Genomic DNA, 68,032 nt, shown 5'->3' on the forward strand with positions numbered 1-68,032 from the left:
TACAGGAACAGGTTCTTCAGATGACTAGAGAGTTCAGAATGAATAAGACTTGTCATTTAAAAAATTGTATTGTTATATGTGCAAAAACATCCTGAAAACTCACATTATCTCATTGAATGGCACAGGCTGCTCTTCCTGCTTTCTTCTCTTTCCTGCTTGCTATTTTGCAAGTACTCTACTTACTAGAGTTACTAATTACTACTAACTACTCTTGTTAGGGTCAAAACTGCAGGAAATTAAGCTTACCACTTATTTCATCCTTTCAAGAACAACAATAAGCCTAGTTCCTTCCACTTTTCATTAATTATAATCCAGTGGATAAAGTAATGTTATCTAATGAAAAAGTAGTGTTTTCCTCTAATTTGTCATCAGGTATGTAATGAAACCCATGAAAAAGACTCTAGCACTCCTCTGGTTAGCTTTCGTGGTTTTTGCACATCTCCCTTAAACTCAATCTGGAATATTCACAGTGAAGAATTTTTGTTTTAAGAAGTTTTATATATTTTATCATTGTAAGCAGAATTTTACAAGATAGAAAAGGGGTTCATACCCTCTATGAATAAAAAAGAAATCTGTAGGCAATTTAAAAGTAGTCATTTTCTTAAATAGAGTTTTATGCATCAAAAGACACAAAACTGGCTACATAACAAAAAGTAACTGGTGATGTATCTGCAAGTTAAATTTCCAAGATTTGACATCTAAGCAAGCTGTAGGCATCCCAGAGCCTGGCATGCATCTGGGCTAGCCCACAGAGGGTGCCTGGCTAATCCAGGCAGCTGCATCCCAAGGGAAATGCTGGTTTGGGAACCAGTGGGTGCAGGAACTGCCTCACCCCTCTTTTCTCTCACTGGAGACACAGCTCTCACGTCAAAGGCAATCCAGTCTCACGAGTCAAAGGGAAAGGAAGGATGGTTTGTCAAAAGCAAATGAGGAGAGGAGAGATGAAAGGGATTCCAGACCTCAGATCTAAGTTTAATGCTGCTAAAAATCAGTAAGGAAAGATCAGAATGGATAGGGGTAAACTTGAGAGTTTTGTATCTTTTTTCTGCCCACAAAAAACAGTCTAACAGTAAAATTGCCAGGGTTTCACTTCAGTCATGCCAATGCAACCCTTGCCCATTTATTCTGCAGCATCTGTAAGAAATGGGAAGATGTTCAAGGGATGAACAGCACACCATGTGCTACAGGTCAGCATCTTAAGCCTTGGGTGCATTTGAGGTTAATCACTGTCAGAAAATCTCTTCATAATGCATTTTAAAATTAAGTATCTGCAAACTCTGGGACTGAGCCCATTGGAGACATACCAGCCCCACCTGTTGATATTTTGTTGTAAGATGGCGAGGAATGAAGAGCTTCAATCTTGACACCTACCTTCACATCTACATGGTCAGTTCTCAAGCACTGATTTTTCAAAGAAATAAATCACTGGTGAGCAAGGTGTAACATACCAGCCCACACAGCCACCAGTGTGGCATCCCCAAAATAGAAATATAAAATAGTTTCAACAATTAAAAGGGTGGAAAAGGGCTGCAAGCATTAAATCACTTCTTGAACCTTACAATGGTCCTACATTTCAGCTCACACATGTAGCGAAGATATTAAGCAAGAAGTGGGCACTAGGGAAAATAATTTCCTCCCCAGCAAGATTAAAGGCATTTTCACAGAAAAAGACTGATAAGAAGCAGCTTTATTGTATGCAACAACAATAAGCAGGTGCTTTATAGACAGCAGTATGAAATGCAATTTCTTTGAAATTAAGCGAGGTTATTTCCATCAGAAAAGTTCAGAGACCTTACCCTCAATGAATAAAAAAAGAAATCTGTAAGCAATTTAAAAGTAGTCTTTTTCTTAAATAAAAAAAAAACAAGAGTTTTATGCATCAGAAGAAACAAAACTGCCTACATAACAAAAAGTAAATGGTGATGTATCTGTAACTTAAATTTCCAAGAAAGCATCTTTGCTATTGAAAGAGATAATCGCCCATTCCTCGAATCAAATTTCTTCTCCAAATTAAAAGACCAGGTTGAAACAAAATCCACGATCACACCAAGGTTTGAGCCCAACACAACTTGGAAGGGTAGCTGCCTAATCCTTTTATGCCTCTTCCAAGAGAGCAGGCCCACAGACTCAAACACCCAGATACCCTTTTGCAAGGCAATGCATAAGCAGAAAAAAAAAAAAAAAAATTAAATAGGGAATTATCAGAATAAAGGAGAGAAACACCCCTGAAATAAGGGCAGGGATCCTTCAGGGTCCTGATTCCTAGCCCAGCAGCTTTCAGCACACTCCCAAGTTGAGCAGCCATCAAACAAATCTCTCTTAGGTCTTTAAAGCCTGGATCCCCTGCTGAAAGCAGGATCTCCCCTTGCTGCCTCTCTCATTAGCTCTCCACTCCACTGTGCCCTCCAGAGCCCCTGCTCAGTCTGAGAACACCAGGAAAGGAGCAATTTCCCCCTCTTTTTTTGCCATGGAAAATAAAATATGTCCAAGAGTGCAGCAGCTCCCAGGACATCAGTTTCCCTTCCCTGTGCAGCCACAACTTAATATTACATTTACTATTACATTCAGCTTGCCTGATCAGCAATATATTTGTCATGCACCCTGACAGCACCACTCCAAATGCCAAGTAACAAACCTAGTCCCTGAAATTCCACCTGAACTCAATGCCAGTGTGCATGAAAATCATCCAAATCGGAACCTCGCTTTCCTGTGTAATGAATAAATAAAAAATAAACACCAATATCCTCTTTTCAGTCAGCTTTCCCTGTCAGTTAATTGGAGAGGTCTGCTGATCAGGCATTCCATTCTGGAATCCAGTTTTTAACAAGTCCTACATACTAAATAAAGACTGGGCAGTGGTTATTCCACTAAGCAGAGGCTGTCAGGAGCCACACAGTCTGTAGGCATCAGCTTGTGCACAGCAGCTGAAAGACCTCCAAGAGGTCAATAAAATCAGTCAGCACAGTGTGGTGCCCTGCAAAACACCAGTTCAGGTCCCAGAAATAAAACAGCAGCCACAGGAGCAGTTCATGTCTATTTTGGGCAGCAAGGAGGAAAACTCCTCGGTGAGGGCAGGATTTCATGCTGGACCACCTGAGCTGGGCTCAAGGATCCCTGCACCGTGTTAGAGCAGACATGCATCATCTTCCCTTTAAATTCAGCCACTAAAGCACACCCTGACCATAACAGCTGGGTTGTGTGAGGTTAAATAGAACCAGAGAGCTGCTGAACACAGAAATACTCCTCTTTAATTACTCATCTTTCATTTGATAGAGTGAGTGAAGCTACTACACATCAGCTGGGAGCAAGGATTCACTTTCATAATGAAAACATACAGCCTATTTCCTTCTCATTTCCATGAGGATTTTCTAAAGTGTTAATCCAAGGACAACTTTTTTTTTTTTTTAATTTCCTTGACTAAAAGGAAAAGATAAGCCAAATAATTCCAATATATGAGATCTTAACAGAAAAATCATACTTCTCATTAAGCTCCCTCGCTCTTCCCAGTGCCAGAAATTTGTTTGTTACAGGGAAGAAAATGTATTGTTCATACTGGTGCTCTTGCAATCTTTTCACTGCGGAAGAACAGCTAGCAGCAGAGAAAAGAAATAGCATCTAAAAATGAAAGTAGAACATATGCCTGAACTTCAATACACCAGCTTGTGTCCAGTTTCCCAGAAATTAACAGGTCTTGATTGCAAGATCCCTTCAAAAAACTTAAAATAGCCAAGATTTCAGCTATTGCTGAAATCTAAAAACTTTATTAAAACTTGTCTTGCCTTTCAGAGCTCTAGAAAGGGCTGCAAGATAATGATTATAGCAAAGGGTGGCACTAGGTTCATGGAGTATTTCCAAGAAAAATTCAGCTCTCACTGACAATAAATTTGAATTAAGTTATATAGGACCACACAAAGATGATAATCTAGTGAAGAACTTGAATACAGAGAAATAGGGGAGGGAAATGAGCATGTTAGAAATAGGACAAGGAACTGCATAGTCATAAAAGCACTTCAGATTGTACCATTGCTTGTTTCTACCACACTGAGAGCTGGTTATTTTACTTATTCCATTATAAAGATACTCTTAGTCAGTGGCCCCCAAAGAGGGGTGTATGAAACCCAGGGACTGTGCAAGACAATCCACTGGTGTCCAGAAAAATATTTTTGTACACTTAATAAATATTTTTTTAAATAGGATTGTTTGTTCCTTATCTCTTTCCCTACTTTTGTGTAAATTTTGTGATGTTCACAATAGCACAGCAGTGCATATGTATAACTTATAAAATATACATTTTTACCTTCGACAGACATGTAGTCAAAAAATTTGGGGAGCTGCTCTAAATGGTTCATCCACCAAAGAACAACAATCTTAATATATGTAGGGTATTTACACTATCCTCAAAGATCCAGAGCGACCACAATTTTCTATTCCATCTCCAAGCCATTCCAAACCACAAGCAATTCAATGTCAGTACCATTTAAATACATATAGCTATAGCACAATTCAATCCTAGCTCATGTTCAGTCTTCTCATTGTTTCTTTATAACCTCTGAACTGAGATAATCCATTTCCAAGTACTTGAGGAAAATGAGGCTTTCTATTATAGTCTTCAAAATGGCTAGATCAAGGCAGTGGCTTTCTGTGGATATTGAGTGAAAAAGAGGGATATTTCTAAAGCTTCTACACAACCATCACCACTCAACCATGGCAGAGCAAGTTTCTTAAATCCTTAGACTTCAGCCTGTCTTTAGCTAAAGCAAATATCCTACTGCTCCACCCTTAAAAAAAAAATAGCTTTTATCAATATGCATCAAGAACTTAAAGATTCTGAAACAATTACCTGCACAGCAGTTGTTTTCTGCTCAGCTTTATTTCATCATTTATTATGCCTTGATCTTTTAGTATTTTTATAATACCAAAAATAAGCAGAGAACAGAGGTTGGCTTTTGTCAACCAACAAAAAAAAAGTACCCCAGTGTTGAGGTTCAATAGTTGGTACTGATTTGAAGGGAAATGCATCCACAGAAACACTCCAGAATACCATCCTACAGTCCTCCAAGCCTACACCAGCCCCTCTGAAGCACTTTGATGGGGTTTTGGTGGTACTTTGGGGGGCTTTTAAGCTTGTGTAAGGACAGGAAGCCTTTGCAGTACATGAGCACAATGCTCTGGCCATGCCAGCCACAGCTGACCCAGCCTCCTCAGCAGGAGAATCTCTAGCCCAGATGCCATCTGATTAGCCCAGATTTCCTATTGCCACCCTCTAAGCAGTTTTCATCACCTTTGAGCACCAACACACCACAAAAGAGCTCCAACTTTCACCCACAGCAGCTCAGCACATCTGCCCAGGAATCTCCCTGTGCCCCATCCCAAACTCAGCCCACGGCCACAAGCTCCCTGGCCCACCAGCAGCCTCACTCACCTCTGCCAGACCCACTCAACCAGGGCTGCAGCTCACTCCCCAGCAAGCCTTTCCTCCTCCCCTGCTTTAAATCCCTCCCCTCTGACCCTGCCCAGGTGTGCCATCAGCCCTGCCCTGCCTGGCTGGGCAGCTCCCCACACACCCCCAGGGAACCAAGGGCTGGCCTGGAGACTTTAGGTGCTACTCAAAATAGAGTCACTTGAAGTTTAGTTTTTTAGCAAAGAATTCACTAGACCAGGTTGCTCTAAGCCTCTTCCAGCCTGGTGCTGAAACTTCCAGGGATGGGACATCCACAGCTTCTCTGGGCAGCCTGATCCAGGTCTCATCGTCCTCACAGTGAAGAATTTCTTCCTAATAGCTAGTCTAAATCTACCATTAAAGCCATTCAGCCTTTTCCCATCACATACCCTTGTAAAAAATCCATCTCCACATCACTTGCAGTTCCTCTAGGTACTGGAAGGTCTCCCAAGAGCCTTCCCTTCTCCAGGTGGAAAAGTTCCATCTCTCTCACCTTAACAAGGGCTTACAGGGCAAGAGGAAACACCCTCCAGCTGCTCCAGGAGGGGGTTAGATTGGATAGTGGGAGAAAGCTCTTCACTGAAATGGTGGCCAGACATTTGAACAGTGGTGGAATGACCATCCCTGGAAGTGCTGAAAAATGTGTGTATGTGGTACTTCGGGACACGTGGATTAGCGGTGGATTGCAGCTTCCCTGGAGATCTCCTTACTCAGCACCTGCTCACCTTTTGCTATTCAAAAAGGAAAATATAAGTTGATAAGCTGTCCCCAGGCAATGTTCCTGTGCCACCCAAGTTGTCCTCTGGGGCTGCAAAGACCCTTCTATAACTTGCCAAGAGATGGTGTGGCTGTGTAAAGAGCCGTTCATCCCTACATCTCATTTTAGATGGACATACATGCCACCTTCATTTCCTTCAGCTCAGCCTACCATTTGTCCTTTCATGTTCTCCTTTAAGCCACTGGGAATTCAAAGCTATTTCAAAGCATAATTATAGCAATCTGCATATAAAAGGCTGTATGTCCTACAGAGGGTTCAGCTGCATTAAAAAAAAAACCCAACCTCTTCCATTGAAGAAATAATCAGGAGTTAATCCACAAGATTCAGTAAAGTTACTGTATTTTTCACCTGCTGTGAACAGCCTGTGGAGTCATAAAGCCACCAAAAATTGACTAAGGCAACTGCATGTAGTCTGAGTAAATAAAGAAATTGTAACTGCTACAAGGGAACCATGGATTTAAAGTTTGCTGCAGGCTTGGGTGCTCAGCCGGGGTCCCAGGTAAAACCCAAAAATTGAATGGCCTGACAGTATCATATCACAATACTATTTAACAAAATTGAGATGCAGGAATTATAGCCACAAATGCTATACATGCTGCATCACAGAACTCACTTTTTGCATAATATTCCTTGCACTGAACATGCAGAGTTAACCTCATGAAACTTATAATAACACTGAAAATCATTTGAGTGTTTTTGGTTTACCTTACTCGGTTTACATACTTGTCTTAAAATCTCTCTCATAGTTAGGAATATTTAATATTTAAAGTTTAAAATGAGGTGCAAGGGACTTGAGGAACATGATTAAGATTGAAATATTTTCAACATAACCATGAGTGCTGGTAGAACCAATTTTCTGGGATTATTTCCTAGAGGTGGCTTACCTACCACACAGCTTGTCCTTCTAACTTTCCCTAACTTTTCTGGGGTTATGCTTTTTGGGAATTATGTTTCTGCGATTATGTTTCAGAGGTGTTTCCCACCGCACAGCTTTTTTTTCTGTCTAATTTTCCAGTCTCCTTCCCCACGTACCCCCCTACCAAGCTGTCATCAAACTTTCCTTCATGCCAGTCACTTTTCAGTTCTCCTTAGGATCACACTCATCATCACCTTCTCTCTCCATGAGTTTGGACAGTCTGTAGAGACTGTTTGCAAAGGAGAGTAAAGGCAGTGGAATGTCTCTCCCACTGGCAAATGCCTTTCTCTTTTTCTAGGGAGAGCCTGGTGATCAATGACTGGCTGAGAAAAGCACCACAAGGAGTTAAAACCAATATTATGGATGATACCAGAAATTCAAGAACGTGCATCCCAGATATTTAGAAGTGTGGAGATTTATGATTTCTCTATAAAGCTTTGTTTTGAAGAGACTGGGACACAAGATTTCAATTTAAAAATGGAGAAGATATCATAACAACTTAGGGAAATCAGTAAAAAAAAAAAAACAAAACAAAACACGAACAGTACAACTAACATTTTTGTATTTATAGCTTCTTAGAAATAAAAGACATGTCTGTTAATGTTTATCAATTCTCATTTTTCTGTTCTTTGAGAAAGATATTGCATTGATTTCTAAATTGTAACAAAGGCTATTCAATACAGGTTCAACTCTGATTAATTTTTTCTTGGCCAAACAGCAGTAGTGAAATTAATAACAGTGCTGCTTTTCTCATAAACAAACTTTAAAACATGCCTCTGGTTATAGGCAGTTCCAGTGTGAGTATGTATTGGTAAATATGTGTAGTGGGCTGACCCTGGCTACTTGTCAGGAACCCACCAGAGCCAGCCAATCCCTCCTCTCTGCAAATGGACAGGGGAGAAAAAATACATGAAGGTTCATGAGAGAGATCACACACCAAATACTGTCCCAGGGAAAACAGACTTGAATAGGGAATATTAATTAAATTTATTAATAACAAAATCAGAGCAGCATAAGGAAAAGTAAAGTCTTAAATTAACCTTCCCATTACCCCTCCCTCCTTCCCCACTCTACCTCCTGCCCTGCAGCTGAGCAGAGAGGAGGAGGAGGGAGTTTGAGGTGGGATTGTCACAATTCTGCTCAAGGAGAGGAACCCTTCCCGTGCTCCAGAATGGGGTCTGACCCACTGTTGGAATCTGAGGTATTGATGATCCTGAGATTGCAGAAAGTCTCTGTCTCTCAGCCCCCTGCCAAAGCAGAAGCCACAATTGGTCTGTGCTGGTTTCCAGGTTGTTTATTCTGTTTATCTCTCACATGTTCTGCTGCCCTGCCCAGCTCTGTCCTGCAGGGCAGCGTGTGGGGCTCTGCCCTCAGTGGGATGTGACAAACATTAAATACCAGAAACTCCCTGGGCTGGATTTACAAGAACGTGCCAATATCTGTCACCTACGTTGGACAGTGTGTCCCCAGCCTGAACCAACAGAAAAATGCCAACACCACAGTGAGACATGGAGGGCATGGAGAAGGAGAAAAAGGACAAGGCACACCCAATTTCCTCCGTCTTGTGCCCTTTGGACCCCTCATCTAGAATCCTAAAATTTTACTTTTGCACCCGTGCCACACTTAATTATTACTGATATCAAACACTCAGAGCTGGTAATTCATGCTGTGAGATTGAAAACTCTTTTCCATGGCCAGAGATCACAGACAGTGTCTCTGGGAGCTCTGTCCAGGGGGGTTCCTGACCCCTGCCAGGGTCCCAGACCCCACAGAAGACAATGCTCCGTGAACTTCTCCATGAGTCCATCCCACAAGCAGCATCTCTCTGCAAACTGCTGCCACACCAGTCGCTCCTCCCCAGGGTGCTGTCCTTCAGGCATGGTCTCCTCCAGCATGGATCCCCCACAGGCTCACTGGTCCTGCTAAGAAACCCACTCTGGCAGGGGTTATTGGGGTCTCCAGGGGCTGCAGGTGGGTCTCTGCATCCCCGAGATCCTCCATGGGCTGCAGGGACACAGCCATGGTCACCATCACAGCCTGCAGGGAAACCCAGCTCTGGTGCCTGAAGTGTCTCCTGCTTGTCCTTCTGCACTGATTTCAGCGCCTGCAGACTTGTTCCTCTCACATGTTTTCACCCCACTCTTCCCTGGCCACAATTACTACTGCACAATCACTTTTTTTTCCCCCTTTCCTCTTAAATCTGTTATCACAGAGGTGTCACCACCATCTCTAATTGGCCTGGCCTTGGCCAGTGGCACATCTCTTTGGAGCCAGCTGCTCATGGAAGAAACTTCCAGAAGCCAAACCTATAGTGTCCCCTCCTCCCCCCACCCCACTACCAAAACCTGGCCACACTAACACAACACAACATGAATTACAAAAAAAAATAAAATGCTGGTAAAGTGATTACAAGTAGGAGGAAAGGATATCTCAGAAGATTATGGCAGGCAGCGTTCAATCCTGATTAAAACTGTTTTCTTGCTTGTTATTTGCAAACACCATGATTTCCCTTTATTTTAGAATCCCGTGTATTTAAAAAAAAATGAATAACTTCAGGCTTTTAGCAGGGAGACATTGAAGCATATGGTAATCCCAGTCCCAAACACTAAAATGTGCATGTCTGTGCCAAGTCTTAATTACCAGCTCATTAACACTCAGGTGTCAATTGCTGATGGCAAAGGCAGTACTCAGTTGGCCTGGTTTCTGTCATGCACAATGTAATTAAATTGACCTCTGCAAAAGGAGCCCTGTAGTTGCCTGATACCACTTGGACACCCATTGCAGCACTAATCACAATCGTGTAATTTAGTGAATCACAGGGTGTAATGAGGGAAAGACTCTGGAGACTACCAAATTGTACTTGCATATGTAATAATGACTTTAAGGACAATTAGGGAAAAATAGTCGCTGCTCTGTTTTCTTCCAAGCTAATAATGAACTGCAGTAGCTACTCGAGTTTCTATTGTTGAATTAAAACTTTAGCTGCTATTTTCTGTTTTAAAATAATGGTTAGAAGTAACTAAAATGTTTTAAAAAGAAATTAAATTTTCTGCTGCTTTTGGTTGAGGTAGAGTTAATTTTCTTCATAGTAGCTGGTATGGGGCTGTGTTTTTTGGATTTCTGCTGTGAATAATTCAGTGATGCTTTGGTTACTGCTGAGCAATGCTTACAGAGATGGACATGTCACTTCCCCTGGTAAGGGCTCCTACTGTGGCAGCAGCATCTGTGTGTGACTTCACCTTGAGTATTGTGTTCAGTTTTAGGCACCACAACATAAGAAATATTAAAAGCTGTGTCCTGCTTCTTGCCAGGACATGGTTAATTTTTGCTGTATCCAGGAGGAGCCATGGCTAGGAGCCTGAGATTATTCTACACTAGCCTACATCCTGCACAGGGGGTGGGGAGGAGGAGGAAAAAGGTCCCTTTCAGTCGTGCCAGTGGTGAAAAAAGCAGCAAGGGTAGCCCTGGGTTCTGTGTTGTGAAAAATCAAAGTAATTTGTGAAAAATGGGAATCATTCAACTCCCTCCTTCATTCTGGTATCATGATTGTTTCTGTTACGTTTGGTTTTAATTCATTGCTGTTTCCAGCAGCTGCTCTCACTTCAATCCATGATCTTTACCTTTCATGTTTCCACTTCTTCTCTCCATCCCTCCACAGGAGAAGGGAAGGGCAGTGGGGAGCTGGAGAGCAGCGTGTGGTTTGGAGTGTTTCAGTGGGAGCTCTGCATTGGGGAATACCTCTGCTAAAAATGTCCAAAGCAGGGCTATGGAGCTGGTGAAGAGTCTCGAGGGGAAGCTGCATGAGGAGCAGCTGAATTCACTGGGCTTATCCAGCCTGGAGGAGAGGAGGCTGAGGAGAGGGGGTCTCACAGCTGTCTACAGCTTCCCAACAAAGGAAAGAGAGGCAGGCACACATCTCTGCTCTCTGTGACCACTGCAGGACTGTTGCAAGCCACCTCTGAGGCAGGGCAACCAGCTTCATTGTTAAAGGGTCCCTGGGATGGATTAAAGTGAAATGATGCTAAATAACCAAGCAATGGATTTATTAGAACAACTGCTTTGAAAGCGTAACTGGGGAAAAAAAAAAAGGAATGGATTGGAAAAGGGGTGTATAGCTATCCTGGGATGTATGGTGACCCTAAGAGAGGAGATTGTAAAGGGAGAAATAAGGAAAGAGAAGCAGAAGAGCTAGAGGGATCTCTCCACCTGTGGCAGCAGCAATGTGTGGGTGATTGTTGTCTGGGGTTGCAGCACAAAATCCAGGTCTATTTGGGGTGGACATCAATGAACACATCAAAAATTGGGGGTTTTATAACTTTGTATTTTTCCCAGTAAACACCTCCAGTACCACCCTGGAAGCAGTTCTGGACATGCATCTTCTTGGGAGAGTCTGGAAGTCTGGTGGCATGGAGGGGATGGGAATGTGTGTGTGTGTCTGTGTGTCCAGGTGTGTCTGGACAAAGCTCTGAACAAACTTCCTGAGACTTGAGGCTGCACAGTGCTGGCTCAAGACATAGGAAGGAGACTGACATGCAAACACTGCTAGGATCTGCTTCTTACTGACAGTAAGAAACTGTAAGATCTTTCAGGATCTGCTTCTTGCTGACAGATTCAAATCCAGCTTGTTTAAAGCAAAGTGTAGCCATCAGGTCCAAGTGGTTTAGTACAAGGGCACAGGGGAATGGCATGGAGCTGTCAGGGGAGGTTTCAGCTGTTTCTTCACCCAGAGGTGGTGGGGCCCTGGGGGACACCCCAGGGCAGAGATCACAGCACCAAGCCTGACAGGGCTCAAGCAGCATGTGGACAATGCTCTCAGGCACAGGGTGTGATTCTTGGGGTGTCCTGAGCAGGGCCAGGAGCTGGATTTAGATGATCTTTGTACGTCCCAACTCAGATATTCTGTGATTCTGTGACCTGACTGATTTGCAGGCACGCAATTACTCGGTTTAGCCAAGATTTAAATAATGAAGCTTTCTCTGGCCAATACAGAGCTCCTGAACTCTTCAGAGAACTCTCTGCCTTAGGATTCAGGAAGATGGGGATTTCAAGACTTATTGTATTGAAGTTTTTGTGCCTAAATGAAGTCATCAGCATTTGAAGTCTATGTAATCTTGACCTGCTTCTTGGCCAGGTACCAAGCAGCACTACCATCCATTTCAGTGCTTCTTCAATTTTAGCTTTCCCTGATACAATTTTCTCTTTCCCTGTATTATTTAGCAGCTCACTGCCATATCCTAATGGGGTCATCTAATGTTGATGCCTAAACTTGAATGGGATCAATCTAGGCTATGACATGCAACAATTCAAACTCGCAAAGTTCCAAAAGGTCAGACACACCTAAACTCCAGTATTTTGTCTTCATTAGTTTTGAAGACTAAGAATCCCTAGATGGATCTCTGTTCTTACACAAGTAGTGAAATTCCAGAATTTATATTTTGGTGAAGAAAAGCACAAATTTTCAAACTTTTTTTCATCCCTGCTTACCCTCTGTCACCAGGCCATCTTTTCTACACAACTTTTATGAAGTGCTACTGAATTTCAGTACCACATAGACTGGGTTCTCATTTATCTTTGTTGGATATTTTCCCTTGTGGTCCTTTTTTTTGGTTGTCTAAATCCTGCTACTGGCTTTAATAATTAAATTTTTACCAGTGGGTATCCTATGTGTTATTTTTTCACAAATATTGATAAACAAAACTCTGATGTCCACACCCAACTATGGGCAAGAAAGGATATTTTGTCTTGTACTGATTCATTGCATGCATTTCATTAATCAGCAAATCACAAAATTTGAAGCAGAATTTTTATAAAACATATGAGTAACCTTTTTGTATATACTAAAAAATGCCAAATGTATTTTTATGGGGAAATTGGATGGTGTCAATATATAACACATGCTGAACTGGAAGAATTCAAGACTCTGCTTTAAGTACTTTGCATATAATAACAATCTGCATCTTAGATCTCTCTTTTACACTGACATCAGTGGAATGTCTGAGCCCTGGGCTTGTGTATGATTGATTCAGTTGTTGCAGGGAATGGTTAAAAAACCACCACCAAAGAGTGCAAGCCATCTGATGAAGAGTTACTGAACTGGGAGCAGAACAAAGGGAAAGTAAAACCTTTAGTTCTCCACGAGTGAAGTAAATGGATTTGCTGACAACTTTATGCAAAACACGTAGAAAGAACAAAATAATTTCTAGAGATGCACAAAATCTAAAGAATAGATGAAAGCATTTTGTGTGATGATGTCTTTATTAAAGATTGTGAATTCTGGAGAAGAGATCCATGTAACAAAGAGAAAGCAATGCTGTGCAGAGATTAGGAACAAAAGGGAAGGATCCTTCTTGAAGAGTGGCAGGCCATCAAGGAAAGATACTTCCCAGTGAAGTGCTAACAGATGTAACAGATGAGACTCTATCAGTTTAAAGTTACACAATCTACAAACAAATGGAATTCAACATTGTTTTGTGCATAACTTCCTACCTGCAAAATAGTGCTCAGCATGGATTGCATAAATATTCAACTAAGAGAGACAGAAATATTCATGGTACCCTCCCAGCAGACATCTGTAAATGTGTCTTGTGTTTGTTGAACAAAGAAAGCTTAATGTTGAAATAAAGATGATGGAAATGCTGCATCCATAACTGTGGGAGAAAGGAAGTCAAGTTCTTACTTAATGTAGTGACTTGTTTTTGAGAAACGTTGAATATTCCCAGCACCCTTTGACCTGTGATTGCTCAGAAGCTTTTATAATCATTTTTTGGAGACAATGCCCTGGTCCCAGCCAGGACAGGGTTAATTTCTGCAGTATCCAGGAGTGGGGCATGGCTGAATTCCAGAGGGTATTCTATGCCACCTGGCATCATTTTCATGGGGAACAGGGGAAGAGCTCCCTTACTGGGTATTGTCAGGCTCCACCTGCTCCAGTGGTGAGCATTTGTATGTGATTCTCTCACCCCTCTCCCCTCCACACACTTTTGTTATTAATATTGTTGCTGTTGCTGTTTATTGCCTTATTTCATTGCTGCTTCCAGCAAGTTGTTCTTATCTCAACACATGGTCTTCTCCTTTTGTGCCTCCAGCTCTTCTGTCCATGCTGCTGCAGGGGGAGAGTGAGAGGGAGCAGGAGTGAGCAGTGTGTGGTTCACAGCAGTTGCAGTGGGAATGCTAAACTGGAGGATACCACCCTTAAACCTCGACATCCATGAAGCACTTTTTGATAAAAATTACTTTCAACAGCTAATTTCTTTTGGGCTGTGAGTTGTGAAGGATCCACTCTTCATCCCTAAGACAGACCGAGGGAGGTTTGTTGGATTGAACCATTTTTCTGACCCAGAGATGGGGCAACTGAGAGGCATTTTAAAAACTTTTATTCCATTTTCAGTCTCATGACAATACAGATGTTAGAATTCACGCCATCACAATCAGTAGACAATACACTATAAACTTTTCTTGGTCTATCAGCTTTAGCCACACCGTGTTATAGATCTTTAAAGCCAATCACCAAAAATTACCCCTCGTGGGTCCTACTCCAATGCACCTTTTACAGCTCTATTTCTCCAAAGGACCCAGTCTTATTTGCAAGGCTATCCTTGGAAACTTGTTTCTAGCTCCATTTCTCTCTCAGCAATGTATGTTCCATTCCTTGGTATATCTAAGTCAGCATTTCTTATCTCAAAGTTTGCGTACAGATGCACACTGTGTGAGCCTTCTGTCAGGCCCTGAGAATTTTCAGCAAATCCATTTCCCACACAGTTCCACAGGAATGGGCTGCTGCCCAGGCCATTCAAAGAGAGGTAACCAAAGGCAGGCTCCATGCTGAAGTCCCAGCAAAGTGAGCTCACGGTGCAAAGAAGAGGATGGTGCTGTCCCCCAAACAGGAGAGTTAGCTGCAACATTCTGAAACGCCAAACTTCTGTTTATTCTTGCAGCTATTGTATGACACAGGCACACATAAACAAACCTAATGAGAATGCCTAATAAAATGACATTTAAGAGCATTTTCCATTCCGTTTTTGAGAGGCAATAGACTATAGCGATGCAGACAGAATTACCTAGATATGAACACAGAATTTGCCCCACATTCATCAAACAGCATTGTTAGTTGAATGAGTATTCACCACCTGTACTGTCCATACCCCTCTGTTTCTACTTTGTTTTGCCTTGCCTTAAGTAAGTAAGCCCTAATTTTTGTCTGTCTATGTTTATCCCCTCCAACACAGACTCCCACACTTTCTGATCATGACAGCTGCTGGTGATCTAACATACAATGGGAGCCAGAAATGAGCAGGCCACAGGGTGTCATTTTTAATGCTATTTTATCTTTGATTTTGCCCATTCTCAGGGCAATAAAGAGAAAGATGGTACTGATATAATTCAGGGTGATAAGCAGATCCTACTGACTTGGACAGGCTTCTTGTGATCTTCTATATGATTTAAGGGTTCAAAGCCTTCTAAGGTTTTGATCTTTTAAGAAAGACATTTTCTCCCAGTTTAGGTCCTGTGTGTTGAAAAGATGCAGGGGGAATACAACAGGGTGTTAAAATACAAGATCAGTCCAGAGAGATATTCTCACCAGCATCAAGACAGAGCAGTGTCTGTTGCTCTCTTTCTTCTTTGAAAGCCCTAAGGGAACACAAATCCTGGGAACAGGATGGGAGCAGAGAGAGATCTCCACTTCTAATAATATAGTATGGAATAATATAATCTAGTGTAGTCTGAATGGCTGATAGAATAATCTAGTATAATCATCCTATCTCAAGAATGCAGTGATTAATTCAGGTACTTTTTTATATTAGCTCATTTCTTCATCCCTAAGTTGTGATCTCTGTGCTACTCCTTTTAGAGGGACAACCTCACACCTCATTTTTAAATTCAGTTTGCATTCATTGATTACTTATGTTTATTCGTTCAACTATAAAATTGTAGTTATATGTAGATATTTGGGATTTTGATTAATGTGTCAGTTTGCCCTCTTTACAATGGATCTGTCAGGGCAAGATGTTAACCTGTAGTGGGCTAAGAATCTACTTTTATGTTCCTTGGTTTATTTGAATGAAACTGGAATTGAAGTAGGATTTTACCTGCATGCCAACAAGTGCACAAAATTCTTTAAATAAGATTCTTTTCATATGTCTCTCATTCTTACTTGTTCAAAGTACTTGTTCAGGCCAATTTAGATGTCTCAGAAGAGGGGGAAATTGGGAAAAGAAGAAGACAGAGTTCTGTTACAGGTCTGCAAGATTTTTCTTTGTAAGAGCAAGCCAGAACCAAGTAAGTAAAGTGAAGTCCTCAAGTAATATTAGTAACAACATATGGACAGGAAACATTCTTGTTTGATTTATTTGAAACAGCTAGTCTATTTCAATCTAAATACTCTAGTATTTCACACTAACATAATATCAAGGAAATAAAATAAAATTGTCAAAACAAAGCTTCATCTCAAAATAAAATATTCTTTTTCCACCACGTTTGGAGTCTCTCTTTCACAATGGAGGCATATCGTGCCTGCTTTATTACGGTCTCCAGCAACAGGTTAGGTCAACCTGCACTGGTAATGGCTTTCAAAGTGCTGATCCTGCAGCAAGGAAGGAGAATTGGGAGCACTGGCTGTCTCATGGCAGGGGCTTAGGAGATGGAGCCTCCCCAAGGGTGGCAGGACAAGGTCTGTCCCACTCACCCCAGCAGAGAGCATGTGGAGACAGCCCCAACATGTCAGAACTCAAAATGTCCCTCAGACATTTTTGGAGGTTCCGGGCCCAGGTCAGAAGCATTTGAGACCCTGGCACAGCTGCAAACAGCTGTGATTTTGAGTTTGAGCCATGGAATGATTTACAAACCTTGCAGGAAGAACAAGAAGTCACAAAAGTTTAGATATTAGAGTAGAAGTAGTCACAAAGTAAAAGGAAGAATTTTTGAGTGCTGTACAGGGGGTTTTGGTTTTGTACATGGGGGTCAGAGGTTTTAAGATGGATTTGGGATTTGGGCCTGCCCTGTCCTCCCTCTTTCTCCTTCCTCATCTCCATGTTCTTGGTGATGTTGGCACTCACAGATTGGTTTAGAGTAGAAAGGCACCATTTAATATAGGTAATAGGCATTGGGAAAAACTGTAAACATGCAACACGTAATGTCCCATATAAAAGATAGAAAATCACCATTTAATATAGGTAACAGGCATTGGGAAAAACTGTAACCATGTCACACGTAATGTCCCATATAAAAGATAGAAAATCACCATTTAATATAGGTAATAGGCATTGGGAAAAACTGTAACCATGTAACACGTAATGTACCATATAAAAGATAGAAAAGCACCATTTAATATAGGTAATAGGCATTGGGAAAAACTGTAACCATGTCACACGTAATGTGCCATATAAAAGATAGAAAAGCACCATTTAATATAGGTAATAGGCATTGGGAAAAACTGTAACCATGTCACACGTAATGTACCATATAAAAGACAGCAGCAGCCCTGGTGGGAGAGAAGAAGCAGTCGGGGTCAGAGAGGATGTCAGGGTGTGTGTGTGCCTCTGCCTGAGCTGTGAGCAAACCACAGCAGCCCCAGGAGAAAATCTTTTAGACAACTTGCAATAAACTGCCTTGAGACCAACAACAGAGACTGCTGAGCCTTTCTTTGGAGCTCGGGTTGGAGGAGAGACTTTTCCAGCACACGGAGCCACCCCTGACCCAGGGTGAGCTCCAGCCCCAGCCCCGGGCACTGAGCCCCTCCCTGGGGCTGAAATGAGACCCTGGCCCATGGTAGAGGTCAGCATCAGGTCTGGTGATGGGAACCAGGGCAAGAGGCAGCTTGGGCAAGGCTGAGGCCATCAACGTAGTCCATGGGAATATGAGAGGTGGGTAAATCTTCTTCTACCAGCAGTTCTGTAAGCCACATTCTTACTTTAAGTCTTCTCTGTGCCTTTGCAGTTTATGGTGCAGGTGTACAGGCACTTGTTCCAGGGAAACAGCACAACTGGTATGGTAGTTTTGTTGTCATCAGCAGAATAACTCGGGACAGACCTTGCAGAAAATGTATTCAGTTGTCCAGAATCTCTGAACTTTTCCACATTTGCTGAGTAAATACCAGGTAAATCCCTCCTAGCAATGCATCCTCTTAGTGCAGGATTTTTAGATTGTCTTTGCCACCGTTATGTCCAGATATTTTCTGGTAAGACATTCATCTACATGACCAGCATTTCAGGGGTAGTTTATTCTTTATCTCTCCCTTTGGAAGAAGAGAAATCTCTTTGTTATACTCCTCTGACACTCTCTGTGTCATCTACAAATTCTTACTGAGGAAAACTTTTTGCACAGCATCAAGCACTCACTGGACACAAGCATATGAGTGTATTTAATCAGAGGTAAGCCATGGGAAGTGACTTAAACTTGCTGTTTAACTTTTAATCTTGCTGTTTAAAAATTCTTCTAAGCCGGGTGTGGATGCAGAAATTACGTGAGGTGGAAAGAACTGGATAGGTATTTCTCACATCCTGATAAAATATTCCAGAAGCCATACCATCTGCCCAGGAAATCTTAGGTATCTAGTCCTTAACATCTCAACAAACATCTTAACAAAACAGGATCCATTTTTTAGGTGTTTGCAGAAAAAAAAAATGTATTGAGCAGAAAACTACCAGGCAAAGGAATGCTGACAGAAATGCTCTTTTTATGCCATGATCATAGTATTTTCTCATAATCTTGGCTGCTGAGGACAAATACTTCTTTAATATGATGGGCTCTAAACCCAATTTCCTTTTCCCAACCCTCCCTAATCATCAAATCCAAAAGGATTTAGGCTCTGAGTGGAAAGATGAAGGGCTCTTCATTTTTCTCTTTGAAGCTGTCCCATTTTGAAAAGAATAATTATATATTCTTTTGACAGAGAGACCAAGGGCACCAAATTGCATATTGCTCTCTAGACTGCTAGTTAGCTCATTAACCTGGATGTGGGGAGAGCTCAGTATGGTACCACCCATGTGATTTTACATTATTTCATTATTGTCATGCAAAATGATTGTTGTGATGGTTTTTTTTCTCTTATTATTTTGATTTAGGAACTAGGTTCCATTCCCACCTCTGCAGTATGAAGTTTCTCAGTTATGCCTCAGGAAAATAAGGAAAATGGTGCAGGGAACTGTCATAAAACTGGAGTACATTTTGGTTACTAATAAAGGATATAAAAACACACAGAACAGCAGCCAATAAATGTATCTTTGAAAATCTATCTTTAAAAATCTATCAATAAAAATATCTGTATTTAAATTAATATTTTTTTAAATTTCCATCTATTTTCCAGTGCTGAAAGTTATATCTGGGATGAGAACATAAGATGTTTGGAATTTGGTTGGGGGTTTTTTTGTTTGTTTTTTTTTTTGTTGTTGTTGTTTGTTTGTTTGTTTTTTGTTTTTCCCCTGAAGCTTTAGATCTGTGATTTAAATTAGATTTAAATCTGTGTATGAAGAATTAAACACCTAAAATGCTTGCATGCAAATAGTGGTTTCCAGTTTACTCCAGATAGAAAGGAAACAGGAAAGCAATTCTCCTAGTCCTGTGAATCAAAGTGCAGACTTCAAATATTTTCTCCTACTGCATTTCATGTCCTTCTTGCTGAGCAGTGGTAGGTCTGGAAATTATATAAAAAAGAAAAACAGTAAGCTACTTGATTTTGCCTCAATACTTTCCTAATTAAGGGGTACTTCTTAGATCAGACTTACTAAATAGAACAAAAGAGTATTTCTTTAATAATAATATTAAATTAATTCCCTATGTTGTAACACAGGAAGTGACAACAGGAATAAAAGTAGCAAAATTAAACCTGGGAGCCTTAATCACAGTTTCTGTATGATAAGGGCTGCTTGAACTCCATCTATAATTATAAAGGAAAATTTAAGTTAGACTGGTAAGTCAATTACTTAACCATTCATAGTGACAGGGACCCCTCAAAAATAGATGACATAAATGGTCAAAAGCACAGTGAAGTATCATCCTTTAAAAAGTTGTATTTAAAGAAGAATATATAATAATACATCTGGAAGTAAGTCTGTAAAATCTTAAATTTTCACAACAGGATGAGGAATGTTCCAGAATGTTCCTGTCCCCAAGGAGGTGCTGGATGCTGGGACTGCCCCCCTTCCCAACCCCTGGATTCAGGTGGAAGAAAAGCATGATACCCCACATCCATTCCTCAGCCATATTATTTCAACTCAGCTGTGATTGATCTAATGTAAATGTGTACCTGGAGTGCCAAGAATTCGATTTATTTGTGTGTGTGTGCTGGGGGTTTCATTTGCTTGTTTGTTTAATTTTCAACAGATTGTTTCAGGCAACTCAGTAAGGTTTAATGATGTTATTACAAGGTATATTGCATTTCCCACCTAGATTATATTAATTATCTATCTTTAACTTCCAGCATAGTCTCTCTTTTCTGTTTTTGTTGACAGCCAGAAAAAAAACAATAATAAATCAAACATAACCTCTCTCAAAAACTGGATGGCTGTGAGCTCCGAGGGCATCATTTAGCCTCATCTTCAGGGGGTTGAGAATGAGAATGCTTCTTGCATTCTTCTTTTTTTTTTTATCTTTAAAAAAAATTTTAATATAGCATAAGTCACAACAAATACATTGCTCTCATGGTAAAAACCTTCTCCTTTCGTGATATTTATGTTCCTGAAAAAAATACTATTTAAGTATCAATTAATGTTGTTTGTGAGACTAGGAAGAGAAGAGAATGTTTGCTCTCTTACAGTTTTCCTCTCTTTTTTCTTTTTTTTTTTCCACATAGGAACAGTGCCACACCACTGCTTTTCCACCAGCATCCCATAATGTTTCAGCCCTAAATTATTCTCATACCTGGTTAGAAAAGTTGTAGTGATGGGTATGGAATTACCAGGCGATTTTGACATCAGGCTGCATCTAGGTATTTTTTTCCAGATTATTCTCAACAAATGAGAATACCCTCCTTGCACTGAGGTGAATGTGCAAACCATTCAGAGCTTTTACACTCCAAGTATGTTACACCAGCAAAGATGATAGAAAACATCTTTCAGCCAAGTCTGAAAGGAGATAATGTTCTTAGGATCTATTTGTTACCTTCCAGAGCAAAACTTTCTGAAACACACGTGAGGTTGAGTTTGATTTTTTTTTTTTTTTTGCTTGTTTTGCTCACATTTTCAACCAACAACTAGGGCAGTGTAGGAATATTCTGTTCCAATGAATTTTCAGTTGTCTGAAGTTCTGCATAATAAAAACACGAATCTGTCTTTTCAGGACTGCATTTCTGTCTTTATCTTAATAGAAACCCCAAACATTTATATCACTTAACATCTTGTGTTATTTTGCTTTGAGATAAAATTATCAGAAATGTCTGTTTCACACTGACACTTAGCCATGTCCAAAGTTTCAAATTTCCAAACTAGATTTTGCAGCTTTTTTAAAAGCAAAGCCAGTGATGTTTCCCTTTTTCTGATGTCAAATAATTTTATTGCAGGCTGCTCTTGCTTTAAAAATGCATAAAGAAAGAAACTAAATCTTCCTTTTTCTCTCCTTCAGATCACTGCAGCTTGGGCCACTGCCTTTAATTGAATTAGGCTCTGATGCATATAAAACACAGCTCAGTTTTGCAACCTGAAATGTTTGGATCCAAGACTTCTAAAATTTAAGGTTGGTTTGGTTACATTCCCTTTCTCATGTAGTGGTAAGGCTTTGTTATACAATACATTGCTCTCCAGGCTAAGTGCAAATCAAAGATGAGTTACCCAAAATATGCTTCTAGGTTGAGCATCAGATGAACTTTAATCTTTGAAGTGCTTGTATTTGAAAGCATTCTCTTTTCTTAAATGTTTGACTTAACTGGGTTTTTTTCCATATTGCATGATATAGATCAGTATTTCAGTATATATTCACCTATTTGTGAATATATACTGAAATACCTTACCTTCTGCAGGAATGGTAAACATTAGCTCAATCCTGCTTGCAATTTTTGATACCTTCTGCTTGCCTGGAGTGGTTACCATCCAGAGGACACTTTAATCACTGCTGGCACAGTGGACAGGAAAGCACAGCATCTTTCATCTTGACTCAGCAAGATTTCCAGCAGTGGCATTTATACAGTTTTTTGACAGGATGCTTCCTAAGTGAAGCCTTTGCCTTCTGGAGAGCTACACCCACAGAGATTTCATTTTTCTTAATGTCTGTCAATAGCATGAACTTTATTAACAAATTCAAATTCAAAAACAATTTCAGGTCAAGAAATCTGTCCAAGTTAGCTCTTGCTTATTTCTTACATATGAGGATATCTACAAAAAGAGACAAAATAAAATGAAAGAGCTCTTTAAGAAGAATTTGAGCTATGATTGTAGGGATCAGTGCAAAGGATTTGACTCACAGTTTCAGAATTTGTCATAGCACAATATTATAATAAAGTCCTACTGGCTGTCTTTTACATTGCTGCAAACAGAATAGAATAAACAACTTTCTACCCTCCATAGACATCTAATGCTGATTTTTTGCAGTCAAATTGCAATAACTAAATGTATATCAAAGATGCTTATTTTGGCCCCTACACCTTTGTATAGGTTATAATTCACAAGCCTAAATGGCATAAAACTTGAGACTAAAACATGGAACAGTGGCAGGACATGATCACCTTTCTCCAGCTAAGACATACAAATATTTAACAGCTTTGCAAAATTGCAATTGCAATTTATCAGCCTAGGAAGACTATCTATTTATCCACCCTTTACCCTGAGGAATGATATTACTTTAAACAAGAATGAAAATAACACCCCTTCTCTGAGCAGGTAATATTTTGGAAGAAAAAAAAAAAAAGAGTTGTGTGCTTGATTGTGGGTATAACACATAAAGAAGGGGCTGAATTTAATTCTGGAATGCAAAACTCCATTCTACACTAAGGAACAAGTCTAGTTTTGTAGTACCCTAACATGTCTTTCTACCCTTTTGTTTACATTTGCTGATAGGAGCTGTAAGAAAAAATCCCATGGCAACTTCCCAGAATTTTACCTATAGTTACACACACACACACACACACATCTCCCCCACAACTATATACAGGCTATAATGCAGGAATCTTTACAAATTGTATTTATCTGTGTATTTTCATTTCACTTAATTTTTGCAACAACACTAATGAAAAATCACTACACCTTGTTCCAGTAATTTAAGAATATGTTCAAATGTTTTAGTATTTCTAAATTTTGGAAGAAACTAAAGTCTGATTTTGAAGAATTTTAATAGGCAAGCTGCTTAGAAAACTATTGCTACACATCTAAACCAGGAATTTAAAAAAAAAATTCACAGACCTGTTATCTTTTATAAGACCCTGTCTTCTCTGCTTGAACTCTAATTTACTCCAAAGACAGATATTCTCACAGGCAGCCTGTTCTATTATCCTCATAAATGGCAAATTGAAACATTAAATATTGCTTCAAATAACTAATTGAAGGCTAGAACATTCTTATCCCTACAGCTGTGCACAGATTAACTCCTCCAAAGCTCAGCATGCCCCAGTAGGAACATTACAGAACAACAGGACCCAGAGCCTCCTCTGTGCTTTTTCTCTGAGGCAAGTTTAAGTACACTTATATCATCCCTTACAGGTTTTTTTTTTTTTTGCACTGTCACTGAAAACCTACAATGAAGGAGAGTCCAAAACCTTCCTCATCTCAGTTTTATGGGCATCAATCTTTCCCTTTAACATCCAACCTAAACATTTCATGGTTACTTTGCGTTGGGTCCAACACGTGGACGAGAGTCCTTCAGTATTTGCATCACCTGTGCCCAGAGGCACAAAAACTCAGTGAGGTCTGGAGGCATCCACTGACCTGTCCCTGCCCCCAGCACGTGATGGAAAATGTGGGAGTGAAACGGAAACTTTAAAGAATTTAGAGATTTTAGAGGAGCTAAGATTTTAGTTAGAGATAAGCCTTACTAGAGTTAATTAAAATAATAATAATAAATGAGTAGGCCTTGATGAAGTTAAGAGTTAGTAGTTAACTAATAACTGATTGCTTGTCAGCACAATGTTTAGTTAGCTGGGTTTATAATGAAGAATATAAATTGACAAATAGCTTTTAGGAACATCAGACAATTGTGGGCCTCCTCTGTTCTGAAACCAATTGAAGACAAGGAATGGGAGTTCTACCAAGAGTTCATTTGTCATATTGGCATTGAAAAGATAGAAAGGTCAGAACGAGGAAGACTTCATTGACTTCCTCATTTTGGGACCCCTCCCCATGAAAGGGACACCGACCCATTTCAAGGAACAAACTTCATGCTGAAGGGCTTTTGGAGTGATTGGGATGTACCAAAATGATGAATTTGTATTTGTATTTTGGGTATTCAATACTTGGATGGATAAAAGGGCTCTGTAATAATCTGGAAGCCGAGGTGTGTATTTGGGAGCTGTCCCACACACAATAAACACACTTTTTAACTTTAAACTGTTAGAGAGTGTTTGTCCCTCACAGTTGGATATCAGTGCTAGATCAATATCCATATTTTTTAATAAATCAGGAGATGCTGAACAAGGCCATTTCAAAGGGATGTGGCCAGCTGCCCACTAAAACAAAGCCAGGGACAAATGGAGCCTCTGCAGTGCCCAGCTTCCCTTCTCCTGGGAGAGCAGCTGTGTTCTGGGTTTTCGTGTGTCCCAAGGCTTGTGCCAGCAACTGTTAGGGCACCAAAACTCACAGGGAGCAAGGGAAATCAGCAAAAGCTACAGCTTCATCTCAAGAGCCCAGGCTGTAGGAATTCAATTCTTCCTTTTCCTTGTCAGTTCTGCATCCTACCACGACTCCCTCTAGGACTCTCCCAGTGAAATCAGAACGATTTTTGTGTATATATGGACCAATGGCAATGATATTTAGCATTTCATAAAAATAAAAATTATTAATAAGTGTGTATGTATAGCATACTTAATGGGAAGAGTTCAGTTCTGGAAATGAATGACAGGACATGATATGGTTAATAACTTTTTCAGAAAAAAGAAATGGCATGCGAAATGTGACAAGAGTTCCATTAAATAGAAACACTTTGGCTGCCCATGAAGTGGAAAGTAAAACCTTTTCCTTTTCCTCCCAAATACCAAAAAACAACCATAAGTTACAATATGTGTCTGTATTAAAAACTTAGAAACAGATTTCAGAATGGCAAGGACTTTCTTGCTTCAAAAGCAGAAACAAGAATCTAACAACCTCCTTTAAATGAAATATATGTCACAAATTCCATTGCTTTCCTTCATAAAATAAATGAAGCCTGTAGGCAACAAAAAGGTCTGCTACCTAGAGCAGGAGGAACATTTCACTGTTGTATCTGCTCAGATCAATAGCTATTGAAGTTGTTTGGGGGATTTTTGAATTAGGTTTTGTACAACACATTTTTAAAAGGAGCTCATGAAACAATTTTTTGTTATACAAACGTGCTGGATGTGCACATTAAAGTGTTTAATGAGCATATAATTTTGTTTGGAATATTGAATTAACAACGGCAGGGCCCAGTCCACTAGTTGTACAAAGAACTGGTGGAATTTGATCAGGAATGTTGGATTCCCTTTGTATATTTGTATCCACAGCAAGATGGCTTTCATATAGGTGATTTATACCCCTATCTAATAAAAACTGCCATTACAGAGAACAAAAAACCCAGAACCAACAATAAGAAACAAACAAAAATAAGAAACCCAAATTCTATTATGGCATAGCAGTGACCTCTCACACATTTATCCCATGACAGCATTGGTGGGGACCACAGAATTCCTATGGCAAGATCCAAATCCCATTGCAATCAACAAAACATTTTCTCTTGTTTTACCTAAGACTGAATTCTCAGTAGGAACTGGTCTGAATTTAGCTGGGCATTGGCTGACAACAGGGTGTGCTCCCATTTGCTTTCATTAATTGATGTATTAAGGTACAGTGGGGGAAAAAAATCACAGCACAAAAAAAAAAAAAAGAAAAAATTTTACTAGATTTTTACATTTAGTAAATGGTACTTAAACTCCATGGACATGAAAGCAGTTTTAAACTTTACCTTTGAAATTTTACTTTTTTTCAATATTTCATAGAAAAGAAACGCTCTAAGATACTGTTTCAGACCACAGAATTATTACAGAACATAAAGATTATATGCAAGGGCTTAATCCTTTTCCCAACAAAGATGTTGGCCAACACCATTTTTACTCCAGTGGAACAGGGGTCAGCTGAGATTGTGCCATGTTCCTAATTGGAAATCTCCTTTGTGATAAAAGAGTCTGGCATATGCTTTGCCTTTGTAATTTGAATTCTATCAACAACTATTCCTAGCCACAAGAGAAATATTTTTAGGCAATATATTTGTATAGTTTCACAAAACTATGTTAAAGAGAGATGTGTGGGTGTTTGTGTGTGTGTGTATGTATTTATGTATGTATGTATACATATTTATGAGCTTGGGATGATTTTCTTAAAATACTTAACTTCACTTACATTATATCTTACATTGCAAAATGTACAGACACCCAGTGTTCTTTTTAACAACATATACAGGTGAATTTATAGAGCCTTATAAAAGATTTTGTGATTCCAAATTAAAAACCATAGAAACATAATCAAAAGAATGGAGAGTGGTTTATACCTCTGATAGTACATAGCGCTCATTCGGGTCATACTGACAGCTGCATCTTTGGCATTGAAAATTCCTTACAACTTTTTAGACAAAATGTTGTTGCTTACAGCTCTTTTTTTTTTTTTTTTTAAATTTTAAACAAGAAAAACAGGATCGACCAAAATACGAATTTTGGGGGAGTACTATTAAAGGTTTATTATATTTTTGTTTTTAGCAAGGATAGTTTCGGAACCCTGAATTATCTTCTCGCTTTAGTGTATGGTGTAGACTGTATGAATCCATTTAAAAATCAACTAAGTTGTACCACGTTTTTCGGAAAATTATATATAATATAATATATATATATTTTATATTTATTTAGAAGCTTTGAAATAGTACAGTAAACACTTTGCAACACGGTGTATAAACTACAGAAATGTCTTTGATAATTTTGTGGGTCTTCAGATTAACAACATTTTTATGACCCACAGGTGAAAAGAACATGATCACAATCTCTCTTGTAAAGTTGGAATAGTTTGGGGAACACTTGATCACACAAAAATAATATAAAACAGTCAAGTTTAAAACAGTGATATTGCATTTATAATGCACATCTCTTTTATCTGGACGATTGGCTTTTTGTGGTGAATATAAACATCTAAAGGGCTCAGTGACATTTTGGAGAGAGAAAGATATATAGTGCTGTAAACAGGCACACACTGATCAGAGAGGCAAGAGCAGCTGCCTCTGAAGTTTCTACAGTTCTACACATTTCAACTCATTTCTCAGGCCTGCTGAGAGCAATTAGGTCCTATTGTTGGCCAGGATGTCTCCAACAGCACACAAATCCTTCAGTTACACAGAACTGGATGGCCAAGATAATGAAGTTGAAAGCTGATGCTTTTTGTTGGTCGACTTTCTTTTGTGCAAATCATGCTGCTTCAGGTAAGTCCTGTAGAAGTGACTAGCATATCCTTTTCCGTGCTGCAGGAAAGAAAGAAAGACACTTCTGAGAGGAACAAAAATTAGAAAAAAAAAAATAAAAAATCAGTCTCCAACAGTTCTTAGGTTTAGGATTTCTTAGGGTGTAGAGAAACAATCAAAACTTATCACAGGCTGACGCTGGAAATTCTCGTTATGGCAAACAGTTTAATGTTTATTCACTTTTCAGAGAAAGCCTCTTTTTGAGGCCTGATAGCCTGAATACCAAATTTCATAGGCTGTTTTAGTATTCTGTCTAACATGTCATGGCAAATATTCCAATGTGCCTGTACAGATTCAGTATAAGGATAAGGCAAATATTCAGACTTACTGGCAAAGTATTACTGAAATTTCACAGGTTAATTTTCCCCTAGTTGGGCTTCTTTTTTTTGAAGCAAGATCTAGAATTTCCCCTAAAATTCAGAAGCAGATTTTCCTTTCTCTTTCAAAGTGAACCATTATCCTCATCACTAAATGACCCTTCAGTCTGGTTTGACAGATGAAAAAAAATATGGTGCATTAGTGCTATAATTCAAATTTCAGCATTTACTGTCAGGCTGAAAATTAACTCCTGTTACACAGATGAAGAAGGTCAATGCATTAGCAAAGCCATATCCTAATCCACCAGCTGCAGGAGCTGTATTACCTCAAGACTCTGGCTAATTTAACTGTAATTGGGAGCAAAAGTAACAAATTATTTGTACCAGCATTCAGGAAGACCCCAGGTTAAATTCTGATCTCAAGCACACATTAAAACAATGAACTTACTCACTTGCTCAAGTATTATAATTAGCATCAGTATAATTCTTATCTATTCTTATCTGGTAAAATTTATCATGATAAAATCAGGTGTTACCTTAGCCCCAAATCAACTAAATCCCTACCTGCAAATCAGTCTGCTTCCCTGCATGAAGCTTTACAAGTGAAAAAAAAAGGAATCTTAACTTTTGAATGAATTTTTGAATCGTGTACAGGTTGATGCTTGCACAAACACATCCAGTCTCCGTTCCATTTAACATAAATATATACATCAGCCATACTTATTTCCTAGATGTATATTCACTAGTAAAGGTATGAAATCTGGGTGCTGTATCACAAGTTAGATTTCTTACAGGAAAATGTTACTCTGGGTGTTGGATGTTTGTCTAATCTAGCCTGCCTATGCTACAGGGTGCACACAGAAAAATGTGAAAAACATTTCTCTATGAGCTATCTGTTCAACATAGAGAAAATTGCCAGATGTGTTGTTAAAAATAAAACATCTAATAGATGAGGTTTTCAATGTTGCTGCAGCAGATTAGTAGCAGAATTAGAAAGAATTTTTAAAAGCTTCTGCAAGATGTTTTTTAAACAATGTTTTGAAGAATAATGAGATCAGAACCTTCATGATGTTTTGATGCAGTGCATGATCAGATTGATCTTTTAAAGTATGGGGTTTTTTTAACATTACACGAAACAATAATTCCAATAATGGTAGTAAAAATAACAAAACTTATACTGGATCTTTAAAACTTTTTTTTCCCAAAGTTCAGTCATAATTTCGGTTCTTTTTTAAATATTTAGGCATAGTTGTCTAGATTGGTGTCTGCCACTGAGGAACTCCTGCTGCACTACAGGCACAGTAGGATTTTTGTGGGAGAAAGATAAACAGAGATGCAGCTGGGGGAATCATGCTTTTCCAGCACCACTGTCCCACTCCTGTCTGCCACAGTGCCTTGGTGGGACTGAGCGGCACCATCTTCCAGATAATGCAGGCACTGAGGTACTGGCTGTGTCTGGCCTTTTGCCATGTACACTGATGGATTTTGGAATTTTTAATCTCCAGTTAACATGCTCATATTACAAAACAATCAAGCCCTTTTATAGCAATAACTAAATATTATGCATTAAAGTTGCAGAACTACAGCAACTCTCCCCACCTACAAAAATTGTTGCACCAAATCTTAAAATATCCTCTGCCAACACTAAAAAGCATTGGATTTTAAAAGCAACTTTTGTGCTCCATGTTTGTTTGGCTTTTTTTCTGGTTCTGCACAGAAGTTTATGTGCAAGCAGATCTCTCCATGTCTATCCCAGTTTCCGTCTTTTTACAGATGGGGAATATAAATCAGAGAGGTTAAATGGAAAGGAGGATGGACTCAACTTAAAAAAGAGAGCAATGAAAGTTCTGACATCTGTTTCCAGTTCTCTGTGTGTGCATGCATGTGTATTCATAAATAAGCTTTTAAATAACAAACACTAAGCCTCTCTGTATCACAATTTCTCCATCTGTAAAATGGGAATAATATTGCTTACCTATCTCCTAGAGGTGCAGGAAGGTTTAAATCACTATTCTTTATAATCCACTTTGAGATCCAGAGATGGCAAGTGCTATAGAAATGGAAGTATCAGAGTCAGTGTAAGAGCTGGAACAAGAACACCATAATTTCTGGTGCCTAATATCTCCTCTGAGATCACAGCTCTCTCTTTCATCCCTATTTTATCATCTGTTCCAAACTCTCAAACTAGTACACAGGGAACCTTCTAGTCTGTGTGAGTATGGGTAGTCAGAAAAAAAGCTTTGATCACAAGCAGTTCTATAATTCTGATAATGTAATTAGACTAACTGTACATATATTCTAATATTATTTGAGGTGAACAAGATGATTAAAGATTCACAAGCATTACAATTAAAATTCTTGGGGTACAAGATTTGTGCTGTATCGATCCTTCCTGGAACAACAAAGATTTTGAGCATTACAGTAAGACTACTTAATGCATACAATTTATATGGAATAAAGTAAATAAAATAAAATTTAAAAAATTAAAGTAATAAAATAAGAACTGGCAAAAATACATTAAGATTCATTTGTTGCTCAATACACCCTAATAAGCCTCCCATCCACAGTGAGCTAATTCTGTGTAGACTGATAAGAGAAGACACGTAAAGACACCAGTGGTAGTTGAAGAGAAAAAGAAACTAAAAAAACTAACACAAGATACAGGAAAGAAAAAGTAAAGTATGCAGCAATTATTCCTAGTTCATGGATCAGAAATGAACATAAAATACTCTTTAATAAATCTTCCTTTCACCTAGCTGCAAATTATCCTATTGCACCCAAACTTGATGTTGGATTTCTACTTTACAGCTGTGAGTACAGGCAGGAGCATTTCCTCTTGTGGAAAAGCCCAGAAGGGATTGCTGTGCTTGGAACACCTTCAAACTCTCTGAATCAGATTTTGCTCCTGCTCAGCAGTGGCAGCTAATCTAAAGGGGACAGAGAAAGGGCTCAGTGCTTCTCCCCACAGCTGGCAACCCGAGCAGCGAAAAAACCCCACACTATAACCCCATCCTACACCTTTTATAAGCACTGTCACTTTCCCTCTGGACTAAATTTAAGAGCTCCATAAGCTCTTGCAGCATTACTTCTGCTCTTAACAGAACAACTGCTGAGTCCCCCTAGAAGTGCCAACAGCCTAAAGATCCAAAGGAGCTGCTAGACGATAAAATTTCCAAAGAATATAAAATACCAGGCCTGCTGCTGCTGTTACAGATATACTCCTGATCCCCCTGCACTTAGGAGAAAGATGACCTAAACCCCTTTCTTTTCAATCAAAAAAACCCTGCCACTGCAGAGCAAGGGTAAAGCCACTCTGTACACTCTTATCTTGTTTCAGAGCTACATTCCTTTAGCTCAGACAGCATCCAAGCAATATTTGCCTTCACACAGGCTTTCCCACTGGGCTTTTGTGCAGCACTGAACTCTGCCATCTCCCTGGACAAGCTGTGTGCTCCCCAGGCCACCCAGACCCAGCCTTCCCCACAGAGCAAATGATGCAGGAGCACAGGATGCTGCAACTCCCTGCAGCTCATCCAGAAACAGCCCAGCTATTCTGGCTCCACCTGCAGTGAGCAGTAATTTAAAATAGACTTAATTACCTCCTATGCATTATGGCAGGGTTGGTTTTAAATCTGCACTGGTAATTTTACCTGTCCTTTATATTTTAATGGTTTGCCTCACAGTCTGTATGTTAACATGTTATGAAACATGGCTCTTCACTGAGTCCCATCAGCTTCACCAGGGCCAGAAAATTTAAATTCTGGTGACCAACCAACCAGACTGCAAGTTCAGCACCCCTGCTCCAACTCTGCCCAAGCTAGTAGAGAAGCAGACCTAAGATGTGGTGGGATGCATTCTGTCAGGAATAACCTGGCTGTTCCAGTCAGCTCAGCAGCTCAGGGACCAGTTTTTGGGAAGAGGGAATGGGAATGCAGAGTAAACTACCATAGCTGCCTCACCCTTCGTAGTGCTGCATCCAGGTAAAGGGTGAGACACACGGCTGGGGCTGGGGCTGGGGGATGGAGGATGGGCATTACTCTGCTGCCACCCATGTTCTGTGGATAAAAAAGCATTCCAGTCACTGCAAGTGTCAATTCAGTATATTTTGCAATCCATAAAGTCTTTTTTTTTTCCTTTTTATTACTTAAAGAAGTTTGCTAAAGCATTGCTAATAATATTTTATAAATATTCCATTAATGCCATTATAAAAAAAGAGTGTCTTATCCAGGCCAATAAACTTTGGTACACAAATATTAAAATAATATTTTACTAATACATCTTTTCCTCATGAATTAGTTTAAGGGGAACTTTTTTCCCTTTCTTTAAAGGCTTTAGTGCAGAGATTTTATTCTTCAAATCTATATATTCTGCAGAGAACTCTTGGGTAAAACACCTTGCATTCCAGATGCCCATGTTTAATTTTACAGAATTAATGTGGGCTTTTAACTCTGCATTATATCAAATAGTTTAGGGGAAAAAAAAAAAAAAGGAAGATGGAACATACTTACTTTTGCACTTGAAAATATAGATAAATAATTAAATAAGATCAAATCTCCCCTGATTCCAGTGAGTGATCACTGATTGTGTGCTTTAGGAGTCACTAAAGGTGTCAGGTGACAATGAGACGTTCTGCCTGTGGAATTCTGGCAAGGCAGGAGAAACCCCAGGGTAGAATATTCCCCCAATAACAATCTGGCACTCAGTGTGGTGAAATGTTCCTTCTGGCCTCTGCAAAATCCGAGGTATAAATATTGTTTCTAAAATAAATTCCGACTGATGGGTACAATTACCCAGATTTCATGTGAAACAAGAAAGCCAATTGTGAGCACTGGGTCTTCAGGCTGTGAATAAATTAAGAGTAGGCCAAAATGCAAAAGTTTTTATTGCTGTACTGGAAGTCTTCTGGAAACAGGCTTGATTTTAGCTAAATAAAAAATCTCCACAGGCCATTAAAACCTTTCCTTCATTTGAGAGTATATATTTACTTCTGGAACAAATACGATTATGCAAAAAACCTTTCAAAAAAAGGTTCAAAAAAAACACCCTATTTTTTGTTCAAAAAAACACCTATGTAACCATGTATATTGTGCTTTTCTTTCTCATTTCATTGAGTGCATGCATTTCCATGTCTATGTTCATTTAGATCAGTTCAAGAAAGAAGGATTCTTAGCCATGCCAAAATCTGACAGTGCTGGATGGGTACTGCACTGACCACAATGCATTAAACCTGACAAGCAGTGCTACCTGCTCCAGGAAAAGGGGGTGGAAGGTTTGTCCTTTGCACTTCAGCACAGAACTGCCACTTTTCAGATTTGAACATCATGTTCCAGACCAACAGCAGATTATCATTATTTTTAGAAAAAACATTTTTGACCAAATTGCTGACTTACACTTTATATTGCCACTTCTTTTAGCTTTGAGATTGGAAAATACATACATAAATGATATTTAGGTATTTTCAATATTTGGAACATGCAACTATTCTGATATGGCAAGTGAGATGCCTGACGCAAATGCTGACACACATGACAGCCACTGAAATAATATTTCTCTGGTGCTACAGGGTGCTCTGAGATTTCTTTGCTACCTGGACTTTGCTAATCCTCTGGAAAAGAAAACAAAAGCAAAAAAAAAAAAAAAGCTTTTCAGTTCTTAAGAACAACTACTTAATTCCCAGTTCATTTAAGCAGTGACCTCAATCAACATGTGCTTTACATCGAGCACATGACTAAGAAGGATTGACTTTTGAATCAAGCCCTGGATTTTGTCATCAATGTTCTGTTGCACACAAGATACTTTCATGTGCATTTGATTTTATGTTCTAAATGCAGAGAAGTCTTCTTTTCCACCCCCAGCAACAGCCAGTGGCATAGTCGATGTCAGATTTGATTTATCTCTGGTTCTGATTATTTACTACCAAAACAATGTTTTTTACTTACTACAACTCAGCAGAGAAAAGTACTAAGCTGTGTTCTATAATGGACCATAAAAACACAAAAGACCATTTTCCCCACAAGATACAGGGGGAATAGAGCTTCTTTGTCTTTCTGTACTATTATAGCCACATTATCTACCTGAAAAGACTAAATATAATACATGACATCACCATTAAAGTCAGAGAACCACAGAATATTTAAATTTGCAAGCATTCTTATAAATATGCACTGTGTTAAGGCCTATTAAATAACTCCCAAATTACTCCTGATGTATGTCAAACCTACAGGACATATTCCCTAAGCATATTTCCAAATTCCTTGTCAACAACTTATTCTAATTGCACACAAGTTGTAGCACCAATTCACATTCTTTGCAACTCAATATAAGCTAATAATTCTGGTATCATCCTTAGTAAAACTCCTATTTTATTCCTTTCTTTATTTTTTTAAATAAAAATTGCTTATGTGTTTGTATGCAACAGTAATTTATTCTCCTCAATCTTATTTTCTTTTCTCTGTATTTGTTTTTATTGTTTTTCAAAATTGCATTCTTCCGAAATCTGCAGTACACATTTCTTTCAGCTAACAAGCCTGAAAATGAACATTTCAGTTTGAGGGTTAACCAATGCAGAACACACTAAAGGCCAGCTACAGTGTGACTTAAAATTTTCAGAGCCCTGGGGAGAAGAGGAGGGATATGAACCATTCCTCCTAAATTGCTCATAAGTGCCTCAGCTCCCTATAGATTCCAGGGAGAAGCAGACATGTAGATCACCATTTGGTGGCCTTCAGAGGTGTCTAAATTATTCATGTAGGGTTTGGCCTGAAATAATTAAATTTACTTGTTCTTACATGAGGTAACATGCATTACAGCATTGCATCAGCAGCACACTATGAATTCCTACCCAATTTATCTTTGCCATGATGTTTTTTCCAACGCTGCTCTCTCCTAGCAGGGATTAGCTGGCATTAGGAGCTGACAAGTGTGTCCCCATTCTTTTTCTCAATGTTTTATTCTCTGTTTCTAAAGCACACTGCTTGTCATGAGCAGCACACACTCTGATTTCAGGAAGCCTTTCCCAGTTTACCAAGATAACACACTCAAGGGTATCAAAGGCTTCTCACAAGCCTTTCAAAACTCCTCTTTTTCAAAATCACATATTGGCTTGTTTCTACCCATGAATGATGTGTGCCCATCACCATTCTCTGGCACTTAAGACTACCAGAATGGAATGATTTATGCCCACGTTATTAAAATTCCTCAGCCATACCAAGCAATCCATGAGGGCCACAGCATATGAACATATTCAGTCTGCTCTCAGGAGTGGTCCCTGGCACCATGTCCCAGACTTTTTTGGGAAAAAAGCTGCTTGACACAGGCTAAAGGCAGGCCAGGGAGTGTGAGAGAGTACAGACCACGACATTCCAGTGGTGGAAAGGATCCTGTTTAATTCATCAGAGTAGCCATAAAGGAGCGTGGAAGCACAAAACACACGGTCCTTTATCTCAAGTGGAGCAGAAAAAAGTTATTGCTGCATCTCATTTGTGAGGTAGAACTTTTCTAGATCTCAGTTCCTATCAATATGCACAGCCGTGTGCAGCTCTGTTCAATTGTCACCTAAATTCCAATTGAGCAGAGATGGATGTTAAATTAAAACCCAAACAGTCAACTAAAAAAAGCCACAAAGTGACAGAATTTTACTCTGACAAAAGATGAATTCACACTATCAGCATCGATAAAATTCCTTATGAATAAAGAAAGGTTGTGTTCAAGCAGTTTCATAATGGATCTTTTGCTGTGATGCTGAAGGTGAAAGAGATAAAGTCAGAAGACTCAGCTCACTTGCAAAACCAGGAATCTGTCATCCCTGTACTTCTTTGGGAGGATCTAAATGCATCCTTTATTTTCCCTTCCTACACCACGTTAGTTCTGATGACCTGTAAAAATGTCATGCAGAATAACACCCTTTACCCATATGAAATAGGTTCATGCGTATGCAAGAAATGTAGATTTGCTCTTGCAACTCATACAAGCATGTGATTCTCAGGCAGAATCTAGGAACCAAGTTCTGAAAATTTGCTTCTCCTTGTCCACTGTATTTTCTTCAACCAATAAAGACCATTATCCTAAAAAAGAAAGAAATCAAATTACCTCAGAAGAGTTTGGATTTTCAGTGAATCCACATCAGATTTAGTTCTTCCAACAGGTATTGAAGGTAGGTCTTAAGTATTAAAGTTAAAAATAATATTCTTATTGTATCTCCTACTTCCTCTCCAAAAAGGTACCCAATACCTAATTTTTCACTTTTCTGACCTCGCCATTTACTATGTTTCTAAAACAAATATATTCACAGCTACTTCCCAGCAGCAGTCATCAGACTACTAGCATGGAAATGTGGATTCTCAGTGGTTAATGCACAAATAAAGCTGTTTACAGTCTTTGCCAGACAAACAGCAACACCGATCCCTACAGCGTGCTTGTCCAAACGTGAGAAACAGATGCACTTCCCTACCTCACTGTGCTCTTCAAATGGTTTTCCCTATTTTTCCCACTCAGGTCAAGGTAAGAAAAATAAAGGGAACCCTCTAAAAATTAAAGCAGTGGAAATGACAGTGGAAAATCAGTTATTGTGTACAGCAAAAACCCAAAACAAGTATAATTGCTTGTGCTCTGCAGGCCAAGGAGTTCCTTGGGCATGCAGAGAGGAAAAGATTGGCTGCACATGGACCCAGGGTCAGGCACACATTCAATTCTCCAGCCCCTGACTGTCACAGCAAGGAGGTTTTGTACATTGAAGAACAGCATTTATTTATAATGAACAGAATTTTGCCTATCAAAAATAAATAACTTCAGTGCCTTTGAAAATTTTAACTGCAAACATCTCCATGCTTCCCAGAGGGACTCGTGTCCCTCAGTGGCTAAATTACTTTTGTCACAGTATAAGATTTAAGATGATGGTGCAAGAGGCATTTTGGAATTTTAAACCAGCATAGCACACTAATCTTAAAAATTTTTCTAAAGTTTCAAGCAATCTTCCTGCTAAGTTTTCTGGTCTTCTTCCTACTCCACTGGTAAGAACACAGAAAATGGTACCTCATCATTTAAAAAGACAAATCTCCACAGATGGCATATGCACAGCACACATAAGCACTGCCAAAATTGACCTAAATGAATAAATATAGCAGCAGTCTGAGATAGCAAAGATACAGGAGACTTCTATGCATTCCAGTCAGAACTGGCAAATACAGATTTTACAGCCATTAGAGGAAAAGCAGCAGTTGAAATTCTGTATTTTTAAGACTAATTAAAAGTATAATTTTCTTTCAAATAAAATTCACTAATTTTTTTAACTTTTTAAATTATTGTCCTGCACTGCAGCTGGAAAGAGCTCTAGAGCTATCTAAGATAAAAGATATTATGTAAAGCCAAAGACGGGCACAATTTTTAATCAGTGTTTTGTACAGAGCTGGGTACTGTTAATTTTTTTTCCAAGACCACAGTTAACACAAACAGAATGAAGCAAATATTATTTAATAGCTATAAGCTGTGCTTTAGAATTAAAAGAAGAATGCATATTTCACTTTCTTATATTCATTCTTTCCATAAAAATTGATTAAAATAATGTAATTTATGGGCTTCATTGGGCTACAGCCAAGTTACCTTTGCTTATTTATATATTCGTTTCTAATCTGGCATTCTGTACTATCCATTTCGTTTCTATTGCTGCAATAATGCTCTGTAAGTGTTCTTCCCCTTGAGCAGGAGCTGCAAGAGGAATACATTCCAAAGGAGAACGTAAACCAGTCGTGAGTGCAAGATAAAAACACCTTTCAGATGTTATGCAATAAACACTGAACACTTGAATCATCAGAGGTGGTTTACTCAAGATCATAAAGAACCTACTATCATGAGTAAAAGTACATCAGAGTCTTGCTCTCCTTCCATTATATTTTAATTAGCATGCATGCTTAAGTTTTATCTCAGGTGTAGGAGGTTTCTTGTGAGATTTATTTACCTAACAGATTTATCTGAAGTGGCAAACTTGAGATACAAGGAAATAAATCTCAGCATTCCAAACACAGCAAAGATGGGAATGCTCTACCAGACTTTTTTTAGAAAAGGACAAATTCCCCATTAGGTTCCTTGGCATTATTACATGGTGGCCTCTCAGCTCATCTTCAGTTTCTGCTGAGCAATTCTGCATGTGCAAAGCCATTCTCATCTGTGCAGAAATCAGAGCTGGGGCCTGAATATAAGTCAGGATCTTCACTGTGGCAGGACAGCCACACAGTTTTAATTATCTTTTTGACCACAAAACTGTGCTATTCACAAAGGAACAACTTTTTGACTGTGTACTTATAACTTGTTTATTCATGCCAATAAAAATCTGGTTTCAGCATAACTTTTTTTAATCCAGCATTATGATGTTTCCTTCTTAGACCAAGAACTGCAATACACACAAGCAATTTACTGCAGCTAATTTCTTCGGTTTTACCTCTGTGACTTTTTACTTCAAGTGGGTGCAAAAATCACAAATTGAATTTAAAAACTCTTAATGAAGGGATCAGACAGCTCACAAATTTATACCTGATCTGTATTAGAGATCACGTAGGCTAATTCTAAAAGCAAAAATGCAGGCAGGCCTCATTTTTTAAAATTAATCAAGTGTCCCATTCAAAAAAGCTGTTATTGATGTTTATGTAAATGAAATACTATTATGTCCATCACAGCTGTGATGAAACAACCCAAATGATTTCCAGAAATGAACTAAACAAATAAAAATTGAAAGAAAATTCTTCTTCCATCATATTGACTGTACCAAACTGTAATTTCTCTTTTTTTTTTTTTTTGAAAGTTGTTTCGAGACAGTGAAGACTTCTTGCTTAAAACATCTTTTCAAATATTTATGTTAAACATCAGCAGAAAATGTTGTGCTACAAATCCTGCCATACAGAATTGGGCCTTTATGATCCCAACTAGATCAAAATACACAATAAATATTTACATGCACTTTTTTATTCCTTTGAAAACTAATCAAAGGATTATGAGGCAGTTCTTGTCCTGGTATAAATACATGGAACATTTTTCTCCTCTAGGTCATTTATTCTAATCTAATTCAGGGATGTGGATAACGACTGTAAGTTAAACTGTGCTTTGTGTCAGCTCTGTGGTAGATTACTTTAAATAAATTAATTAATGGTCCAATTCGTACACATTCAACTGTTAAAAAAGGCTTTTGAAAACTTTTAAATTTAATTTGAAAACACACTTGAGTTGGATAGGTCAAGCTGAGCAGGCAAAAAAACGTTGTAGAATGAAACCATCAGATTTCAGATGTACTTTTACAGAAACACAAGAGCTTGTGCTGGGACCAAATCATGTTCAGACTTTGCTGGCATCTCTGCTGCAGAGGGACTCAGTGGCACAGGCATGGGATGAGGCCATTTTTTAAAATTTTAAAAAATAAAAATTATTAAAAAATTATATTTAATTTTTCCCCCTTTCCAATTCACCTTGCTCAGACACCAGCACTTTGGGTAGGAGATCAGCTTTTTTATTCTCTATGTCCTATCTACCATGATAAAATCCTGGCTCATACATAAAATATGTTGATGGTGGTGGCAATACTTTCTATGCTAATGATACCTTTTCATCAAGGAGGATGAAAATGCCTGAGTGTATGTAGAAAATGTTGCAGAGCTAACGAGGGGGCTACTTTAGAACACAATTATTATTCCAGAATGTCTCTCTGTATAAACACTGTTATTTCATGCAGGAAATTGTGCCTTTATGTAGTTTATTTTAACCTACTTTCAAAGGAGATTAAGCATTGCCAAAGTAATCTTTTTACAGCAAAATAAGCACTTCTACATAGAAAGTTGAGGTGTTATGGCAATTTTTGACTGGTTTTGTGTATTGAAAAAATCCTCACCTTCTAATAAGAAGAAAAATGATTGCCACTAATGCCAGTATGAAACTTCAGGAAAGATCTAAAGCATTATAAAATTATTGCCCATCTAGAGTGAACCAAAAATTGTATTTAAATAAATGAAATTTATTTCTTATTAATTATAGGCCAAAATACTCCTGAGGTAGAATTAATGGTGCTATTTGCACTGCAATCATCTCAGGACCTTGTTCAAAGCATTAGAAATAGAGCAGAATCAGACTGATCAAGTATTCCTTGTGGAGATAGTCTCTGTTATATATCCTACAGAATGTGGTCCAACAGAGTTAGGATCTTGGATTAGGGGTTGGGGTAATTATAGCAATATTATTTATAAAAATCATGGCTAATATTACCACCACTGAAAGAAAAAATAGCTAGAAATGTTTAGAATTGAAAACACAGGAATTCTTTAAAAGCTACATTTTATGTTCCTCACCAGTGTTATTTCACTTATTTTATTTTCTCCAGTCAAGTTGAGAATTTATTTCAAGTTCTATGGACATCCAAGTCATTATGAAAATTTCCTAACTGTAGAAATGCAGTGTTCAAACCATGTGGATGAACAACAAGTAGCAAGTGTTGGTTGCACAGTAAGAAGAATATGTAAGTTAGGAGAATCCTGGAGTCACACTATGAGAAAACTTTTTTCAAAAATCCTACAATTTACTGATCCCATCACAACTTTATAATTTTTTCTCATAGTAATTATATAAAAATTGTATAAATATATTCTCCAAAATATATTATTTAAGTACGTAGAAATCTACTTACATTTATTTAGTTCAGAATAATACATGGAATATGCATGTTTATGTGGAAATTGGTGTATAAATCCAATGGCTTAGACCAGCAAGGTGAAAATTTGGTGATGGGAAAAAAAGAAACTCTGTCAGGTATGAGACTTTGTATGTTTTTCTACATAACAATTTGTAATACAACTGCTGTTTCCACTTAACCAGGCAATGACCTCAACCTCCAACCACCAAGAACCAAATACCCAAATTCCCGCTACATTAAACCTTCATTTTCCATCGTGCTGCACGAGTTCAACAGGTTACTGCCACTGATGACAAACTGGTATCATTTTATCAAATGTGTGTTTCATCAAACGTGGGTGGTGTGTGATGAAATGTGTATGACCAAATGTGTATGATGAAATGTGTATGACCAAATGTGTATGACCAAATGTGTATGATCAAATGTGTATGATCAAATGTGTATGACCAAATGTGTATGACCATGGCCCTGCAGCTGTTTCTCTGCCTTGCTGCTCTCTTGCTGCTGAGCCCAGAAAACAAAAGCAGTTTTCTTCCTACCACAGCTTGCCTACATTAATTAGTACCAAGCTTTGGGTATGACTTTGCACAGAGTTATTTTCAGCATTGTTGCTGCCGTGCCATGTGTTTCCATGGAATGAATAGACTGTCTAGAGGAACACAGCGACACGAGCTGTGTAGGGGTTTTGTAGCACTTTTTTTTTAGTGTATTTTCAATTCAATTCCTTTTTACAACCTGGTATTTTACTTCCCTCTTGCTGGCTTTGTGCGTTGTGGGAAACTTCTCGGGAAGTTATTCCACGGTCTTTTTTTTTTTTTTTTCTCAGGATTAATTCAAATTTCTCATGCTAGTAATGCATCACCTTGTCGATCTTTTTTAGGGTTCTGCACTGGAGGAATCCCAGAGCAGACACACTCCTGGAGCACCATGAAAGCTCCACCTAAGCTCCCAGCTAACCTCTGGAGCCATTGATGGAGGGCACAGCTCCAGGGAGTGAGTTCCTCAGCATTCCCAGTGTGCTGGCAGGGCTCTGCAGCATTCCCATTCTCCTCCCCATTCCAGAGCCAGGTACTGGGAAGCAGACCAGGCTTGCCCACACTTTATCAGGGGTCTATGCCACTGGAGAGCCAGTGCACCCCAAGCCCTTCCCCACACCTGCAGGCACTGCCCCCTTCTCCTGACTGCTGCTTCTAGATAATTCATTTTTTCTAACCTCCATGGACTTCTGCATCAACACTTGGGGACTCACTTCTGCTGAAATGTTCCACTTATCCTTATGGTTTTTTCCCTCTTAGGCAAAGAGTCTGGTAATGCTTTGCCCTGTGACAACACTTGATTATTTTAGGAGCTTCTTCTACTACACAGAAGCTGTGCTAAAGTTTTTTGGTTCTTTTTTTTTTTTTTTGATAGTTCAAATATACTCTTTTTTAAAATTCTCACTCTAACAAAATTCTAATAGATTGACAATCTTCCTGTATTACTTTCCTAGCCAGTGCCAGCTACCTTGGTCCTAAAACCCTTAAATTACAAATGTATGTCCTATGCTGAGGTTTCTCACTGGTCTCTAATTGGCAATGTTTGCTACTACATTTTTAAGTGACAAACACAACTCCTGACATTTTTTGGTTACTAGCTCTGGTTAGGAGCCAAAAAATAAAGAAACACATAATTCACTTACTCTTTTCTATTTATTTTAGTCATTGCTTTTCAACAACATCTTCTTCCATTTTTCACACATTTATTTAAAATGGTTAACTGGGAAGGATGCCTTCCAAGATATGCCTGCCTATCTCTGTCCCTCCTCAGGTAAATACAAATGCAAAAAAAACAGTTTAGAATCTCTGCCACATCCTTGTCCTCACTAACTACAGCTCAGGAGACTCACAAATTCCCCCTGCCTTACTACACCTGGTATCTTGGAGCTGTCTATATTGTTTGCATGCCTCTGGCTATTTGTTCTAAGGTATCCTTTTTATGTTCACTAATTACTTTCCTCAAAGTCACTATCTAGAACTTCTGCTCTTTTCTGATCATTTGTCTAATTGTTTTTTTTTAAAGATGCCTTTTAAATTCAAATAGTTTTTGCATTCTTCAAAACACTTTTTATTCTTTGCCACTCATTTTTCATGTGGCCATTTTCAAACATGCTTCAGCTTTTTATACAGTGTTTTTGCCTAATATGAGTGTTCTGTTTTATACATTTTAATCATTTCTTTTAAAAAGTCATTCTGCTGACAAACTTGTTTTCACATGGTCATCTGTGTTAAAAAGTTGAATTTAATTTTATTTTTAATTGCAATTACCCAGTAAATCAACTAAGGTTCTTTCCTAAATCAACTTCCTCTTATATGCTTTTCTTAACTTACTCATTTAATACATTATTAATAATAAATTACTTACTAATTTCTACAACTACTGCTCACTTTCTTTTTGTTGTTCCTATTTTTTCCTATAAAATTATAATCTAAAATACAAAAAAAAAAAAAAAAAAACCCCAAACAAAACAAAAGCAAAAACTCCCCCACTAAATAAGGGAAAATAAACCAGAGAAGCATTACTTTGTTTTGTAGAAATTTTAGTTTTGAGGTTCAAGGAAAAAAAGCAAAACTAAATCTGGATTTTCAAGTGTGGATTATGCAATAACACTCATTTATACTGGCTACTTCTGATATTTTGCTTCAAATTGTTTATGCTCTTGTACCAACAAAGTGCAAATGTAGATCAATGTCTCTATGTAAAAACATTGCTCAACAAAACTATGCATGTTAATGATACAAAATTTTAAATCCCTAAACTATCAATAAAATAACTATGCCATTGCTATTTGAAATTAAACTCTGAACAAATCAGAAGAGAGCTACCATTGTGGTGTCACCTGATAAGAATCATAATTGGAACATCCATACTGCACCAGAACCTGGCTGTGGGTGAGACCATCTGAAGATGCTACCAAGCTTGTTAAATTAAAGTTAAATTTTTAACTGAGGTGACAATGATGAAATCAGTGCTGCTAGATTGTGCCTCAGTGCTGAAGAATGTTTCATAGAAATAAACGATGGAAGACTGAAAGTTGTTAGGCTGTGCTGAAATTTCACACCGGTCTTTAGACTATGACTGGATGATTGGCACACGACATTTTAGCCCACACAAAATCAGCTGATTGTCTCAGGATAGGTTTTTAGGAATGGCTTTCAAAGATCAGAACTGCTAGTCAAGTTTAAAGTTGTCAGTAAAGTGAATATCAAGAGTAAAGTGGTAAAAAGACCTCTCCTAAATGAATGAGAATTCCAGGACAGCCAAATAAGAGGGAGAACTGAGCTGTCAGTGCTCAGAATGATCTGTAACAAAGATCTTCACTTATCAAGACTGCCAGCACACCACCCCTCAGAACAACTAAATGCTGTAGGAAAATAAATAAATTAATGCCATTCAGAGAGATTCTTTTCTCATTTACACTCAATCTGCTGTCCTAAAAGACCTCTGTTGCTTTAAAAAAGGGTCAATATTGCAGTGCTAATGTCTCTGGCTTATTTGGATGAGACAAACATCATAAATTCTTGAAGTCAAGGAAATTACAGTCTCTAATAAAATACAGAACGCATCAAATAGAATAAAAAGACATATTAGATCAAAGTGCTATTCAAGGGTTCTACAGCTGGCTCGACTCCAAAAGGAATTATGAAGGTCTTTTTGAGATCTATCACACTCTTTCATGCCACATAACCATAGTCAAAAGACGACTACAGAAAGAGGCAAGATTTTGGAATGAGACAGAAGGCACAGAGCAGCCTGACAAGAGTCAGTACTGTGTAGGCTGAAAGATGATCAGACCCAAGGCTCTTCTTCCTTCCAAGCTATGTAAACAGCTACTTCAAAATAACACACATACTGTTGATTCACAGGACACTTCTCAATTATAGAAAGAAGCTCCTAGGTCTGCTCTCTCAATTTAACTCTAGATTTAGGAAACACTAGCCTGGCAACACCGACGTTTAAACCATCTACTGAAGAAAATTTTGAAAACAGTCCAGTATAAGAAAACAAAAGTGAGCAACTCCCCCACTAATATTAGCTGACACTTTGGTTGTTGACGATGATGTCACACTAAAAACAATCAAGATTTTGTCCATTTAAAAAAAGCACTGAACAACGCCTTCTTCAGTGGTGCCTGAATCCAAGAGAAGCCATTTCCCCCCATTCCTAAGATTGTGCCTGTGTTATTCCTAGCAGGGAAAGCAGGAAGAGCTAATTTTGGCTGCCACAAAGGCAACGCTCCCACGGAGCTTTTTGAACAGTACTTACTCAAATATGGTGGCTTGTAAGGCGCTCGTGTATTAGACAGCAGTCCATCGAACTCCTTCCTTTCCAGACTGTTGTGAAGGGCCTTCTCTTTGCCGAAGGTGGAGAAGGACCTTTCTGCCCCGGGCTGGGCTTCTGGTGTTTCAAACACCTCCGTGTCTGGAACGGAGTCCATGCCAGGCACGTGCAGATTGCTGCGGTAATCTGCGGCTTGGCGTCCGTCGGACGGGACAAAGGAAGGCATCCAGCACCGATCCGAGTGGCCCAGTGCTTTACACTCCTCTGTGCAATTGGAGAAGAGATCCATGCCTGCAAGCACGAAAGAAAAAGAAACTGCAGGTATAAGCTTCAGCATCATGGACAGCTGCTGACCGGTAAAATTATGCCAAGGAAACAGAAGCGGAAAGAGAAACGCGGTAAGGACTTCTTCCACTAGTTTCATTTCCTCAACAACATGAAAAAACATCTAGCTGTCCAGCCTTGAGAAGTCAAAGACACCCTGTAACACGCCTAACTAAATGCCAGAATGTCACACACACACAAAAATATCCCAAGAAGAAGAGTATCGGTGGTTCTGTCTCATAAAATCACTTTCATACCTCGTTATTTGGAACCCATTCATACAAGATTCAATCTGCTTGTAGTTTGATGCCTGTGGTTCACTGGTTGAAGGTACCTGCTTAAGAACATGAAGGAATTGTTTCTACATAAATGTGTCTCAGACCAAAGAAATTAAAAGCCCGGATTTAGAAATCACAGATTTCATTTATGAAAGGAAACATTAACGAGGGCTATAAAAGAACTCTCTGTGCATACATTGGTACAGAGATGAAGCCTGTTGTATTAAAAGCAGATGTTACAAAGTAGGAATTGAACTTCCAAGCAATCAGGAGAGCTCAGTCAATCATTACATCACTCTTCCAGACAGTTTTCATTGCTGCTGCAGCAGTCCTTGCTATTATCAAGTCAACCAAGAAATGGGACAGAACCCTATAATAAAATACTGCAATTAGCAGTACAAAGGCAACTGTAGTCCAGTGTGATGTGGCTGTGGATGCTATCAAAAAAATTGTTAATGCTTCCCTGTATAAGCAAACAATTATCCATGCCAACACGAAGCAGTTTGCTTACAAATCCTTTAATGCTCTTAAGATCTCAAATGACAAGCAATGCAGCTTTTGACTACTTTCAGATCAGCCTTCCAAAGGAATATTTCCTGGCTAAGAGTCTCTAAGTCATTGGATTATACTTGAGAGGAATGGTGTAGGAAACCACAGGGCAGAGTAAAATAAACACCAGCATCTCCAAGTTGGTTTGTCCTGCTTTTGGGTGGGATAGAGTTCATTTTCTTCCTAATAGCTGGGACAGTGTTTTGGATTTAACATGACAACAATGCTGGTAACACATTAATGTTTGGGTAGCTGCTCAGTAGTGCTTACACTAAATCTGGGATATTTCAATATATATCAATATCCCATGCTTTACCAGTGAGGAAATGCACAAGAAGCTGAGAGGGAGCTTGTCAGACAGCTGATGTGAGCTGGTCAAAGGGTTTTATTCCATACCAGAGAGCATCATGCCCAATCTAGAACCTGGGAGGTGGAAGGAAGGGATCAATCACTGCTCAGGGCTGGGCTGAGCAGCAATCAGTGCCTGGTGAGCAAGTGTAGTGTGCATCACTTCTCCATTTTCAATCCTCTTTCTCCATTTTGTTATTATTGCTATTATAATATTTATTTCAATTATTAAAGTATTCTTATCTCAGCCCACAAGTTGTGCTTTTTTCTGATTCTCCTTCCCATCCCACTAGGCCTAGGAGGATGAGCAAGCAACTGTGTGGTGCTTAGCTGCTGCTTGGGTTAAACCAATACAATCTTCAACACCATACCAACAAGCAGAACAGTAAAAAAACAACCTCTTTTACTTGTATTTATACAGAGGACTGAGCATCTTAGGTGTGTGTCAAAACTGAACTAAATCCGTTATAAACACTGCATTTACAAGCACTTCATTAGAATTACAAAAAAATAGCACGACTCATAACAGAAACAGGAAAGTTTTTGAAGAGCTGCAATGCAGGGGAAGAGGACAGAGCCTTAAGCTGTGCCAGGGGAGGTTTGGGTGGGACTTGAGGAGGAATTTCCTCACAGAAAGGTGCCTGGGTGTCAGGATGGGAGGTGGTGGAGCCACTGTTCCTTGGAAAGTTTAAGGAATGACTCAAGGACGTGCCTGGAGGTTTGAGGATGTGGCACGCAGTGCCTTGGTCTGGTTCACAAGGTGCTGCCAGGCACAGGTTGGGCTCAGTCATTTCAAAGCTCTTTTTCAACCTAGCTGATTCTGTAATAAGATTCATGTAATGTAGCTCATTTACCAGGCAACATTGTAAAGAACTGGATTAGCTCGATCTTCAGTGTGAGGATTAGTATTAAGAATTCTACCACAAGTTTTGAACTATAATTTGAATTACATTAATAATATTTATGTAATATCTCATCCTACAAAAAAAAAAAAAACAATCTCTTCAGAAAGGAGCACTGATTATGAGCTATCAACAAGTTCTTGAGTAAGAAAGGCAATCATTTAGACAGAAAAGGAATCATGAGGAAATGAGAAATAAAAGCTTTTGTCTCAGATTAATCTCACTTTATAATGACTTTTTAATTTTAAATTAAGCAATATACAATGCCAGGTCCAGTTTCGATTAGAAGCTTGCCTTGATAATTGGCATGCAGAAGCCTGAAAATATATTTCTGATCAGTGAACTGTTGAAGAATGCAAATGGGAACTGCAGATATGCCCAAGGAATCAGATGAAGATCATCAGGCAAGAAGAAAAATACTGCAAATATAAATTCTGTAGTGGTAGTAATCAAAGACTGAAAAGAAATATTTAGATGCAGGCTTCCCAGAAAGAAATTAATATCTAACGATGTTTATAAATCCATGTGCATGTGTATTTAATGTATTGAAATACCTGAAGAAAAATATTTTTTGCCTTTTCAAAGCTTTAAGGGACAATAAACACAAAATAGTTATTTCAATTTGCAGACTTCTTGGCAAAGCTACATGTAAAAAACAAATAGCCCTATATTTAATAAGAAAATTATTACAGTTCCCTTTTGCTGATAATGTATCAGTGACCATATTCATCCAACCTTTCCTGAAAGACAGGAGGAGAAAGAAAAACTTAAGGGCAAATATTAAATTATATTCTTTGGTCTGTGGGGAGGGAAAGATCAGGAAAATATTGTTTTAAGTATATGCATTAAAATATTACCCTTTTCTTCCCTTCATAAGCCTTTATTTCACCTGGAAAATTACCCTCCATTTTACTATTTTGTTCTCACATCAGCTGCTAAACTGCAAAATGTCTCTATCCAAATATTTTTTTGTTCCCTTTTGAATACTGTTTGTCTACTGCAGTGCACTGAATGGTATTATATAACAGCTTATTATAAAAGAGATGTTATAGCCACTATAGATCAGGATTTTGAATAAACAAAGTAATGAATGTAGGGGATATAAAGTGTAAGCTTGCACTGCAAACTTTTTTCTCTGCCTGAGAACTTGTAAAAACTAAAAAAAATGTATATACATTGGAATTTAAATATACTCTGCTGGAACACATGGCTAAATGCAAATGGTTGTTTAGAATGGGAACAACATGTCCAGAGAGCCAAGGGTGAGGAATGGTTCCAGCCTGAGGCAGTCACAGCAGCCCCCAAGAGTTTAAGAGGTGCAGAACCAAGCCCTCGGGTTTAGTATTTTGACAGAAAAGAAATTCAAATTAGCAGCTTGTTTTCAAAATCCCTGGGCAGCCATGCAATTTACACTGCCTGTGGTATGAATGCTGGCTCTTCTTCCCCACCTTTTTCCTGTGGGTCACAGTGTAGAATTTTCTGCCTCCAATTGAAAACCATTGAACACACCATTGGGGAAGAGTAAGGGCTATTTGCTCTTTTCCAAGAAGGAAGGACATGTCATGGTAAAGAAGTAAGACAGCACAGAACTCCTGCATACCTCAAGAATCATATTCTTGATTTATAACAAAATGTTCAGTAGTTTAACACTTCCATCTCATCTCCCTCATAAATTGGGTTTTATATATATATATAATCCTTCTGAACTAAACTGTCCATCATAACTACAAGTCCACATTAGAGAAAAATGCTTTGTATTTTTATTTTTCCCTTAGTTATTCTGTTAGACCTTGCACATAGAGATAAACTGAGATTTTAAATGTGACTGAATTAGGAATTTCAGGTGCCCCTTGTGGATCCAAGCAGGCAGCAGAGTGCACTGAAGTTCTGACAGGGATCAGCATTGCACTATTCCAAATGCAGCATACATGGAACCACTCATGGCAAAGGCCACTAACTCACCCCTTTTTTATTTCCAGGGGGCCAAGTGGGCAACATGAGCCCTCCCACAACCTCGACTTTGCAGATTTTAAAGGCAAACAAACCCCTGCCCATCCCTCAAAAGCTGCCAAGAACTAGGAACGGTGTTAATTAAGTTTGGTGCCTGAAGTACCTGAACTCAGGTGCTTTGAATCACAGACTTGGCAGCAGTGCATTTTGGAAGCGTGTTCCAAATTTGCTTCCTTTTCATATTTCAAAAGGAGAAAAGTCAAAATTTCTCTGTAAATTTTAATTGGTTTGAAAGACTGTTTTGTCAAGGCAAAAAATTAGGCCTAAATCTATTTTTAAATAATGCATCCTTTCTCACATTAACTAAGGGAGAAGAACCATACACCGAGAGCAACAAGTGAACACTTTCATTACTCAGTAAAAGTTGTAACAAAAATAAAAATACAAATTCAATGCTAATGAAGTATTTTTTGCAATTCCATTATTGAGAGGGGTTTTTCCCCAATGTGTACAATTTTTTTTTCAGAGCCTTGCCTTTTACTTGAAAATAAATGACATTTCTGTTTCTCCTGTGCTAGTTAGATGTGAGATAGGTGTGATGTAGGGAATCAGAGCTCCCATTCCCAGGATAACCAGGATAACTCTCCATTTGGTTAGATTATCAATGAGCAAGTTGCTCATTCCCCATGATTCATGTTTAGGATTGATAAATAAGGATAATGATGTTAACCTACTTGGTAGCTATCTACTGAAGAATTGGACTTTATAGAACAGAGTTATTATCACTCTTTCTTGCTAAGCAATTGGTGTTGTGCCTTGGATAAAACTGACTTCATCTGCATCAAAACATAAGTAAAGACTCAAATATCATCAATATTCAGCTCTTCAGAATCTTAACTTCAAAGGCCTATCTGGACCACTCAGATGTGAACATTTTAAGCATGCAGGCCAAGGAAGAAGAGGGGGGAAAAAAACAACCAACCAAAAAAATAGAAGTAGCACTTAGCTTCAGTCAAAGTACTTTTCTAAGCCATTTTCATGTTCATTCTCACTTTATCTGAGATAGACTTTTTGCCCAAGTGATCTTCAAAACAGGATTCAGCTGTCAGTCTGCATAGGCTCAGAGGAAATACTGGTTTGCTCTGTCCCTTTATCACTGAATTTCTGACTTCTCTTATTCCTCTCCTCATGGACACTGAAATATTGCAGCTCTCCTGCCATAATGAACCCTCTTGGCATTCAGCTAATCTGTACTGAAGAGGTGTGAGCCAGTGTTTCACCCTGTGCCTTTGCATTAAATCCTCACCGGTTCCCTTCATAAAATCCAACAAGAAAAGCCTAATTTCAGGTTTCAGCCAGTCACCAGTGTCAACTGTCTAAAAACAGATCAAAAAAGCTGATGCATTTTACAGGATATTTGAGGCAGTGCATCCACTTGGCTCCTCATCCTGGGCATTCCTCCCTGAAGTGCCTCTGAGATATTGTGCCAATTCCATGAAAAAAAAAGGATAATACTGTGATGGACTCTGCTTGGGAAAGCCAAGTAGCTCGTGAGCAGCCGTATGAAATAAATGGATGGCACGAGTCCAAATCTTACAGGACAGGTGTCTAATCATACAATTTAAATGTACACACATGCAGAGTATTAATTGGCACCCAAGCTGGCAGTTCCACAAGGGAGGCCAAGAAATTAATCAACCATGGGAAATAAACTAACCTCATGCTTGAGAATCACTCCTACAGAGCAGGGCTGAAATAAAGTGTGTTAGTGAGAGGGAGAAGTGTTGTGTGAGTTGTGTTTGTTCTATAACAAGTAGCAGCTTTCCCCTCAAACATTTTCAAAGGAGAGCTCAGGTCATGAGATCCCAGGGTTTGAGAAACCCCTCCTCTGTTTGCCAAAAGCAATTTCTTCCCTTTTGTAAAGTAATTTTTTCAAAAAGATGGGATTACTAACCCAGTCAATGAAATAGGTATTCAATCCACAAAAAATTAGGATCTGGAGCATCCCTCTCCTTGCCATTCCCTGCCAAAAGCAGATGGCAGTACTTTAGTACTTGGTCAGTGTTAAGGCAGGTAAGAATGTGGATAAGCATGAGGTATTTATGTGTTACTTTAATGGGAAAAAAACAAATCCATTCCACGCATTTCAGCACATTTAAAACACGATTAAATCACTTTTAAGAAAAAAATATTTTGTGAAAATGTGAACTATGATCTAATGTCAAAACCCAAGAAAACATTTTATGGTACATAGAACAGCATAGTTTGGATTTTTCCCTAAATAACTGTGCAAGATAAAGCTGTGGCAACGTGAAGGATTTTCATCCTACGTGTTTTCCTTCCCAGCTGATAAGTGACCTTGACACCACAGTTTGGGTAGAATGGAATCCTACAGAACAGCTTCCTGTGTGCCCCAGGACTGTCAACTAGTGACAGAGGTCCCGTGCTGGGCAGCAAAAGGATGTTTTGCCAGCAGAACATGCTGCTGACTAAAACTGCTGGGAAATGAGTTTTGTCTGCCAGTGTGAATTACCTACAAAATGTTTTCAGATGCTTTTGAAAACAATTACGATGTTGCATAGTAACAGGTAGCATCTTGGAATAAAAACAAGCCCAACCTGCTGATATGGTATCAGTGTGTTTTCCTTCAGTAATTTAGAAATTTATTACAGAGCATCAGAATGACCAAAGCAATTGAGAAGGCATTCCCCCTATATTTCCTCTAGCCATTCAAGAGCAAACAAGATTTTTTTTCCCATAAAATTCATCCCCAAAAGCTCATAGGAAGAGTGAAGATTTATGTCAAAATATCTGGTCATCACTGAGGTGAAAGGGCACATTCTTTGCATTAAGACAGCATGATTCAGCCCAAAATTTACAGGAAAAGTAGACAATATGTGTGAAGAAATCTAAAGCTGTTTCTACAGGGATTTGTATTGAAATATTTATTTGGGATTGGCATTAAAAAAAAAATGGTGCATGCAAATTATTATCAAATCTCAGTACCAATATATTAAATTGGTATATTGTGAGTTTTCAGCTCAAACTACTAATTTTGAGTAGCCTAAGCCTAATTGTCAGCTTTCATTACTTATTACGTGATCACCTCTGAAGGTACAGAAGTTCACAAAGCATACCATGTTTTTAAATAATCTCAAATCATTTAAGAATCTGGTGTGATTTGTGAAATTGTGAGTATTCTGAGTTTTCATTTCAAACTATTAATTGTGACTAGACCAAGCCTAATTGTCAGCTTTCATTACTGACTACGTGATCTCCACTGAAGATTAAAAAGTTCACAAATCACATCAGATTCTTAAATTATTTGAAATAATTTGAAAGTACAGAATAGTTTTTCTCCACCATTTGATAAATTAGAAATGAAGAAGAATTTACCCCGCTAAGGATCAATGCCAAATATGACAAGTATTCATAGTCTACTTCTAAAATGGAGGGAAAGCATAAAGAACAGAGGCACAACAATAACAGCACAGAATGCATCTAAAAGAAAATAGCTTTCAGTTGATGTGCAACTATATGATTATATTCCCACCATCAGTCAAACCCAGCCCCTTCTGCAGATGTTTATTCTTTTCTCTCCTGTTTGGTTATTATGGTTCATTATGTTGAGGGACTAAGCTGATTGAAATGTTCATGGAGATGACTGCTGCAGTAAAATGCGTAAAAGAGGGGAAAAAAACAGGAACGCAGGGAGGGCAGGAGGAGAGAGAGCTTTTTATAACTCAGTAGCCCTGATTGCTGCATCAGAAACAGTGCAAAAGAAAGGGTGGGGGGAGGCTAAATGCATGGCTTTTTTAAACAATAATAAATCATACGCCATATATAGGCCAAAAATGAAAGAGGCTCTGTGCTCAGATGTAAACTTCTGGCAAGACCTGGTTTGTTGTCAGGTTCCCAGACACAAAATAGACACTCTGTTCACTTAGCATGAAGCCCTGCAAGAAGCAGGGAGCTCCAGAGACTCTTGGCTCTTCTCAAGTCTCATTAGGTCTGCATATTAATGACTTGCAGCAATAGAAAGAGGCCCTGTGGCAGCCTCCTCTTCCCCCGGTGCCTGGTTTCCCATCGTTAAGGGCACAGTGAGTGCAGCAGCAAGAAAAGAGGGGACATGAGCAGAGCAGGAGGGTGAGGCAGCACTGCTGGGACAGCGCCGGGTCCCCTGCCCTGCTGCCTCCTAAGCCGGGGGTCGGGGGGACCAGAGAAAGGAGAGCTGACAGTATTTGGTGTGACACGGTTGTAGCAAATCGTGGTACGTGACAGAGCACAAAGGGAACAAGGGGAAAGGCACAAAGATGCACCAGACCTGTGGAGGCTGTGGAAGGAAAGAGAGCCCAGCATGTGTAGCTCAAATGCAGTGTGAGGGTGAGCGTGAATTCTAATGCACAGGCTCTGAACAAATGTTCCTTTCAGAAGCAAACTGACAGTATGAGAACTAAGACAGCAAGCCCTACATATGGGCATAACACTGCAATGTGTGTATTGCCTAAGTGATTCATAGTCTTTTAATGCCTCTCTCCTCTGTCAAGAAAATGTATTTAATAATGCCTTATTAACATGGAGACCACTTGCACTATGTAGTGCCTCAATTTGAATTAACAGACAATCCTCAGAAAATTCTAAGGTATTACACATTCAGAGCACCCAATGTGTCTCCACTGATCCCCTGCAAAAAAAAAAAAAACCTCACAGTCTGGCTGTCATTCAGTCATTGGATTCATTCTTTCCCTTGGGAACTCCTCCTTCACTTCTCATTGCTGTGCCAGCTGAAGTGCCTACTAAACAGAACAGCTTAATGCTTTGAAATTCTCTAAATCTGCCACAGGAGAAAATGCACTATAAAACATACCAATAACTTTGTTTTAACGTGCAGGAAGTTTTGCTACAATGAATGATGCAGTATAACACAGCAATTCCCCATCCCCAGCAAAATGAATGGAATAAATTCTGCCCCGTGACCAAAAGAGGTTCAAAATTGCCTCCTTGTCCAGGCAACTGTGGCAGCAAGCTGCTGTAAACCCAGCCTCCCAAAAAATAAATATGCTCACCTTATGTACGCCTCTCTTGTATTAATTCCCATAAGTAACTCTTCCTTCTAGTCTCCCTACTTAAAGATCCAATATTTCCATTCCCTTATCAGACTTACCAGAGGATTGCCCTCGATTAGTGGCATCATGATCACTGTCTCCTTGCTCACTGTCTCCATGACCACTGTCCTTAGAGCTCACTATGTCTGCTTCCTGGAACGCAGAACTGGACACAGAAACATCTCCGCATTAGAACAGGCATGGAAGGGAAGCTGGGAAACATTCTTCCGCCATCACACGGCCGAGCACGGTGCTGCATTCCTCCCCCCGCCGCAACCCCTGCCTGCTGCACGATTGCACCGAGGTGCGCTGCCCGCCACGGACCACGCCAGGAGGATGCTCACACCTTGCAAGGGACAGCAAGGGTTACACTCCTGGCTTTCAGGTAGCCGGTGAAAGCAATTTTGGCAGCATTTCCTTAAGCTGGTTAGCTGAACTTTGACTCAGCGAGACCATGTTTTCTGGGAAACCCTACAGAAGCATATTATTAAGTATTTGAAGCGCGTTCTAGACTAACACAAACCGAGATTTTGTTCTCTTTTCAGACAGTTTTGATATCGGTTTAGAAAAGCTGTAATTCCAACTACATACATTCGACTTCCCACTGCTTTACTAGCCTGTCACATCGGTAGTAAATACATTTCTGCACACCATTCAGACCTGCTAAAGCATGCATGAGGAAACCAAGGCTACAGAGCTCCTACCTGTTTACTCGTCGGGGTCTGTCAACTAGATAACTGAGCTCAGCCCGCTGGTGCTTTGTCTAGGAGAAAAGAAATTATTGGGAGAGATATAAACTCTTGTTATTTCTGTAACCAGCAGCAGGAAATATGCAAGGGAGCATCTCACCATAATCACTATAAATGGCAATGCTTAGCTGCAAGTAGGCCTGCAAAATCTGTTTCTAGAATGTAAAGGGGGAAAAAATTAGATCTTAGTCACATAGATAGGAAGGCGCAAGGGATTTTTCTGGAGTTTTTTTGAGACAGGACTCTGATGTTTTCTCACTGTGCACACTGTTGAGCATCACAAGGACTCCCACAGAAAATTAGCATAACTATTTCTAGAGCTGTGGACTACTTAGATGGTACTGGTATTGCACCATAAGGAAAAAAAAATACATTGAGATACCCTCAAGTCCTTAAAAAGGCAGCAGAAACCAAGAGTTCTGTAGATATTTTGAGGCAAGGTCAGTACTACAAATCAATATTAGAGATTTCACTGCAAAACTTAATGCCTTAGAACATGCCATCCAAACTACCTTTGTCAGACTGGACAACATTCATGTTTCAGTAGGGTAAGAGAGAATGGGAGGTTTTCACTAGTGCACAGGCAGAGAGGGGCTGACAATATATATGAGCTAACCCAGCACAAAATTATTACTGAGAGAGTAACGTGGCATGGTAAATGCTTTAGTAAAAACTCTCTACACACCGGGAAACACGACATAGGCAAGATTGCAGGGGACATTAAGTCTCAGCACACAATTTTAGAGATGCTCTTTCTTGCTGCTCTTCTTTGCAAACTTTGGGGTTATAAAGAGGTGTGTGGACAGAGCAAAGAAAAGTAAATTGTTAAACCCTAATTCACAAATTAATTAAAGCTCCTGCCAACTGCAGCAATTGTCACGGTGCCAAAGGGGGGTTCCCCCAAAGCTTTACTTGCACATGCGAAGACTTCAGGAAGGAAAAAGACACGGGCTTAAAATTGCTTCAGAACACCCTGTGATTACACCTCACGTCACTTCAGCCTCGTCAAGCGGAGAGACTGTGCAAAGAGCCGCAAGCTCCCCCATCTCTCAGCCCACAGGCAATGCACTCCCAGCTCCCGCTGCCTCGGGGGGCTCCCTGCGCCCCGATGCTGCCCAGCGGGGGCAGATTCCTTCAGAGGCACCGGGCCGGCAGGGGGCTCGGGGAAGGATGCTCGGGGATGAAGTCTGCGGGGACTGGGGGGATGCGGGATGCCAGTGCTTACCTCGCTGGACAAAATGCTGCCGTTGGAGATGATGTCGGGCTGCTGGTCGGCGTAGCCGGTGACGATGGCCCCGCAGGGGTTGTGCTCGGCGTCGGTGCTGCGAGAGGGGCTACAGGGCTTGAGGAACATCAGGTCGGTCTTGGCGGACTCGGGGGTGAGGCAGACTTGGTAGCAGTAGTTCTGGTTGTGGTGGTGGGAGCCGAAGCTGCCCGACTCCTCCACCGGCACCTGCGCGGGGTTGCTGGGCACGTTGGAGCTCTGCACCAGCATGATGTCCGACTTGCTGAGCTTCTTCTTGCGCGCCCGCGCCTGCCGGCTGCAGCAGGGGCAGCAGCAGCAGCAGCCCAGGCAGCAGTCGCTGGCCAGGCAGGTGTAGATATTGAGCTTCTTCTCCTTCTGGCAGCGCACCGCCAGGACGATCATGGCCAGCAGAAAGATGAAGGAGACGGAGCCCAGGGCGATGATGAGGATGAGGGTGAGGTCGAGCGAGTTGTCCGCCCCGGAGCGGCTGGGGCGGTGCTCGCCGGAGCCGCCGCCGCCGCCGCCCGGCCCGGTGCCCGCGGCCGGGCCGCCGCCGCCGCCGGGGCGCTCGCCCGCGCCGTCCACCAGCACCACCTGCACGGCGGCGGTGGAGGAGAGCGGCGGCTGCCCGTGGTCGCGCACCTCGATGACCAGCTCGTAGGGGCGCTGCGGGTCGCGCTTGGCCGGCACCCTGCGGGCCGTCCGCAGCTCCCCGGAGCGCCAGTCCATGCGGAACAGCCCGGCCTCGTTGCCCCGCGCGATGCTGTAGGTGAGGCGGGCGTTCTCGCCGTCGTCGGCGTCCACGGCCGCCACCCGGCTGACCAGGTAGCCCGGCTCGGCGCCGCGGGGCAGCGCCTCCCGCGCCGGGGTGCCGTTCCGGCCGGGCAAGGGGCTGACGATGGCGGGGGCGTTGTCGTTCTGGTCCACCACGATGATGTGGACGGTGGCGTTGCCGGCCAGCGGCTGCGGCTCCTCGCCCGCGTCGCGGGCCTCCACCTGGAAGCTGAACTCCTTGAGCTGCTCGTAGTCGAAGGAGCGGAGGGCGTAGAGGAACCCGTTCTCGGAGTTGATGGAGACGTAGGTGAAGACGGACATGCCCTGGATCTGGCTCTCCAGGATGGAGTAGGCGAGGCGGGCGTTGGCGCCCTGGTCGCGGTCGGTGGCGCTGACGGCGTAGATGTAGGCTCCGGGCACGTTGTTCTCGCTCACGTACACCTGGTACGCGGGCTGGCTGAAGCGCGGCGCGTTGTCGTTCACGTCGCTCACCCGCACCTGGATGGACTTGCTGGTGCTGAGCGGCGGCTCGCCGCGGTCCCGGGCCACCACGGTGAGCGTGTAGGCGTCGCCGCCCGGCTGCTCGCGGTCCAGCGGCCCCTCGGTGACGATGGTGTAGTAGTTCTTGAAGGAGCTCTTGAGGCGGAAGGGCGCGTCGCCCTGCAGCAGCTCGCACTGCACCTGCCCGTTCTCCTCCGAGTCGCGGTCCGACACGCTGAACAGGGCCACCACGGTGCCCGGCGCCGCCGCCTCGCTCACCGCCTCCTTGACGGTGGAGAAGCTGATCTCGGGCGCGTTGTCGTTGGCGTCCAGCACCCGCACCAGCACTTTGCAGTGGGCGGGCACGGCGTTGGGCCCCAGGTCCTTGGCTTGCACGTACACCTGGTAGACGCTGCTCTCCTCGTAGTCCAGCTCGCCGCTCACCTCCAGGCGCCCGGTGCGCGGCGCGATGCCGAAGAGCTCCCGGGCGCGGGCCGAGATGTGGCTGCTGAAGGAGTAGATGATCTCGCCGTTCTGGCCCTCGTCGGGGTCCGTGGCGTTGAGCTGCAGCACCAGGGTGCCCGGCGGCGAGTTCTCCGGCAGCGACACGGTGTAGACGGGCTGCTCGAAGGCGGGGACGTTGTCGTTGGAGTCCAGCACCCTGACGGTGAGCAGGGCGGTGCCGGTGCGCTGCTGGGGCTGCCCGCCGTCCACCGCCGTCAGCACGTAGCGGTGCACCGCCTGCTGCTCCCGGTCCAGCGGCTGGTCCAGCACCAGCTCGGCGAAGCGGTTCCCGTCGCCCTGGGTCTGCACGTCGAGGGAGAAGTAGCTGTTGGGGGTGATCTCGTAGGTGCGCAGCGAGTTGGTGCCCACGTCGGGGTCGAAGGCGCTCTCCAGCGGGAAGCGGGTGCCCGGCGTGGCGCTCTCCGAGATCTCCACGGTGAGGTCGGGCTCCGGGAAGGAGGGCGGGTTGTCGTTGATGTCCAGCACCTCGATCTCCACCCGGAACAGCTCGAGGGGGTTCTCCAGGAAGACCTCCAGGTGCAGCAGGCAGGAGGGGCTCTGCTTACAGATCTGCTCCCGGTCGATCTTCTCGTTCACGTAGAGCACCCCGGTTTCTAGGTTAAGCTCCAGGTAAGGGCTGCGGGAGTTGGGCGCCGTCTGGAAGCGCCGAGCCGAAAGTTTTGTAATGTCCAAGCCCAGGTCCTCGGCGATATTCCCCACGAACGTGCCATGCTCCTGCTCTTCCTGCACCGTGTAATGGAGCTGGCAAAAAGCCCCCTCCACCATCCAGAGCAAGGCAAAGAGGAATAGCACAACCATCTCCAGACGGGGAAAGAGATTCCCCCCTCCCCGACACCGCCGCTGCCTCCTCTTCCAAAAGCCACCTCCTCCTCCGAAAATACACAGTACAGCGTGCGTGTGTGTGTGTGACTGTGTCTGTGTGTGTGTGTGTGCGTGTGCGTGTGTGTGAGAGCGCGTCTGTGTGTGTCCGTGCACGCGCGCGCGTGTCCGCGCCTGCAAGCGTGTGGGGAGAGAGAGAGAGAGAGAGGGGGATCGGGGAAGGGGGGAAAGGTTGGTTTGGGGGACTGGGGGGGGGATGCTAGATACTATTTCTTCTGATTCATGTCAGGATTTTTTTTCTCCCCCATCTCCCCCTCCTTTTTGTGACGGGTATTATTGTTTCACACGCTGGCCAAATGAAGAAGACAGGCGTCCCCACTTCATCTGTGATCTTCGAAATATACGGCCAACTAAAATAGCTATTAGCCGGCTGTAGCTAGAGACAGACACACTGTAGCCCTCTTTTATTTATTCCGAGAGTCTTGGCACTGCACCGCGGCAGCAGCAGTGGCGGCGGAGACAGCAGCAGCAGCAAATTCCAAGGAGGAAATTTTTGTATTTCAAGATTGTCCTCGGTTTGTCTTCCTGGTGGGAGTTGGAGGGTAGATGCTGCTGGAACAGCCGGTGGGCATGCCCTCTTTGGATGCAAGGAAAAGGCAAAAACCGCGAAATTAAAAAAAAAAAAAAAAAAAAAAATCACCCGCAGAAAGATTTCATATTAAAAAAAAAAAAAAAAAAAAAGAAGGCAGAGAGCAGCTTGGCTACCCAAAACTTTCATTCCCCGATGTCCCCGGTATTTCCCTTTTATTTTCTTCTTTAATTAAAAGATTTTAAATTTTTCTCTCGTCTGTCAAAGGTCCTTCCTTTTCTTCTCCTATTGCTATGAGTACGTTCATCATCACTGCTTTTACGGCGGTGCCGATCGCGGTGGGGATTTTTTTTCCTCTCCTGCTGCCTTCTCGCCTAGCCCCGTGTGCGCGCCGCCGCCGCTGCGCTCCGTCCCGGCTCCGCTCCCAGCAGTTTCTGAGCGCGCAGCGCTCGGCGGCGCTGCTTTTGCGCAGCGCCCGGCTGCCGCCAGCCAATCGGCGCCCAGCTCCGCCCCCGGGGGCGGCGCCCCATTGGCCGCGTCGCGCGTCGGGTGCGCTGCGTCACGGCCGGGCCGGGCGGGCAGAGCGCGCGCCGGGCGCCTCAGCGCCTCAGCGCTGCCTTCCCGCGCAGCGCCCGGGGATCCTGCCTCCATCCCTGCCTCTTCCCTCGGTCCTTCCCTCAGTCCTTCCCTCGATCCCTGCTCTTCCTTCGATCCCTGCTCCTTCCCTCGGTCCCTGCTCCTTCCGTCAATCCCTGTTCCTTCCCTCGATCCCTGCTCCTTCCCCGATCCCTGCTCCTTCCTTCAATCCCTGCTCCTTCCCCGATCCCTGCTCCTTCCCCGATCCCTGCTCTTCCCGCTCCCTGCTCTTCCCTCACACACGCACTCGTGTAAGCGTCAGCCAGCCCCGCTCCTTGGAGAGGGAGTTTCCACCCAGCCGCCGCCAGCTTTCCTCTCCGGTGGGGCTTTCGGAATAAAAGCGTGAACGAAGGGAAACTCGTGCGGCTGTTGTGGTTGTTTCTCCTTCCCCGCCCCTTGGTGTTTCCACACTGGGGAGACGGGCAGCGCAACTTTCCCTCCTTTATCGCGCCGTGTTCGCGGCTCCGGACAGCTTGAAGCGCCAGGAGGCTGCGCCAGGATTTTCCCATTTCCATTCTGGAATTTCCGCTGGTGCATCAGGAGAGCGTCAGGCACGGTGGAAGGGGGAAAGCGAGGAGCGCTGCCTGTCATTGGGTACTCGGGGTGCTGGGGCGGATATCCCTGGAGGAATGAATCCAAGGGAGACGCTCCGGTACCGGCTGGGAGATCCACCTTTGTCAGGCTACCGAATGAATAAAGAGTGTAAAATACCTGCGGGGGGTTTTCTCCCCCAACAATGCTATTGTTTTTGAAGAGCAGCACAAAGCAGGGACGCGCAGCTCCTGCTCTAATCCATCCACACATCTCCATGAACCACAGGCGCGCTTTTCCTGCGGAAACGCAGGAATCCACATTGGGATGCCGCACAGCTTTCCCCGAGGAGCCGGGCATGCCCCATCCTTGCAGGGCCAGCCTGCACGGGGCTGGCAGCACCCCGCCCTAGCGGGGGACGTCCCCGGCCGTGTTAGGAGGGGCTGGCAGCGGGCTCCGCGCCCTCCCGGCCGTGCCGCGGTGTCCCAGCCCGCATCCGCCGGGATGCAGCGCCCGGAGCGCCGGGCGCGCCCGCCCCGCCCGCCGCTGCCCGGCCCCGCCGCTGTGGCGGGCGGCGGGCGCCCCCCAGCGCCGCCAGCGCCGCACTGCGCCGCCGCCGCCGCCCCGCGGGGCGGTTCCGGCGGCTGTTTTACCGAAAAATGGGAACATTTCCTCAGAATGCTCCCGCTGCCCACGGGCAGATGGAGGGGGCGATGCGGGCGGGGACCTCGCTGCCTTCCCTTCCCGTGCAGAAGCGCCGCCGCTCACCTGCCCGCCCGCTGCCGCCAGCTCCAGGCGCGGACAGCGGAGATCGTGCCTCTCTCCTGCCTGGGGCAGCGGGGCATGCCCGCCGGGATGCGGCGGCAGCCCGGCACTGAGCGCGGCCGGGGCAGCCCGGCTGAGCCCTTCTCTCCCCGCCGCCGGAGCCCCGGAGCCTCTCCTGCCTTCGAGGGGCGCGGGCGCAGCGGGCGAAACCCGGGACACCGACCCCGCCCGTGCCCGTGTCCGTGTCCGTGCCCGTGTCCGTGCCGTGTCCGTGCCCGTGTCCGTGCCGTGTCCGTGCCGTGTCCGTGCCGTGTCCGTGCCCGTGTCCGTGCCGTGTCCGCCTCTGCGGGCCGGAGGGAGCCCCGGAGGTGGACGGGCACACATCCCCGGGCTCGGGGCGCTCCCCACGCGCGCCCGAGGCGCGACACCCACGCCAGGCTCCCGCAGGGACGGCGTGATGCGGGGGCAGCAGCCACCCGGGAGCGTTCTCGTATTTATGGCCATACACGCGTAGGGCGCGGGGATGCGGCCCGCGATCTGCCCCCGCGATGCCCAGCGCAGCCCAATCTCCATTCTGGCTCTCCGAGCAGCGCCGGGGATCCGCGCCCGCCCGCCCGCTAATGCCGAGTGACAAATCGCACTTAGGCGATACATGAACGAGAAAATGATTTATGGATTTTCACGACGGTCTGAGCCGATGAAGGCGACATGAATTATCCATCCTAATGTGCAATATATCATTTTCTAATAACACAGGGCTGGCCCTAACGCTGCGCGCTGCTCCCTTCGATAGCAAGTATCGATTGGGCGCAGTCCGAGCTTTCGCCGGACACGTACCTCCTGCAGCACCAGCTGAGATCTGTGTATTTACCTCTTCCTAAAGCCCAGGGCTATGGACAGACCCCTGACACCCTGGCCTTTAGTTTTCCCATCTGGTACCATTTAATTTGGCAATTACTTTGCCGAATGAAGACTAATCTTTCGTATCACTGCGTTTCACTCTGTGCTGTGGTTTGGAGATGGAAGGAGGGGACGCCAGGTTTGTAATCCTCCATGCTGATGGGCATGGCACCTGGGTGAGTCAAACCTTTCTCCCCTGCCAAAATCCTCCTTGACACCCCGAGTACAACGGGGCACTTTCTAACAAGGAGAACAGATGCTAAATATCATACTTCTGCTCACACAGAGCTTTCCTGGCACCTCCATTTACCAAATCTCAAGGATTATTTTAAAGACAAAATTTTTGCTTTTAACTCATACACAGTAGGAAGGTGAATCATCCACGCATAAAAATGAATGCATGTGCAAAAAAAGGGGAAGAGTTGCCAGATCTGGAGGGTGCTCAGCCCCAGGTCCAGCCTGTGCTGGTGCCCCAAGGCCAGGGCATCCCCTCTGCTCCAGCCAAGTTCTTTTTCTCTTCATCACAGGATAGCAGTGAAGTCATGGTGACATAAGCTATGAACAATCCCAATCATTTATCCTAAATGGTTCCAAGTCTAAAATATCACTTTCACATTAAGAAGGACAAGCAAGTCCTGGCCTTCCATGAGGCAAAAAAAAACAGAGATGGGGAAAATGGAGGTAAAGGATTAATGCATTCATTTGGGGTAAGGGCTTAGATAAGTGATTACTGGGGAAGAGGTGAGCAAATGCTTCATTTCTCATTAGCCAAGTACAGCTTTTTCATTGCTCAAACACAAAAGGAGTCACATGTGCAAGGAAACATCCAAATGCTCTGTTCTGGAATAAACAATCACTAGTCTAACCTGCACAGTGTTTTAGGTTGTAGAAAGCTAAACCCCATAGTTTAGTTGGGTCACCAAAATGATGTTTGGGTTCTATTTTAGGTTCAGTCTTAGTTTCAGGCTGGGGAACACTGTGGCCTCTTTGCTATCTGGATGTTAAAAACACATCAAGAATTGGCCTCCCTTGTCCCTCAAAGGCCCTCCAAGGATTGTTATTTCTTGCTTTAATATGAATGATCTTGGTTAAAAAAAAAAAAAAATAAATAACTCACCCAGGTTTTCCCTCAAGGAACTGACAGCTCCTGGTGCAGGAAAGATTACTGGAATCAATAATAGGATTAGGATTATAAATAACAAACAAAAGATGCTATGGTTAGAAAAAGCCTGCTTCCTAAGGGGAAGATGTATCTACATTACTGATGGGGCCTTAGGATGAAATCCTGCTTCAAAGCGAGGTCGATACAGAACAATTTCTCGAATTAACTAAGGGGCCTGGTTAAAGTATCAGAGGGGAAGGTTCACTGCCACCACTCCCTCAATGGATTTCTCTCTTAATTGCCAATGAGGAGACAAAACAGGAAGGCTAGACAATCTGGCTAATCAATACAAAAAGCCTGTCTTCATGTTTGCCTCAGGAGCACTCTGCATGTCAGATCGATGGGGGAGCCACCAAAGTTCTCGCAGGGGTCACCAGTGATTAAGACATTTTCTGCTGGTTTTTAAACAACCACAGAGCCAAGCATCTGCCACAGGGTTGAAGATGTAAGCAGAACTAGAGGTGAAATGTCGATCATCACCTTCACACTTCTGGGAGTGCTCCTGGTGATGAAAAAGCTCATTGTATTAATGACCTCAGACAGCTGTTTTAATGAGCGATGATCAAGTATGACCTCATTACACGCTCTGTACTCCACCAGCCATCAGATAAGATGGAGCCTCTCCAGGAGGTGCCAGGAGTCTAGACCAGAATGACAGAAACACCCTGCAGAAGTTTCTTAAGGCCAGCTTCTGCCTCCTTTTCTTTGCCTGCCCCCAAACATTCAAGACACATTTCAGGGAGACAACTCAAGCAGCAGTTCAGTGCACAACGGTAGATTGGTACAGCCTGCTGCTATCATCCCACCTTCTCCAGCTTTCAGAGTCTATCATAATGTTTATCACAAAGAGAAGAAAAAAAATCCCAGCCTGTTTCAATGACTTGTGATTTTGGCTGATTCAAGTCTGCATTGAAATAAATAGAATGAAACTACTTTTTTCACAGTTAAACTCTGAATGTTTTCTGTAAGTCAGGCCTTTTAGAGTGTCCAGATAGAGCAGCTAAGGTCCTGGTCACTTTGAAACTGTTGTTTCTGTATGCATGGCTTTACAGTAACATTTGGCCTGATTCCTATAAGCTTGTCTCATTTCCCATTATTATTAATGTAATAGTCACAAATTTGGCAATTTTAAACTCCACTTTTATTGTCGTGCTGCAGATACATTATAAACAAATGAAAATGACTTTATACAAGGTGATCAGTCAAAAACACTGAATTTTATCTGTTTACTTGCAGAAGAGACGTGACATGTATCTAAGATCACAGAAGATATTTCTTAACAAAAGACTCTCCAATAAGGCAAATTACTTACCATCTAGCTAGAAATTTCAGCAAGAGAGTTTAATCCATACATAGAAACCTGGTACTGAATCAGATGAGAAGCAAAATATGATCACATTGATCAGGAGAGGCATCATATATTTTTCTCTCTATAAATTTCTTTTTTTATGGTTTTGCTCAATCAGCTGCACCCATTTCCTTGAACTTCATCAAAATACAGTTGACCTGTATCTGAATTCAACCAATGTTGCTAAGCTTGAATGATTACCAGAGCAAATGAGGACAAAAACTACAGTGGAAAACTCCAGTTGTTTGAGACTCTGTTAAGCTTCTTATAATACACTCAAAAGGCATAGGTAGATGTAGTTGTTCATGATAAAGAAAATTGCACTGTTGATTTTCTTTCCAGCAGCAAGTTCAAACCTTGAACTAAAGCACAATTTGTTTTGAGGTTCAGCTTAAAAGCAGTAGTTCAAATACAAAACTTCTATTCTTAGACATAACACTCTAGTGCTTGACAGAATAAATACAAAAAAGCCCTAAACTCTAGATTGTTTGCCCAGAAGAATTTGCATTCTTGGGCCTCAGTGTTCCATGTATATATAATTTCCAGCATAATTCTATCATCTGAGTCATCTTGCCAACTATGCAGCAGATAACAATAGCACCAACTAGGAAGGAAAAGGAACAAGATGACAGAAGTGATGTTATAATTATGTAGTCACTTAGGAAGAGTGTGCACATCTGTATTTTTGTATCTATTCTAGGTGGAGCTACTTGCATTACCAATATTCAAGACTGTATTTTTTGAGTCTTCCCTTGGTAAGATGGTATGCTCTGGTGCTTGCTTTTTCTCCCTAAAATTGCATCTGTCTAGGGAAAATTTTCCATAGTCTTATCCACCTCAATTTCAGTATTGAGAAAGTTCCACTTCAAAAGCAGTTTAGTCACTTAAAAAAAATTGAAATACTCAATTCAAAAATCTTACCACCTCGACATTTTGGAATAGTGACTTTAGCAGATGGAAATCTCAGGAGTATTTGTTGCCATTCTCAGGAAGAGACACCAAAGGGGTAAGTCCTCAAGACTTCTTCCACAGAATGAGTTCCTTGAAACACTTCCACACTCTCAGAAATTTATAAGTTGGTCTTTGAAAGATCTGTGCTAGACACCTCCTCTCATAACTGCTTAGTGGCTGGGCTGTGTGACAGAAACTGGGCAAGTTCATGTGTTCCACACAACTGCTGTGGAGGATGAACAGAGTTTTTCTCAGAATAATTATTTCCAGGGTTCTGCAGAGCTGGATGTAAATCTGAAGCATCCATACACTTGCTACTCTCGATGGTGGTAAGGAAGCAGGAGAAAGTGGAAAAGAAAAAGCATCTTTACAGACCAATGTAGAATAGCAGAAAAAGGTGATCAAAATTACTAAAGGATGGGGAAATGGCTATAAAATTATAACTGCAGCAAAACAAATGGTAAGAGAAAAATTTAAAAATAAAACAAAAACAAAAAAACCCAAACAAAACCCCCACACACATTTAGACTTAAAAGCAAAAACAAACAGGCTATAACCACAAAGCTAAATACCCTACCAGACTTTTCAGCAGCTTCCTAAGTTCCTGCAGCCTAACAACAACAAAAGTTCAGTTTCCTTTCCCTTTTCATTAGCAGGCTTTACATATGCATATGCAAAAGCTCCTATCTGTGAGCTGTTAATTAGGTGAAGTAGGAGTAGTCTGTGCTATAGATTTCAGTGGTCCACACTCTATTCATTATGCAAGTTGGGGCCTGGTGTTGCTACAATTACAGTTTTTCAATTAAAATTCAAACCAGAAGCTTGTGTCCCTCACCAGAAGTGTGTGCAGCAGTGGGATCTGCAGAGCCAGGCTGCTGCTGCTGCCTCAAGGAGCTGCAAGGTTGCTCTGATCAGCAGGAGCTCTCAGCTCCAGGGCACAGGGACAATGCTCCTCACTCAGCAAAAGTTTGGGAACGTGATTAGCAAAGTGTGCAAATTGCATAAGCAGGCTTGGGAAAAGTTGGGTTTCACAGTTCCTGATGTTGTTGCTCGTAGTGAGGCTGTAAATCACAGTGATCCCTCATTGCTGCCTGTCAGTCCTGCACTTTGTGCACTGGAATGAGGCACCCCAAAGGTCCCCAGCTTGTGTTCTGGGACAGGATCCCTCCCAAGAAATCTTCTGCTGGAATGAGGCACCCCAAAGGTCCCCAGCTTGTGTTCTGGGACAGGATCCTTCCCAAGAAATCTTCTGCTGGAATGAGGCACCCCAAAGGTCCCCAGCTTGTGTTTGGGACAGGATCCCTCCCAAGAAATCTTCTGCTGTTTGATCAGTGCCCACCACGAGCAGTGGTGCTGGATCAGAGCTGGCTCATACCTGCAGCAGCACTTTGGATCCTGGCACCGTGTCCAGTGCAGCAGGAAGGAAAGGAAAGATCCTGCAGCTAAGGATGCTGAGTGCCCTGTGCTTCACATGTGTGTTACCGTGTGTAACACAGTTTTTAGAAAGGCTGTAACAGTGTTCCCAAATGTATTTTGTGGAGGAATACTTGGGAAGAGCTTGGGCATAAGGAGCTCCGGAGGCGATTATGATTTTAGGGGAAGTAGAGGGTGGGCACAACATGCTCTGAAGAAGTCTGCAGCCACATGTGACTGTCTCCTCACATGCCCACAACAAGCTGCTGAATCACATCTGCTTCCTTTAATACCCGGTGTTTTCTCATTTTGCAGGCTTTGCCATGCAAATCTTATTGAAGTAACACAAGCATACACAATCATATGCATATGCTTACATGCAATTATGTGAACCTTGATGTCGAGCTTGGAGAGGAATGATAGTTCTGCAAGATGGGGAGAGAGGGGAATGTAGCTGCAAGGAAGTTCAGCGGGAGCAATGGCCAGCACAATCCCGATCCTCCCTCTAGCGAGAATCTTTTCAGTGCGCTTCTGGGCTCTGGGGAGAGGCTGATCGAGAGAGCAAAATGTTCCACCCCATGACTGGCAGGGTCACCCTGCTCAGCAGAGAGCTGGATCCCGGCTGCTCCCCACGGCTGCCGCGGGCGCAGAGCATCCTTTCCCCCGGAGC

The 68,032-nt window shown here is 41.8% G+C and overlaps 1 protein-coding gene across 4 annotated transcripts; it reads right to left on the reverse strand.

Annotated features, from left to right (window-relative positions):
* Positions 1-22,325: 22,325 nt before the first annotated feature.
* On the reverse strand, positions 22,326-60,102 carry PCDH10 (protocadherin 10). 4 transcript variants are annotated; one of them, XM_021525918.4, is made up of 7 exons: positions 56,449-60,102; positions 55,179-55,237; positions 54,534-54,640; positions 45,004-45,309; positions 31,997-32,092; positions 30,013-30,087; positions 22,326-27,720 (listed from the first exon to the last, which is right to left on the reverse strand). In XM_021525918.4, exons 1-6 carry the CDS (start codon positions 59,044-59,046, stop codon positions 30,053-30,055), a joined length of 3,201 nt encoding a protein of 1,066 aa, XP_021381593.1. In that variant the 5' UTR covers positions 59,047-60,102; the 3' UTR covers positions 22,326-27,720; positions 30,013-30,052. The 4 variants fall into 4 exon arrangements, with proteins under 4 accessions (XP_021381593.1, XP_021381594.1, XP_021381595.1 ...); XM_021525919.4 differs by lacking the exon at positions 31,997-32,092; XM_021525920.4 differs by lacking the exons at positions 30,013-30,087; positions 31,997-32,092.
* Positions 60,103-68,032: the final 7,930 nt, after the last annotated feature.

Source organism: Lonchura striata, chromosome 4 (assembly GCF_050655825.1).
Source record: "Lonchura striata isolate lonStrDom1 chromosome 4, ASM5065582v1, whole genome shotgun sequence".
Taxonomy (NCBI): Eukaryota; Metazoa; Chordata; class Aves; order Passeriformes; family Estrildidae; genus Lonchura; species Lonchura striata.

Coding starts and splice junctions, on each gene's coding strand:
- PCDH10 (XM_021525918.4), bottom strand. CDS start 59,046: ATGGTTGTGCTATTCCTCTTTGCCTTGCTCTGGATGGTGGAGGGGGCT. Junction 54,641..55,178: donor AGACCCCGACGAGTAAACAG/GTAGGAGCTCTG, acceptor TTCTGTGTCCAG/TTCTGCGTTCCAGGAAGCAG. Junction 45,310..54,533: donor TAATCGAGGGCAATCCTCTG/GTAAGTCTGATA, acceptor TCGTGCTTGCAG/GCATGGATCTCTTCTCCAAT.